The sequence below is a fragment of the Cynocephalus volans genome, chromosome 5 (genome assembly GCF_027409185.1).
Source record: "Cynocephalus volans isolate mCynVol1 chromosome 5, mCynVol1.pri, whole genome shotgun sequence".
Taxonomy (NCBI): Eukaryota; Metazoa; Chordata; class Mammalia; order Dermoptera; family Cynocephalidae; genus Cynocephalus; species Cynocephalus volans.
Genome location: NC_084464.1, coordinates 8,378,323 through 8,449,106, shown reverse-complemented (window position 1 = coordinate 8,449,106; position 70,784 = coordinate 8,378,323). Strand labels below are relative to the sequence as shown.

Below are 70,784 nucleotides of genomic sequence, written 5' to 3'. Positions count from 1 at the left end.
CCAAGTGAGCTGGGGAAGGGGCTGTGTATAGAATGTGGGTGCCAGGTTACCGAGTTCCGAGTTCAGTTGGGGTCTGTCGTCAAGGAAGTGAGGTCACTTCCTGGTACCTCATTTCCTGAACCCCACCTCTGTGTACAAGACTGCAAGTGCCCCTCTGGGTACCTGACTGCTGACCCTCCTTCCCCATGAACTCTCTCTATTGCCCACACTTCCACCAACACTGCCTGACCACACCCCTGTGCAAGGCCTGGGTGCAGCCAGCTTCACAGCTCGGACGAGATACATGGAGGTTCAGCCCCAGCTCCTCCTTCTTATCACTTATGTGACCCTGGACAAGGCACTGTGACTCTCAGGACCTTCCCAGTCTCCCCTTCTGCACAGTGGTGATCATTCTAGCATCTCCTTCCTAAGGATGTCATCAGTCATGTGTGAGCAAACATCTCTGAAACCCATCCCATGACCAGTGTCACATGGAGCTAATGGACCAAACTAGAGATAAAAACCCATGACGGTGTGGAAGGTAGCATGGACTACGACTAATGACAGGTCTGGTTTCTGCCCTATAACCTTGAAAATGTTGCTTTTGCTCTTGGCCTGTTTTCCCTGTCTGCACCATAATTATTACAATACACCAAATTTTACACATAAGCAAAGATGTACAGAGTCTGAGTGAAAACAGCCGGCTGCAGAGTGGCAGTCTTGTCAGTAAGCAGTGACATCTTCTTGCATGGTCTTTCTCTCTGGACTTTCTTCTTTCCAGATCCTGCTTGGGTGGATTAATCTGGTACAGGTGACTAATCGTACCCATTTGCATGAGGGTCTTTCAAAGTTGCACGATCAGGTTTTACAGTTGAGGACACTGACACAGAGATTTAACTTCCTGGGCTGCGGGGGGCAGGCCCATCTTTTGAAACTAGATGTGTTCGATTGAGACAGAGATGAGGGGGAGTGGGTTAGGGGGCACTCAGCTCCTGGCTGAGGCTTGCCAAATATTATCACCAAACCCAAGCCTGGTTGCTGTGTCCACATGGAAACCCAACAGGCTCTTTGACTTGTGGAGTGGAGCCGGGGTGGGAAGAGAAGGGGAGATCGTGTGCGGGCTGTTGTCCTCACAGTATGGCCCAGCCTGAAACTTCAGGGTGTCTAAACATTCTAAACTTGAAACTGACTTTCCAGGTAATTAGGAAGGTAAGTTGTTGGAGTGAGCAGGACTGAAGCCATGTTGGGAACTAAAACGGCATGGGTTCTCAAAGATTTGAAAAGGACACAGATCCTTTTTCCCTTGGACTTCATTTCTCTGAGTTCCCTCTTTCCCCATGGTTATTTGATATTTTGAACCTCGGTTATGGGGCAAGATGACGTTCTATACATGGACGTGAAGCTGTTCTCCGGTCAGCCTGGAGCTGCAGAATTTCACGTGCTATCCAAGGAAGACTCACTAAAGCTATGCTGATTCCATCCCTCCAGCAGGACCCTGAGATAACAGCAAGGACGGGAGCAGAAACCAGACGGAGGCTGGCTGAGACTGCACCTGGTTCCTTGCACGTGCCCCTCCCTCCTGCTTTTCATTTCCCGTGCTCCATTCCCTCCGCTCCCCCTTAAACTCCCCTGAAACCCTAAAGTGGTAGACAGTTCTAGTCTGTCTCCTTAGACATCTGATAGTGAACTTCCTGCCTCGCACCAACATTTGGGACTCACCAGTCTTTTGTTTCTGATTGGTGAGCAAGCGGTGGGACCTGGATGCCAGGAACATACTTGTAAAGGTAGGAGGAGAGGACATATTTGATTGAACTCTTTGCAACTCAAGCTGGGGCTTATAGGACTTCAGCTTGTGTTAGTTGATTGGGGGAGGGTTCAAGGAAGGGGTGGTTTTGTTCTAGACTGGGTGCTGTCAAAAAGCAAGAGCAATTCTATGATTATCTTAAGTTTTACTTAGAAGCAGGCAAACTAGTGCAGGAAAGGGAGAGAGACATCTGGCCCTTTTGTGGTTTGGACAAAGCTCTTGTTTGTGTCTGTTCTTAGACAATTACAGAACGGTCTTGGTTTCTGTCTTGCTCCAGAAAGGTAACAGAGAGAGTGTTCTGGGACATGGTTTATGTTCAGTAGGAGAACTCCATGGCCTGGCTCAGCTACGGTGGTCAGGGGCTGCTTTTTTCCTTTCTCAAAGTTCACATTATAATCGGTTGTTTTTTTCCTTTTTTTAAAAAAGATGACCGGTAAGGGGATCTTAACCCCTGACTTGGTGTTGTCAGCACCACGCTCACCCAGTGAGCTAACCAGCCATCCCTCTGTGGGATCTGAACCCGGGGCCTTGGTGTTATCAGCACCACACTCTCCCGACTGAGCCACAGGCCGGCCCTTGTTTTGTTTCTTTTCATCAAATACATTCTGTGTTAGTTCATTCCTGTTGCTTATAACAAAATACTTGAAAGTGGGTGATTTGTAAAGAAAACAAAATCTATTGCTTACAGTTTCTGAGGCTGGGAAGTCCAAAGTCCATCTGGTGGTGGTGACAGTGACCCCGGGGTCTCACATTTCAAGATGGTGGAAGCTGAGAGAGCAAGACAGAGAAAGACAGACTCTCCTCTTCTTTTAAAGTCCTCAGAACCACACCCCTGACCATCATTTTTAATCCATTTGCTCCTGCATGGTCCTACAATCCAATCAGCTCTTCAAGGCTCCACCTTTCAACTACCATAATAGGATTTCCCACCCTCTTAACAGTCACAGTGGGGGCTAAGTTTCTTTCTTTTTTCTTTTCCTTTTTCTTTCTTTCTTTTCTTTTCTTTCTTTTTTTTTTTTTACAGCAACCAGGGATTTAATATAAATACAATCAGCACAGAGAAACTCAAAACTATACATAAGCCAAACCCAGATGCCAAGAAGTGGGGATGAAGGCAGGATTTCTGACCCTTTGGTGCAGCCGGCCCCGCAAATAAAATCCAACCAAAAGAAATCAAGAAAATAAGCATGATTCATACTGAGCTGTGGGAGAAGGAGGTGTGACGGGACAAAGGTAGGCGTGGGTGTCACCATGGGGTCAGGTCTGACCCTGGGCTGGGAGGGGGAGGGCAAGGTCCTTCACCACCACATAAGCCAAACCCGAGCCACCCAGGTGCTATGAGGCCCTGCCCGAGCAGGGAGGCTGTGTCACACATGCGGCAGGACCCCGCCCCTCCCCCAATGGGATCAGACAGTGGCCACCCAGGCCTGCTGGGCTGGAGACTGACACAGGCTCTGCCTCCTTGTTTAGGCTGCCTGTGGAGGACGGGGTCACTGCTTCATGATGGCACCTGGCTCAGCCCCAGCAGACCAGAAGAAGCCGGCCCCAGACTCACTCAGTGCCTCCAGCAGCTGTGCGGACGCCGCATCCTTGGCTACCACATGCCCGTCCTGCCCATCTGCGGCCAGCGCAACCCAGATAAGGCCGCTGAAAGGCACTGGATGACCAGGGATCACCGCCTGCTACCAGAAGTGGTGCCAGCCAGCAGGTCCTGTGCCCAAACACTTCGCGAGGAACACCGGGCTGCCCAGCCTCATTTGTTAGCAGAGCAGCTGGAGGGCAGCCCGAGCCCCTTGGGACCCTAGACTGTCCGTAGCCAAGGCCAATCGGCTGCCCTGTGGCTGTAGGCACCGCAGTGAGGGACCCGCAAGCTGCTGGCGGAGTCGCTGCTTCGGGCCTGGCTTGAGCCACTCCACGGCCACCTGCCCTCCAGAGAGGCGTGACAGCCCTCCCCCTAGGGCCTTTGGGGGCAGGGCGGCGGCGGTGCGCTGCGAGCTGAACTTGAGCAGCGCGATCTGCGCGGGCGCCGCCGGGGCTGGGCAGCGGCAGCGCCTCCTGCAGGCCGGGCCCTGAGGCTGCAGCGCGAGCAGCAGCGGCGGCGGCTACCGTCAGCGGCGACCCGTCCACGCGCAGCTCGCTCTTCTCGTCGCAGCGGGCGGCTGTGCAGCGGGGCTATGGCGGCCTGCGCGCCGCGCCGCGAGATGCAGCGGGCGTCGGGAAGCCGCGGCTCAGGCCGCCGAAGGTCATGGGCAGGCGTATCTTGCAGGCGGCCCGCGCGCTGCCACAGTGGGATCCCCTGGTGCTCGGAGACGTCCTGGGGCAGCCGCCCGAGAGCACCTCCGAGCCGGCCGGCGGCGGGCTGCCCACCCGGCCTGGGGCTGGCCCGCCGTCCTTCCTCTGCCCCTCCACCTGCACCAGGCGGACGCCCGTCTCCCTGACCCGCGCCTGCAACGCCGCCTCGTTCTCTGGATTCACCTGCTCACCCCGGAGCTCACACGCCCGCTTGGACTCGTAAGTTTCTACTACAGAAAACCTGGGGAGTACAAGTCAAGCCTCAATGAGTTGGGGGGGGGACACAATTCAATCCACTACGCTTTCCCCCTACTTAAAAAAAAATGACTTTTTGAAAACCAGGTCAGTTGTCGTATAAAAAAAAAAAAATGTCATTCTGGAGCAATCTCATAATTTCTTTGTGATGGCATTTAACTTGTTCCAATAAGCTGAATATAGGTCTAACGGCTTAGAAAGGTTCAATAAAACTTTTTTCTGGGAAGAATACAGTCTGGACGATGTCAGGAGGTGAATACATCCTGGCAAGAGGTATGGAATAGAATGGTAGATTGCCTCACTGCTAGTGATGTTAAATTTGTTTAACTTATTTTTATTTGTTAGTGATGTTAAATTTGATAACCTGGTTCAAGTTGACAGCAAACTTCTTCAGTATGAAGGATGGTCAGTGAGCCAGCCATTTGTCTGTGGGTACTTTGGTGCTATGCAAGTATCTGCTTCCCAAGACCCTCTTTCCAGGTTCAATTATCAAAACCTAAGTCGATGATTTTATTGTTCATTCTACATTTATTAGATGGCACTTTTTCTTTGCTTTTCTTTGCTTTTCTTTCTTTCTTCTTTTTTTTTTTTGGCTGGCCAGTACCGGGATCTGAACCCATGACCTTGGTGCTACAAGGCTGTGCTCTAAACAACTGAGCTAACCAGCCAGCCCCCTAGGTGTCATTTTTCTGTAAGGAATTTTCTCTTCTCATCTGGGGATAAACTGCAGTTCCTCCTAAAACAGGGCATACTTCGTCATTTTCCCTTTCAATGTTGAATTTTTCATGATTTTTTAATCTTTCTCTTCTTTTCCATTTTTCAATGCTGGATTTTAAAGTAAGAATTAGCCATGTGAGTCATCTCAAATCATGACAAATAAGTGTTTCGCCCCCTTCGTTTCCAGTATCATTAAGGATTTGTGGATTTTTTTTTCAATGTTTTATAAAAAGTTATTACTATCTTTTCTTCGTGATGCTCAAATTGTCCCAAATTTGGGCAGTGGGAACTCCTTCAAGTTGGCTATGTAACTGCAGACAAGATTGACAGAATCCGTCTTTTCGGGCCCCGAGTCAGATCCAGCCTCCTGCCTGTTCTGGTAAATACAGTTTCCTTAGAACACAGCCATGCCCACTTCATTCACATATTTTCTCTGGCTGCTTTTTACACTCTAAAGGCAACAGAAACCACATGGACCAAAAATCCTAAAACATTTTCTATGGGGCCTTTTACAGTAAAAGCTTGCCAACCCCTATTCTAGAGGCAATTGATGACATGATATTCTGTGCAAAGGGCTTTTTGTCAGATGACTCTTGTTATTTAATGATTTAAACTATTTTAAATTTATTTTTCTAATTGTTGCTTAGATAGAGAAATATATTTGATTTTTGTATTGATTTTGTAGCCAGGGAATTTCTTCACTTATTTATTCATTCTAATAATTTATCTGTTGATCTTTTTGGATATTATATGATTATGTTATATACATAGAATTTTATTTTTTCCCTTCTAATACTTATACATTTTCCTTTTTATTTATTGCCCTAGCTAGAACCACCAGTACACGTGACATAGAAGTGCTGAAAACCAGTATCCCGTCTCTTTCATAATATCAGGTAGAAAATTTTAATTACTTTAAATACAAAACTTTCAGGGAAATACCTTCGTATATTAAAAGGATACTTAATTCTTGGAAATATTTTCTCTTTAAATACTTTTCTGGGGCTGGCCAGTTGGCTCCGTTAGTTAGAGCATTCTGCTGCTAACACCAAGGTTAAGAGTTCGGACCCCACTACGTGCCAGCTGCCAAAACAGAAACAAAAACCAACTTTTTGGAGTATAAAATTATGTGTTTTATTATAATATCATCTTTTTTACTTAATATGTTCTAAGCATTGTCATTAAGTATTATGTTGTTTTTCTTCTACAAGATTTTAATACCTACGTGGTATTCCGTCACAGGCTTAGTTAGACATTATACCATTTTTTCAATCTCCTATTGGAATTTTCTATTCTCTCCAAGTCTGTGACAAATTCACCGCTTCCCTATTCTCTCTCTCTCTCTGTCTCTCTCTCTCTCTCTCTCTCTCTCTCTGCTTTTCCTTTGTCTGGTTAGTACGGGGATCCCAACCCATGCCTTCGTTGGTGTTCTAAGACTGTGCTCTAACCAACTGAGCTAACTGGCCAGCCCTCCTGTTCTCTTTCACAATGACCACTTCTATTTATAGATACTTAGTATGTAGGAACGATTCGACGTGTCATCTGGACAACAAAGCTAAGTGAGCCCTCAAGAAGTGTACAGTTTGGTTATAAAACGTTGACACACAGGGAATAGCAAGGCCAAGGGCAGAGGAAGGGCGGGATTGGCACCTTTTGGAACAGAGAGGAGCTGGGAGGAGAGTAAGGGACAGGTCACCCGGGTTTGAAGACCAGGGTAAGGATTTGGGAGTTTATCCCGAGAGCAATGGAGAAGTGGGGGGATGGCAAGACACGACTGGCATTTTACAAAATGCCTCTTGTTGGCTTTTTAATCTTCAGGTTTCTGTGACCCCTCAATTGATCTATCGTAAAATGTCACCAGTTAGTCTTTGGCCACCCTACACTCTCACCTCAGAATTAATCTGCACATAATGACACAGCCCAAGAAGACATACTTCTCGCTTTACATCATGAAAGAACATGTGGAAACTTATTGGAAGTTTCTCAGGAAGGAAGAGGAGAGGCTCACAATATACGTGGCAGTCAAAACTGAATCTTTGAATGTTCTCCCCCAACCCCTGGCCCAAAGCTCCACTACATACATCAGTGGCCTCAAATCACTTTTTTCTCACCCCAAACTGAAAACGTCCACCTTTCTCCTTACCCCGCCCCTCTTATCCCCAGCCTCAGTTCTTGCCTTCTTTATCCCTGCAGCCCTTTATGTAGGAGGGATCTTGTCCTCTTGTCAATTTTCCGTGTTTTCAATGTTTGTCTGGGTGGGGGAGAAGGGGAGAGGAAGGTCCACAGAAGGGCGGACAAAGATGTGCTGGGAAGGATAGCCATGATTCTTGGTTTGCTCTGGGCAATGGTGTATTTTGATTTTCAGTTAATATCTGGTGTGGCTATTCATCTTTTGAATTATAAACACGTCGTACTCAGATGACCATCTGATAGTATTTTTACAATAAAGAAAGCTACTTTTTGGTTTGCTTTTGGCAGCTGGCCGATGTGGGGATCCAAACCTTGACCTTGGTGTTACAGGGGGGCTTTAACCACCAAGCTAACTGGCCAACGAGAAAGTTATGTTGGATGGTACTTTAAGGACACTCGAGTGAGGCCCCTCTTAAGGTTGAGCAGCATGAGTCTGAGCGCCTTGCTCCACCGCTCCTCTGTGTTCCAAAGGGTGGTGATGGAGCAGCATTCCCTGCTGCCCCCAGCGTCCTCCAGCAGGCCTTTGCCCACGTGGCTCTTGTAGGGCAGGCAGACGCCCTGCTCACCCTTCCCAGCCTCTTCCTTGAACTGCTGCATGCCGTCCAGGAAGGCCTGCATGGCATGGTCAAGTCTGTTACTCAAGGACTCACCCCACCCGCATAATAGAACAGGGGCAGCTCAGTGGAGCCATCTGTTAAGGACTTCAGATAGGAGTGGTTTCTACAGGCGACCAGCCTGTACCTCTGAAACGGCAGCCCAGTCACATTGGACAGGGCAAGCAGCAGCAGTGCCGTCTGTCCCCAGGCAGCATTAATCTCATCCCAGTGCACGGGGACAGTGGGGGAGAGGACCCAGTCTAAAGTTACTGATGACGCCCAAGGGGCCTTCCTCCCAGGTCTTAAACGTGGCATTGAAGATGTTGGTTTTCTTCAGCCAGTGCAGCTGCCCACGGGCGTGGCGCAGCTGGTTCTCCACGCTCCTCAACTCATCCTACAGTCCCAGCTCTTGCCACTCCAGTGCCCTGCAGTCCCTCTGGACCCACCGCTCCCACCGCTGCAGCTCTGCAGTCTCGGCCTGGGCTGCCTGCAGCTCCGCAGCCGCCCTTGCAAGGTTCACGTCCACGTCCTCCAGCTCCTGGGCCAGCCTTGCCTCCTCCCGTTCCAGGTCCCCCAGCTCTGTCTGCAGCTCCTCCCGCCCCAACTGCTCGCTGGTGTCCAGGCAGTGCCTGTAGTCCTGGCTCTCGAGCTGTTTCAGACTCTGGGTTATCCGACGGAATAATGCCCCTTTCTCTGATCATGAAGAATTTTCCAATCTGGGGTTTGTCTTTTAAGCTTTGGACATTATTCTTGGTTTGTTTTGACCAGCAAAAGTCAGTCTTTTCCTCTGTGGCATCTGGCTCTCCACTCATTCAAAAGTAGTTCCTATTTCAAGATTAGGGCAATAATAACTATCGGGGCTTTGTGTCTCTACATATAGTCTTTGATTTTTCTGTCATTTTCCTCTTACTGGAAACATAAAATAAAAATTAATCAGTTCCTTCTCATGTTATGTGGCCAGATACAAAAGACCACATAACTGTACTGATAGGAACAATCCACGACAGGTCAATTCACACACACAGAAAATGGAGTGGTTGTCAGGGACTAGGAGAGGCGGGATGGGCAGTGACAGCTTAATGGCTGCAGAGCTGATGAAGCTGTTCTCTCACTAGACAGAGGTGAGGGCTGCAGCACATGAGAAATGTACTTCATGCCACTGAATTGTAATTTTGAAAATATTAAAACACTTTATTTTATACAAGGGATATAAGTTAAGAGAAAAGATGATAAAATTTGGGAGATGCAGGACAAAGACAAAAACGAGGACAAGCACGGTGGCAGGGAAGGGGAAGGACAGCTCTGGAGTGGGGACTGGTGAGGGTGTTTGTGGGAGCTCTGGAGGCGGGGCTCCCCTGGGTGCTGCTGTTTCTTCCACTTCTTTTGATGTTTCAGGGGTGGTTAGGTGAGCTTGCTCTGGCTCTGTCTAGCTCTTGCCCTTGCTCGGGCTCGGGCTCGGGCTCGGGCTCTAGATCTTCCTCTGGCTCTGGCTCAGGATCTTGCTCGTGCTCGGGCTCGGGCTCAGGATCTTGCTTTCGCTCTGGCTCTGGCAGTGGAGGTGGAGCTGGAGCTGAAGATGGCCTTAGCTCTTGGGACAGTTGTTCAGCCTGGGCAGAAGCTGGAAGTGGAGTGACAACAATTGAAAATATCAACATGAGTTTCTATGTCTCTTCCAATGACAGTCTTTCTGAGAAGCCCAAGTCCAGAGACCCAGCCTCAGGAAGTCTCCCCACACTGCAGGACACTGCATGATTGTTCTGAGTACTCAGTGCCCCTGTCCCCAGCCTGCTTCTGGAAACTCTGCTCTGTGTGGCCCAGCCCAGCCCCCTCCCCAAACACTCACAGGCACCCACCCTCTTCCTCCTCACCCTCAGTCTCTGCCTCACTGGGCTCCAGGTGCTCCAGCTTCTCCAGCTGCGCCAGAAGAAGATCAGCCTTACGCTCCGCCTCTGAGCCCGGCATATTGACACGGACATGGGCCAGCAGAGACTTCAAACCATGAAATTCAGGAGGCTCGTGGAAGTCAATGGAATAGAATTCCAGCCAGATCTCTAGGATGGAGGACATGGCACTGGGGGAGAAAGGTGGGCAGCAGCATCAGAGGCCTGGCCTATCCCTCTATGCTGCCCTCTCAGGGCTCCCTTGAGTGAGCTGCAGTCTTGTACCCTGTGCCCCTGCCTGACCATAGACCAGCCCCTCCAATGTCCACCCCCATTACGGCAGCCCCGGCAGAGATGGTCCTGGAAACCAAGGAGGGGCTGGCAAAAGCCTCTGTGGGGGGTGCCTTCAATCACTGCTGTGACCACCTTTCCCTTCTTCAGGGAAACCTGACACCCTCCTCTGTCTGGGTCCCTGCCCCGTCCCTATTGGAATGACCTGTCCATCAGGGCAGGAGGGTGCTGTCTGCTCTGGGCATTACTCGCTGGCACACAGGAGGTGTCCAGGAATATCTGATGAATGAGGAAACAGAGGGAGGCTCTGCTCCCCTGGCCTTCCCAGGGCCCTTGGAAAACCCCAAACTTGAGGTGACACGTGGACGTGCTGCCCAACTGTCCCCATCCAAATCTGCATCTCCTCTTCCCACTGACACTGATCTCTTGACCCTGACCACACTCTGCACCACCAGCACCAGCTGGGCATCCGCATGGGTGAGCATCCCCGAGTGTGAGCGGGATGCTCTGCACACCTGCTCTGGCTCAGCACGGGCTCTGGGGGTGTGGGCAGGGCTGGATGGGAGGGGTGGGGCAGGTTGTCTCTGGGCTCACTCTGCTCTCCAGCCTCTCGCACACCCTACAGTGCCTGTGGCCCCATTCCCAGCTCATCTTGACTCCTTTTCCTGCAGGAAAGCCTGTGCCCTGGGCCCTGTAGCAGGAATCATAAGATGTGTGGCAGCCAGAGTTCTGCCAGCCCCCACCATCCACAGGCCCCCACCGACCACACACAGTTCTGTGGAGATGGGAGCCCCTCCATCTGCACCCAAACCCCACTCACCATTTTAGCTGCTCCAGGGCTCCGCCATCCCCATGAAAATTGGAAAGAATGCTTCTGTACCTAGAGGAGACCAGGACGGTGTCACATCTACCATATGGTGGCACTACCTGCTTCTCATGTATATTGTGGTTGTCTGACCTCTGACTAGAATGGAAGCCCAGGAGGGCAGGGAATGTAGTCTCCTCGGTTCATTGGAATATGGTCAGTGCCCAGAAAGTCACTGCACATAGTGTGACTTCAGATATGTTTGTTGAAGGAATGAACGCCAACCAACTCCTCCCAAGATATCTGGGTGCACCTGAAGCCCCTCTGCCAGCCTCCAGCCTCCCTGCTTTGAATACACCCAGAAGCCTACAGATAGAATCTCAAATGTGAAAAGAGTGAAGCCCAAGTCAACGAGGTCAGTGAGGGTGTGACAGAGACTTCCCCGTGGGGGGGGGTGCAGGAATCCTGAATGAGGATGACCGTGGCCCCTCCAGCAGAACTTTCCACAGGGCTGGACTCAGGAGCAGCACTTTCCATGGGGGACCCACTGGAGCTTGTTCCTGTTACCACCCACTGAACACAGGTGGAAACTGAGGCTCAGAGGGGTGTGGTGACAGTCCCAAGACTCACAGCTGGGAGGCAGCCGAGTGACACTGTGTGATCGAGGGGCAGAGTGCTCACCTGAGGAAAAGCAGGTGCAGCGCCTGCTGGGGAGTGGCAAAGTTCCTGAAGCTCAGGAGATAGGTGTGCACGTAGGAGTGGTTGCCACGCATGACAGCGGGCACCAGGTGCTCCACCCACTTCTGCAGGGTGCCTGCGGGGACAGGCCACAACCTGTGGGTGGCATCTGGGCTGAGGGAAGACTTGTCTTCACTCTAGGTCAGGACAGGGAAGAGATGCACAGTGAGAGCAACGTGAACCCCCAGGAGGGAAGGGGCTGGAGGCCAGTCTTAACCCCAGGGAGGACATGAGAGGACAGCCTGAGGGCCCAGGGTTCATGTACAGGGTGGTGGTTGCCACCCCCGCAGTCCCCTTTCACCCTCCAGCCCTGACCTGAGGTGTGAACGCACCAGGACCAGCAGGTTTATAAAGCCCCCACCCTCTGCCCCTGCCCTGGGAGGGTGTCCCATGTCCCCATGTCCCCCCTCACACAGGAGGAGGGTGTGCGGTCACCCAGGGAGGCTCACAGTGCTGGCCTGGCCTGGCCCGCCCTGCCCTGGGACACCTGACGTTACCTTTGGGGACCTCCTGCCAAATGGCCACAGGAGTCCAGGGCGAGGGCTGACCCAGCGCCGGAAGCATCGGACAAACCTCTCAGCCCAGGGCTGCCTGGGGCTACTGCCCCGGGACCTCGGGATACAGCACAACATCTCACTCTGCCTGTGGCCAAGTGAGCTGGGGAAGGGGCTGTGTATAGAATGTGGGTGCCAGGTTACCGAGTTCCGAGTTCAGTTGGGGTCTGTCGTCAAGGAAGTGAGGTCACTTCCTGGTACCTCATTTCCTGAACCCCACCTCTGTGTACAAGACTGCAAGTGCCCCTCTGGGTACCTGACTGCTGACCCTCCTTCCCCATGAACTCTCTCTATTGCCCACACTTCCACCAACACTGCCTGACCACACCCCTGTGCAAGGCCTGGGTGCAGCCAGCTTCACAGCTCGGACGAGATACATGGAGGTTCAGCCCCAGCTCCTCCTTCTTATCACTTATGTGACCCTGGACAAGGCACTGTGACTCTCAGGACCTTCCCAGTCTCCCCTTCTGCACAGTGGTGATCATTCTAGCATCTCCTTCCTAAGGATGTCATCAGTCATGTGTGAGCAAACATCTCTGAAACCCATCCCATGACCAGTGTCACATGGAGCTAATGGACCAAACTAGAGATAAAAACCCATGACGGTGTGGAAGGTAGCATGGACTACGACTAATGACAGGTCTGGTTTCTGCCCTATAACCTTGAAAATGTTGCTTTTGCTCTTGGCCTGTTTTCCCTGTCTGCACCATAATTATTACAATACACCAAATTTTACACATAAGCAAAGATGTACAGAGTCTGAGTGAAAACAGCCGGCTGCAGAGTGGCAGTCTTGTCAGTAAACAGTGACATCTTCTTGCATGGTCTTTCTCTCTGGACTTTCTTCTTTCCAGATCCTGCTTGGGTGGATTAATCTGGTACAGGTGACTAATCGTACCCATTTGCATGAGGGTCTTTCAAAGTTGCACGATCAGGTTTTACAGTTGAGGACACTGACACAGAGATTTAACTTCTGGGCTGCGGGGGGCAGGCCCATCTTTTGAAACTAGATGTGTTCGATTGAGACAGAGATGAGGGGGAGTGGGTTAGGGGGCACTCAGCTCCTGGCTGAGGCTTGCCAAATATTATCACCAAACCCAAGCCTGGTTGCTGTGTCCACATGGAAACCCAACAGGCTTTTTGACTTGTGGAGTGGAGCCGGGGTGGGAAGAGAAGGGGAGATCGTGTGCAGGCTGTGGTCCTCACAGTATGGCCCAGCCTGAAACTTCAGGGTGTCTAAACATTCTAAACTTGAAACTGACTTTCCAGGTAATTAGGAAGGTAAGTTGTTGGAGTGAGCAGGGCTGAAGCCATGTTGGGAACTAAAACGGCATGGGTTCTCAAAGATTTGAAAAGGACACAGATCCTTTTTCCCTTGGACTTCATTTCTCTGAGTTCCCTCTTTCCCCATGGTTATTTGATATTTTGAACCTCGGTTATGGGGCAAGATGACGTTCTATACATGGACGTGAAGCTGTTCTCCGGTCAGCCTGGAGCTGCAGAATTTCACGTGCTATCCAAGGAAGACTCACTAAAGCTATGCTGATTCCATCCCTCCAGCAGGACCCTGAGATAACAGCAAGGACGGGAGCAGAAACCAGACGGAGGCTGGCTGAGACTGCACCTGGTTCCTTGCACGTGCCCCTCCCTCCTGCTTTTCATTTCCCGTGCTCCATTCCCTCCGCTCCCCCTTAAACTCCCCTGAAACCCTAAAGTGGTAGACAGTTCTAGTCTGTCTCCTTAGACATCTGATAGTGAACTTCCTGCCTCGCACCAACATTTGGGACTCACCAGTCTTTTGTTTCTGATTGGTGAGCAAGCGGTGGGACCTGGATGCCAGGAACATACTTGTAAAGGTAGGAGGATAGGACATATTTGATTGAACTCTTTGCAACTCAAGATGGGGCTTATAGGACTTCAGCTTGTGTTAGTTGATTGGGGGAGGGTTCAAGGGAGGGGTGGTTTTGCTCTAGACTGGGTGCTGTCGAAAAGCAAGAGCAATTCTATGATTATCTTAACTTTTACTTAGAAGCAGGCAAACTAGTGCAGGAAAGGGAGAGAGACATCTGGCCCTTTTGTGGTTTGGACAAAGTTCTGGTTTTTGTCTGTTCTTAGACAATTATAGATCGGTCTTGGTTTTTGTCTTGCTCCAGAAAGGTAACAGAGAGAGTGTTCTGGGACATGGTTTATGTTCAGTAGGAGAACTCCATGGCCTGGCTCAGCGATGGTGGTCAGGGGCTGCTTTTTTTCTTAATCAAAGTTCACATTATAATCGCTTGTTTTTTTCCTTTTTTTAAAATAGATGACCGGTAAGGGGATCTTAACCCTTGACTTGGTGTTGTCAGCACCACGCTCAAACAGTGAGCTAACCAGCCATCCCTATATGGGATCTGAACCCGGGGCCTTGGTGTTATCAGCACCACACTCTCCCGACTGAGCCACAGGCCGGCCCTTGTTTTGTTTCTTTTCATCAAATACATTCTGTGTTAGTTCATTCCTGTTGCTTATAACAAAATACTTGAAAGTGGGTGATTTGTAAAGAAAACAAAATCTATTGCTTACAGTTTCTGAGGCTGGGAAGTCCAAAGTCCATCTGGTGGTGGTGACAGTGACCCCGGGGTCTCACATTTCAAGATGGTGGAAGCTGAGAGAGCAAGACAGAGAAAGACAGACTCTCCTCTTCTTTTAAAGTCCTCAGAACCACACCCCTGACCATCATTTTTAATCCATTTGCTCCTGCATGGTCCTACAATCCAATCAGCTCTTCAAGGCTCCACCTTTCAACTACCATAATAGGATTTCCCACCCTCTTAACAGTCACAGTGGGGGATAAGTTTCTTTCTTTTTTCTTTTTCTTTTTCTTTCTTTCTTTTCTTTTCTTTCTTTTTTTTTTTTTTTTACAGCAACCAGGGATTTAATATAAATACAATCAGCACAGAGAAACTCAAAACTATACATAAGCCAAACCCAGATGCCAAGAAGTGGGGATGAAGGCAGGATTTCTGACCCTTTGGTGCAGCCGGCCCCGCAAATAAAATCCAACCAAAAGAAATCAAGAAAATAAGCATGATTCATACTGAGCTGTGGGAGAAGGAGGGGTGACGGGACAAAGGTAGGTGTGGGTGTCACCATGGGGTCAGGTCTGACCCTGGGCTGGGAGGGGGAGGGCAAGGTCCTTCACCACCACATAAGCCAAACCCGAGCCACCCAGGTGCTATGAGGCCCTGCCCGAGCAGGGAGGCTGTGTCACACATGCGGCAGGACCCCGCCCCTCCCCCAATGGGATCAGACAGTGGCCACCCAGGCCTGCTGGGCTGGAGACTGACACAGGCTCTGCCTCCTTGTTTAGGCTGCCTGTGGAGGACGGGGTCACTGCTTCATGATGGCACCTGGCTCAGCCCCAGCAGACCAGAAGAAGCCGGCCCCAGACTCACTTGGTGCCTCCAGCAGCTGTGCGGACGCCGCATCCTTGGCTACCACATGCCCGTCCTGCCCATCTGCGGCCAGCGCAACCCAGATAAGGCCGCTGAAAGGCACTGGATGACCAGGGATCACCGCCTGCTACCAGAAGTGGTGCCAGCCAGCAGGTCCTGTGCCCAAACACTTCGTGAGGAACACCAGGCTGCCCAGCCTCATTTGTTAGCAGAGCAGCTGGAGGGCAGCCCGAGCCCCTTGGGACCCTAGACTGTCCGTAGCCAAGGCCAATCGGCTGCCCTGTGGCTGTAGGCACCGCAGTGAGGGACCCGCAAGCTGCTGGCGGAGTCGCTGCTTCGGGCCTGGCTTGAGCCACTCCACGGCCACCTGCCCTCCACAGAGGCGTGACAGCCCTCCCCCTAGGGCCTTTGGGGGCAGGGCGGCGGCGGTGCGCTGCGAGCTGAACTTGAGCAGCGCGATCTGCGCGGGCGCCGCCGGGGCTGGGCAACGGCAGCGCCTCCTTCAGGCCGGGCCCTGAGGCTGCAGCGCGAGCAGCAGCGGCGGCGGCTACCGTCAGCGGCGACCCGTCCACGCGCAGCTCGCTCTTCTCGCCGCAGCGGGCGGCTGTGCAGCGGGGCCATGGCGGCCTGTGCGCCGCGCCGCGAGCTGCAGCGGGCGTCGGGAAGCCGCGGTTCAGGCCGCCGAAGGTCATGGGCAGGCGGATCTTGCAGGCGGCACGCGCGCTGCCACAGTGGGATCCCCTGGTGCTCGGAGACGTCCTGGGGCAGCCGCCCGAGAGCACCTCTGAGCCGGCCGGCGGCGGGCTGCCCACCCGGCCTGGGGCTGGCCCGCCGTCCTTCATCTGCCCCTCCACCTGCACCAGGCGGACGCCCGTCTCCCTGACCCGCGCCTGCAACGCCGCCTCGTTCTCTGGATTCACCTGCTCACCCCGGAGCTCACACGCCCGCTTGGACTCCTAAGTTTCTACTACAGAAAACCTGGGGAGTACAAGTCAAGCCTCAATGAGTTGGGGGGGGACACAATTCAATCCACTACGCTTTCCCCCTACTTAAAAAAAAATGACTTTTTGAAAACCAGGTCAGTTGTCTTATAAAAAAAAAAAATGTCATTCTGGAGCAATCTCAATTTCTTTGTGATGGCATTTAACTTGTTCCAATAAGCTGAATATAGGTCTAACGGCTTAGAAAGGTTCAATAAAACTTTTTTCTGGGAAGAATACAGTCTGGACGATGTCAGGAGGTGAATACATCCTGGCAAGAGGTATGGAATAGAATGGTAGATTGCCTCACTGCTAGTGATGTTAAATTTGTTTAACTTATTTTTATTTGTTAGTGATGTTAAATTTGATAACCTGGTTCAAGTTGACAGCAAACTTCTTCAGTATGAAGGATGGTCAGTGAGCCAGCCATTTGTCTGTGGGTACGTTGGTGCTATGCAAGTATCTGCTTCCCAAGACCCTCTTTCCAGGTTCAATTATCAAAACCTAAGTCGATGATTTTATTGTTCATTCTACATTTATTAGATGGCACTTTTTCTTTGCTTTTCTTTGCTTTTCTTTCTTTCTTCTTTTTTTTTTTGGCTGGCCAGTACCGGGATCTGAACCCATGACCTTGGTGCTACAAGGCTGTGCTCTAAACAACTGAGCTAACCAGCCAGCCCCCTAGGTGTCATTTTTCTATAAGGAATTTTCTCTTCTCATCTGGGGATAAACTGCAGTTCCTCCTAAAACAGGGCATACTTCGTCATTTTCCCTTTCAATGTTGAATTTTTCATGATTTTTTAATCTTTCTCTTCTTTTCCATTTTTCAATGCTGGATTTTAAAGTAAGAATTAGCCATGTGAGTCATCTCAAATCATGACAAATAAGTGTTTCGCCCCCTTCGTTTCCAGTATCATTAAGGATTTGTGGATTTTTTTTTCAATGTTTTATAAAAAGTTATTACTATCTTTTCTTCGTGATGCTCAAATTGTCCCAAATTTGGGCAGTGGGAACTCCTTCAAGTTGGCTATGTAACTGCAGACAAGATTGACAGAATCCGTCTTTTCGGGCCCCGAGTCAGATCCAGCCTCCTGCCTGTTCTGGTAAATACAGTTTCCTTAGAACACAGCCATGCCCACTTCATTCACATATTTTCTCTGGCTGCTTTTTACACTCTAAAGGCAACAGAAACCACATGGACCAAAAATCCTAAAACATTTTCTATGGGGCCTTTTACAGTAAAAGCTTGCCAACCCCTATTCTAGAGGCAATTGATGACATGATATTCTGTGCAAAGGGCTTTTTGTCAGATGACTCTTGTTATTTAATGATTTAAACTATTTTAAATTTATTTTTCTAATTGTTGCTTAGATAGAGAAATATATTTGATTTTTGTATTGATTTTGTAGCCAGGGAATTTCTTCACTTATTTATTCATTCTAATAATTTATCTGTTGATCTTTTTGGATATTATATGATTATGTTATATACATAGAATTTTATTTTTTCCCTTCTAATACTTATACATTTTCCTTTTTATTTATTGCCCTAGCTAGAACCACCAGTACACGTGACATAGAAGTGCTGAAAACCAGTATCCCGTCTCTTTCATAATATCAGGTAGAAAATTTTAATTACTTTAAATACAAAACTTTCAGGGAAATACCTTCGTATATTAAAAGGATACTTAATTCTTGGAAATATTTTCTCTTTAAATACTTTTCTGGGGCTGGCCAGTTGGCTCCGTTAGTTAGAGCATTCTGTTGCTAACACCAAGGTTAAGAGTTCGGACCCCACTACGTGCCAGCTGCCAAAACAGAAACAAAAACCAACTTTTTGGAGTATAAAATTATGTGTTTTATTATAATATCATCTTTTTTACTTAATATATTCTAAGCATTGTCATTAAGTATTATGTTGTTTTTCTTCTACAAGATTTTAATACCTACGTGGTATTCCGTCACAGGCTTAGTTAGACATTAAACCATTTCATCAATCTCCTATTGGAATTTTCTATTCTCTCCAAGTCTGTGACAAATTCACCGCTTCCCTATTCTCTCTCTCTCTCTCTCTCTCTCTCTCTCTCTCTCTGCTTTTCCTTTGTCTGGTTAGTACGGGGATCCCAACCCATGCCTTCGTTGGTGTTCTAAGACTGTGCTCTAACCAACTGAGCTAACTGGCCAGCCCTCCTGTTCTCTTTCACAATGACCACTTCTATTTATAGATAGTTAGTATGTAGGACCGATTCGACGTGTCATCTGGACAACAAAGCTAAGTGAGCCCTCAAGAAGTGTACAGTTTGGTTATAAAACGTTGACACACAGGGAATAGCAAGGCCAAGGGCAGAGGAAGGGCGGGATTGGCACCTTTTGGAACAGAGAGGAGCTGGGAGGAGAGTAAGGGACAGGTCACCCGGGTTTGAAGACCAGGGTAAGGATTTGGGAGTTTATCCCGAGAGCAATGGAGAAGTGGGGGGATGGCAAGACACGACTGGCATTTTAAAAAATGCCTCTTGTTGGCTTTTTAATCTTCAGGTTTCTGTGACCCCTCAATTGATCTATCGTAAAATGTCACCAGTTAGTCTTTGGCCACCCTACACTCTCACCTCAGAATTAATCTGCACATAATGACACAGCCCAAGAAGACATACTTCTCGCTTTACATCATGAAAGAACATGTGGAAACTTATTGGAAGTTTCTCAGGAAGGAAGAGGAGAGGCTCACAATATACTTGGCAGTCAAAACTGAATCTTTGTTCTCCCCCAACCCCTGGCCCAAAGCTCCACTACATACATCAGTGGCCTCAAATCACTTTTTTCTCACCCCAAACTGAAAACGTCCACCTTTCTCCTTACCCCGCCCCTCTTATCCCCAGCCTCAGTTCTTGCCTTCTGTATCCCTGCAGCCCTTTATGTAGGAGGGATCTTGTCCTCTTGTCAATTTTCCGTGTTTTCAATGTTTGTCTGGGTGGGGGAGAAGGGGAGAGGAAGGTCCACAGAAGGGCGGACAAAGATGTGCTGGGAAGGATAGCCATGATTCTTGGTTTGCTCTGGGCAATGGTGTATTTTGATTTTCAGTTAATATCTGGTGTGGCTATTCATCTTTTGAATTATAAACACGTCGTACTCAGATGACCATCTGATAGTATTTTTACAATAAAGAAAGCTACTTTTTGGTTTGCTTTTGGCAGCTGGCCGATGTGGGGATCCAAACCTTGACCTTGGTGTTACAGGGGGGCTTTAACCACCAAGCTAACTGGCCAACGAGAAAGTTATGTTGGATGGTACTTTAAGGACACTCGAGTGAGGCCCCTCTTAAGGTTGAGCAGCATGAGTCTGAGCGCCTTGCTCCACCGCTCCTCTGTGTTCCAAAGGGTGGTGATGGAGCAGCATTCCCTGCTGCCCCCAGCGTCCTCCAGCAGGCCTTTGCCCACGTGGCTCTTGTAGGGCAGGCAGACGCCCTGCTCACCCTTCCCAGCCTCTTCCTTGAACTGCTGCATGCCGTCCAGGAAGGCCTGCATGGCATGGTCAAGTCTGTTACTCAAGGACTCACCCCACCCGCATAATAGAACAGGGGCAGCTCAGTGGAGCCATCTGTTAAGGACTTCAGATAGGAGTGGTTTCTACAGGGGACCAGCCTGTACCTCTGAAACGGAAGCCCAGTCACATTGGACAGGGCAAGCAGCAGCAGTGCCGTCTGTCCCCAGGCAGCATTAATCTCATCCCAGTGCACGGGGACAGTGCGGGAGAGGACCCAGTCTAAAGTTACTGATGACGCCCAAGGGGCCTTCCTCCCAGGTCTTAAACGTGGCATTGAAGATGTTGGTTTTCTTCAGCCAGTGCAGCTGCCCACGGGCGTGGCGCAGCTGGTTCTCCACGCTCCTCAACTCATCCTACAGTCCCAGCTGTTGCCACTCCAGTGCCCTGCAGTCCCTCTGGACCCACCGCTCCCACCGCTGCAGCTCTGCAGTCTCGGTCTGGGCTGCCTGCAGCTCCGCAGCCGCCCTTGCAAGGTTCACGTCCACGTCCTCCAGCTCCTGGGCCAGCCTTGCCTCCTCCCGTTCCAGGTCCCCCAGCTCTGTCTGCAGCTCCTCCTGCCCCACCTGCTCGCTGGAGTCCAGGCAGTGCCTGTAGTCCTGGCTCTCGAGCTGTTTCAGACTGGGGGTTATCCGACAGAATAATGCCCCTTTCTCTGGTCATGAAGAATTTTCCAATCTGGGGTTTGTCTTTTAAGCTTTGGACATTATTCTTGGTTTGTTTTGACCAGGAAAAGTCAGTCTTTTCCTCTGTGGCATCTGGCTCTCCACTCATTCAAAAGTAGTTCCTATTTCAAGATTAGGGCAATAAGATCTATCGGGGCTTTGTGTCTCTACATATAGTCTTTGATTTTTCTGTCATTTTCCTCTTACTGGAAACATAAAATAAAAATTAATCAGTTCCTTCTCATGTTATGTGGCCAGATACAAAAGACCACATAACTGTACTGATAGGAACAATCCACGATAGGTCAATTCTCACACACAGAAAATGGAGTGGTTGTCAGGGACTAGGAGAGGCGGGATGGGGAGCGACAGCTTAATGGCTGCAGAGCTGATGAAGCTGTTCTCTCACTAGACAGAGGTGAGGGCTGCAGCACATGAGAAATGTACTTCATGCCACTGAATTGTAATTTTGAAAACATTAAAACACTTTATTTTATACAAGGGATATAAGTGAAGAGAAAAGATGATAAAATTTGGGAGATGCAGGACAAAGACAAAAACGAGGACAAGCACGGTGGCAGGGAAGGGGAAGGACAGCTCTGGAGTGGGGACTGGTGAGGGTGTTTGTGGGAGCTCTGGAGGCGGGGCTCCCCTGGGTGCTGGTGTTTCTTCCACTTCTTTTGATGTTTCAGGGGTGGTTAGGTGAGCTTGCTCTGGCTCTGTCTAGCTCTTGCCCTTGCTCGGGCTCGGGCTCGGGCTCGGGCTCTAGATCTTCCTCTGGCTCTGGCTCAGGATCTTGCTCGTGCTCGGGCTCGGGCTCAGGATCTTGCTCTTGCTCTTGCTCGGGCTCGGGCTCGGGCTCGGGCTCGGGCTCAGGATCTTGCTTTCGCTCTGGCTCTGGCAGGGGAGGTGGAGCTGGAGCTGAAGATGGCCTTAGCTCTTGGGACCGTTGTTCAGCCTGGGCAGAAGCTGGAAGTGGAGTGACAACAATTGAAAATATCAACATGAGTTTCTATGTCTCTTCCAATGACAGTCTTTCTGAGAAGCCCAAGTCCAGAGACCCAGCCTCAGGAAGTCTCCCCACACTGCAGGACACTGCATGATTGTTCTGAGTACTCAGTGCCCCTGTCCCCAGCCTGCTTCTGGAAACTCTGCTCTGTGTGGCCCAGCCCAGCCCCCTCCCCAAACCCTCACAGGCACCCACCCTCTTCCTCCTCAGCCTCAGTCTCTGCCTCACTGGGCTCCAGGTGCTCCAGCTTCTCCAGCTGCGCCAGAAGAAGATCAGCCTTACGCTCCGCCTCTGAGCCCGGCATATTGACACGGACATGGGCCAGCAGAGACTTCAAAGCATGGAATTCAGGAGGCTCGTGGAAGTCAATGGAATAGAATTCCAGCCAGATCTCTAGGATGGAGGACATGGCACTGGGGGAGAAAGGTGGGCAGCAGCATCAGAGGCCTGGCCTATCCCTCTATGCTGCCCTCTCAGGGCTCCCCTGAGTGAGCTGCAGTCTTGTACCCTGTGCCCCTGCCTGACCATAGACCAGCCCCTCCAATGTCCACCCCCAGTACGGCAGCCCCGGCAGAGATGGTCCTGGAAACCAAGGAGGGGCTGGCAAAAGCCTCTGTGGGGGGAGCCTTCAATCACTGGTGTGACCACCTTTCCCTTCTTCAGGGAAACCTGACACCCTCCTCTGTCTGGGTCCCTGCCCCGTCCCTATTGGAATGACCTGTCCATCAGGGCAGGAGGGTGCTGTCTCCTCTGGGCATTACTCGCTGGCACACAGGAGGTGTCCAGGAATATCTGATGAATGAGGAAACAGAGGGAGGCTCTGCTCCCCTGGCCTTCCCAGGGCCCTTGGAAAACCCCAAACTTGAGGTGACACGTGGACGTGCTGCCCAACTGTCCCCATCCAAATCTGCATCTCCTCTTCCCACTGACACTGATCTCTTGACCCTGACCACACTCTGCACCACCAGCAGCAGCTGAGCATCCGCATGGGTGAGCATCCCCGAGTGTGAGCGGGATGCTCTGCACACCTGCTCTGGCTCAGCATGGGCTCTGGGGGTGTGGGCAGGGCTGGATGGGAGGGGTGGGGCAGGTTGTCTCTGGGCTCACTCTGCTCTCCAGCCTCTCGCACAACCTACAGTGCCTGTGGCCCCATTCCCGGCTCATCTTGACTCCTTTTCCTGCAGGAAAGGCTGTGCCCTGGGCCCTGTAGCAGGAATCATAAGATGTGTGGCAGCCAGAGTTCTGCCAGCCCCCACCATCCACAGGCCCCCACCGACCACACACAGTTCTGTGGAGATGGGAGCCCCTCCATCTGCACCCAAACCCCACTCACCATTTTAGCTGCTCCAGGGCTCCGCCATCCCCATGAAAATTGGAAAGAATGCTTCTGTACCTAGAGGAGACCAGGACGGTGTCACATCTACCATATGGTGGCACTACCTGCTTCTCATGTATATTGTGGTTGTCTGACCTCTGACTAGAATGGAAGCCCAGGAGGGCAGGGAATGTAGTCTCCTCGGTTCATTGGAATATGGTCAGTGCCCAGAAAGTCACTGCACATAGTGTGACTTCAGATATGTTTGTTGAAGGAATGAACGCCAACCAACTCCTCCCAAGATATCTGGGTGCACCGGAAGCCCCTCTGCCAGCCTCCAGTCTCCCTGCTTTGAATACACCCAGAAGCCTACAGATAGAATCTCAAATGTGAAAAGTGTGAAGCCCACGTCAACGAGGTCAGTGAGGGTGTGACAGAGACTTCCTCGTGGGGGGTGGGGGCTGGAATCCTGAATGAGGACGACCGTGGCCCCTCCAGCAGAACTTTCCACAGGGCTGGACTCAGGAGCAGCACTTTCCATGGGGGACCCACTGGAGCTTGTTCCTGTTACCACCCACTGAACACAGGTGGAAACTGAGGCTCAGAGGGGTGTGGTGACAGTCCCAAGACTCACAGCTGGGAGGCAGCCGAGTGACACTGTGTGATCGAGGGGCAGAGTGCTCACCTGAGGAAAAGCAGGTGCAGCGCCTGCTGGGGACTGGCAAAGTTCCTGAAGCTCAGGAGAAAGGTGTGCACGTAGGAGTGGTTGCCACGCATGACAGTGGGCACCAGGTGCTCCACCCACTTCTGCAGGGTGCCTGCGGGGACAGGCCACAACCTGTGGGTGGCATCTGGGCTGAGGGAAGACTTGTCTTCACTCTAGGTCAGGACAGGGAAGAGATGCACAGTGAGAGCAACGTGAACCCCCAGGAGGGAAGGGGCTGGAGGCCAGTCTTAACCCCAGGGAGGACATGAGAGGACAGCCTGAGGGCCCAGGGTTCAGGTACAGGGTGGTGGTTGCCAACCCCGCAGTCCCCTTTCACCCTCCAGCCCTGACCTGAGGTGTGAACGCACCAGGACCAGCAGGTTTATAAAGCCCCCACCCTCTGCCCCTGCCCTGGGAGGGTGTCCCTTGTCCCCATGTCCCCCCTCACACAGGAGGAGGGTGTGCGGTCACCCAGGGAGGCTCACAGTGCTGGCCTGGCCTGGCCCGCCCTGCCCTGGGACACCTGACGTTACCTTTGGGGACCTCCTGCCAAATGGCCACAGGAGTCCAGGGCGAGGGCTGACCCAGCGCCGGAAGCGTCGGACAAACCTCTCAGCCCAGGGCTGCCTGGGGCTACTGCCCCGGGACCTCGGGATACAGCACAACATCTCACTCTGCCTGTGGCCAAGTGAGCTGGGGAAGGGGCTGTGTATAGAATGTGGGTGCCAGGTTACCGAGTTCCGAGTTCCGTTGGGGTCTGTCGTCAAGGAAGTGAGGTCACTTCCTGGTACCTCATTTCCTGAACCCCACCTCTGTGTACAAGACTGCAAGTGCCCCTCTGGGTACCTGACTGCTGACCCTCCTTCCCCATGAACTCTCTCTATTGCCCACACTTCCACCAACACTGCCTGACCACACCCCTGTGCAAGGCCTGGGTGCAGCCAGCTTCACAGCTCGGAGGAGATACATGGAGGTTCAGCCCCAGCTCCTCCTTCTTATCACTTATGTGACCCTGGACAAGCCACTGTGACTCTCAGGACCTTCCCAGTCTCCCCTTCTGCACAGTGGTGATCATTCTAGCATCTCCTTCCTAAGGATGTCATCAGTCATGTGTGAGCAAACATCTCTGAAACCCATCCCATGACCAGTGTCACATGGAGCTAATGGATCAAACTAGAGATAAAAACCCATGACGGTGTGGAAGGTAGCATGGACTACGACTAATGACAGGTCTGGTTTCTGCCCTATAACCTTGAAAATGTTGCTTTTGCTCTTGGCCTGTTTTCCCTGTCTGCACCATAATTATTACAATACACCAAATTTTACACATAAGCAAAGATGTACAGAGTCTGAGTGAAAACAGCCGGCTGCAGAGTGGCAGTCTTGTCAGTAACCAGTGACATCTTCTTGCATGATCTTTCTCTCTGGACTTTCTTCTTTCCAGATCCTGCTTGGGTGGATTAATCTGGTACAGGTGACTAATCGTACCCATTTGCATGAGGGTCTTTCAAAGTTGCACGATCAGGTTTTACAGTTGAGGACACTGACACAGAGATTTAACTTCTGGGCTGTGGGGGGCAGGCCCATCTTTTGAAACTAGATGTGTTCGATTGAGACAGAGATGAGGGGGAGTGGGTTAGGGGGCACTCAGCTCCTGGCTGAGGCTTGCCAAATATTATCACCAAACCCAAGCCTGGTTGCTGTGTCCACATGGAAACCCAACAGGCTCTTTGACTTGTGGAGTGGAGCCGGGGTGGGAAGAGAAGGGGAGATCGTGTGCAGGCTGTGGTCCTCACAGTATGGCCCAGCCTGAAACTTCAGGGTGTCTAAACATTCTAAACTTGAAACTGACTTTCCAGGTAAATAGGAAGGTAAGTTGTTGGAGTGAGCAGGACTGAAGCCATGTTGGGAACTAAAACGGCATGGGTTCTCAAAGATTTGAAAAGGACACAGATCCTTTTTCCCTTGGACTTCATTTCTCTGAGTTCCCTCTTTCCCCATGGTTATTTGATATTTTGAACCTCGGTTATGGGGCAAGATGACGTTATATACATGGACGTGAAGCTGTTCTCCGGTCAGCCTGGAGCTGCAGAATTTCACGTGCTATCCAAGGAAGACTCACTAAAGCTATGCTGATTCCATCCCTCCAGCAGGACCCTGAGATAACAGCAAGGACGGGAGCAGAAACCAGACGGAGGCTGGCTGAGACTGCACCTGGTTCCTTGCACGTGCCCCTCCCTCCTGCTTTTCATTTCCTGTGCTCCATTCCCTCCGCTCCCCCTTAAACTCCCCTGAAACCCTAAAGTGGTAGACAGTTCTAGTCTGTCTCCTTAGACATCTGATAGTGAACTTCCTGCCTCGCACCAACATTTGGGACTCACCAGTCTTTTGTTTCTGATTGGTGAGCAAGCGGTGGGACCTGGATGCCAGGAACATACTTGTAAAGGTAGGAGGATAGGACATATTTGATTGAACTCTTTGCAACTCAAGATGGGGCTTATAGGACTTCAGCTTGTGTTAGTTGATTGGGGGAGGGTTCAAGGGAGGGGTGGTTTTGCTCTAGACTGGGTGCTGTTGAAAAGCAAGAGCAATTCTATGATTATCTTAACTTTTACTTAGAAGCAGGCAAACTAGTGCAGGAAAGGGAGAGAGACATCTGGCCCTTTTGTGGTTTGGACAAAGTTCTTGTTTTTGTCTGTTCTTAGACAATTACAGATCGGTCTTGGTTTTTGTCTTGCTCCAGAAAGGTAACAGAGAGAGTGTTCTGGGACATGGTTTATGTTCAGTAGGAGAACTCCATGGCCTGGCTCAGCGATGGTGGTCACGGGCTGCTTTTTTTCTTAATCAAAGTTCACATTATAATCGCTTGTTTTTTTCCTTTTTTTAAAATAGATGACCGGTAAGGGGATCTTAACCCTTGACTTGGTGTTGTCAGCACCACGCTCAAACAGTGAGCTAACCAGCCATCCCTATATGGGATCTGAACCCGGGGCCTTGGTGTTATCAGCACCACACTCTCCCGACTGAGCCACAGGCCGGCCCTTGTTTTGTTTCTTTTCATCAAATACATTCTGTGTTAGTTCATTCCTGTTGCTTATAACAAAATACTTGAAAGTGGGTGATTTGTAAAGAAAACAAAATCTATTGCTTACAGTTTCTGAGGCTGGGAAGTCCAAAGTCCATCTGGTGGTGGTGACAGTGACCCCGGGGTCTCACATTTCAAGATGGTGGAAGCTGAGAGAGCAAGACAGAGAAAGACAGACTCTCCTCTTCTTTTAAAGTCCTCAGAACCACACCCCTGACCATCATTTTTAATCCATTTGCTCCTGCATGGTCCTACAATCCAATCAGCTCTTCAAGGCTCCACCTTTCAACTACCATAATAGGATTTCCCACCCTCTTAACAGTCACAGTGGGGGCTAAGTTTCTTTCTTTTTTCTTTTTCTTTTTCTTTCTTTCTTTTCTTTTCTTTCTTTTTTTTTTTTTTTACAGCAACCAGGGATTTAATATAAATACAATCAGCACAGAGAAACTCAAAACTATACATAAGCCAAACCCAGATGCCAAGAAGTGGGGATGAAGGCAGGATTTCTGACCCTTTGGTTCAGCCGGCCCCGCAAATAAAATCCAACCAAAAGAAATCAAGAAAATAACCATGATTCCTACTGAGCTGTGGGAGAAAGAGGGGTGACGGGACAAAGGTAGGTGTGGGTGTCACCATGGGGTCAGGTCTGACCCTGGGCTGGGAGGGGGAGGGCAAGGTCCTTCACCACCACATAAGCCAAACCCGAGCCACCCAGGTGCTATGAGGCCCTGCCCGAGCAGGGAGGCTGTGTCACAAATGCGGCAGGACCCCGCCCCTCCCCCAATGGGATCAGACAGTGGCCACCCAGGCCTGCTGGGCTGGAGACTGACACAGGCTCTGCCTCCTTGTTTAGGCTGCCTGTGGAGGACGGGGTCACTGCTTCATGATGGCACCTGGCTCAGCCCCAGCAGACCACAAGAAGCCGGCCCCAGACTCACTCAGTGCCTGCAGCAGCTGTGTGGACGCCGCATCCTTGGACACGTCATGCCCGTCCTGCCCATCTGCGGCCAGCGCAACCCAGATAAGGCCGCTGAAAGGCACTGGATGACCAGGGATCACCGCCTGGTACCAGAAGTGGTGCCAGCCAGCAGGTCCTGTGCCCAAACACTTGGTGAGGAACACCGGGCTGCCCAGCCTCATTTGTTAGCACAGCAGCTGGAGGGCAGCCCGAGCCCCTTGGGACCCTAGCCTGTCCTTAGCCAAGGCCAATCGGCTGCCTTGCGGCTGTAGGCACCGCAGTGAGGGCCCCGCAAGCTGCTGGCGGAGTCGCTGCTTCGGGCCTGGCTTGAGCCACTCCACGGCCACCTGCCCTGCACAGAGGCGTAACAGCCCTCCCGCTAGGGCCTTTGGGGGCAGGGCGGCCGCGGTGCGCTGTGAGCTGAACTTGAGCAGCGCGATCTGCGCGGGCGGCGCCGGGGCTGGGCAGCGGCAGCGCCTCCTGAAGGCCGGGCCCGGAGGCTGCAGCGCGAGCAGAAGCAGCGGCGGCTCCCGTCATCGGCGACCCATCCACGCGCAGCTCGCTCTTCTCCCCGCAGCGGGCGGCTGTGCAGCGGGGCCATGGCGGCCTGCGTGCCGCGCCGCGAGCTGCAGCGGGCGTCGGGAAGCCGCGGTTCAGGCCGCCGAAGGTCATGGGCAGGCGGATCTTGCAGGCGGCCCGCGCGCTGCCACAGTGGGATCCCCTGGTGCTCGGAGACGTCCTGGTGCAGCCGCCCGAGAGCTCCTCCGAGTCGGCCGGCGGGCTGCCCACCCGGCCTGGGGCTGGCCCGCCGTCCTTCCTCTGCCCCTCCACCTACACCAGGCGGATGCCCGTCTCCCTGACCCGCGCCTCCAACGCCGCCTCGTTCTCTGGATTCACCTGCTCACCCTGGAGCTCACACGCCCGCTTGCACTCGTAAGTTTCTACTACAGAAAACCTGGGGAGTACAAGTCAAGCCTCAGTGAGTTTGGGGGGACACAATTCAATCCACTACGCTTTCCCCCTACTTTAAAAAGAAAATGACTTTTTGAAAATCAGGTCAGTTGTCTTATAAAATAAAAATGTCGTTCTGGAGCAATCTCATAATTTCTTTGTGATGGCATTTAACTTGTTCCAATAAGCTGAATATAGGTCTAACGGCTTAGAAAGGTTAAATAAAACGTTTTTCTGGGAAGAATACAGTCTGGACGATGTCAGGAGGTGAATACATCCTGGCAAGAGGTATGGAATAGAATGGTAGATTGCCTCACTGCTAGTGATGTTAAATTTGATAACCTGGTTCAAGTTGACAGCAAACTTCTTCAGTATGAAGGATGGTCAGTGAGCCAGCCATTTGTCTGTGGGTACTTTGGTGCTATGCAAGTATCTGCTTCCCAAGACCCTCTTTCCAGCTTCAATTATCAAAACCTAAGTCGATGATTTTATTGTTCATTCTACATTTTTTTAGATGGCTCTTTTTTCTTTTCTTTTCTTTTCTTTTCTTTTTTTTTTTTTTGGCTGGCCAGTACCGGGATCTGAACCCATGACCTTGGTGCTACAAGGCTGTGCTCTACACAACTGAGCTAACCAGCCAGCCCCCTAGGTGTCATTTTTCTATAAGGAATTTTCTCTTCTCATCTGGGGATAAACTGCAGTTCCTCCTAAAACAGGGCATACTTCATCATTTTCCCTTTCAATGTTGAATTTTTTATGATTTTTAAATCTTTCTCTTCTTTTCCATTTTTCAATGCTGGATTTTAAAGTTAGAATTAGCCATGTGAGTCATCTCAAATCATGACAAATAAGTGTTTCGCCCCCTTCGTTTCCAGTATCATTAAGGATTTGTGGATTTTTTTTTCAATGTTTTAAAAAAAGTTATTACTATCTTTTCTTCGTGATGCTCAAATTGTCCCAAATTTGGGCAGTGGGAACTCCTTCAAGTTGGCTATGTAACTGCAGACAAGATTGACAGAATCCGTCTTTTAGGGCCCCGAGTCAGATCCAGCCTCCTGCCTGTTCTGGTAAATACAGTTTCCTTAGAACACAGCCATGCCCACTTCATTCACATATTTTCTCTGGCTGCTTTTTACACTCTAAAGGCAACAGAAACCACATGGACCCAAAATCCTAAAACATTTTCTATGGGGCCTTTTACAGTAAAAGCTTGCCAACCCCTATTCTAGAGGCAATTGATAACATGATATTCTACGCAAAGGGCTTTTTGTCAGATTACTCTTGTTATTTAATGAATTAAACTATTTTAAATTTATTTTTCTAATTGTTGCTTAGATAGAGAACTATATTTGATTTTTGTATTGATTTTGTAGCCAGGGAATTTCTTAACTTATTTATTCATTCTAATAATTTATCTGTTGATCTTTTTGGATATTATATGATTATGTTATATACATAGAATTTTATTTTTTCCCTTCTAATACTTATTCCTTTTCCTTTTTATTTATTGCCCTAGCTAGAACCACCAGTACACGTGACATAGAAGTGCTGAAAACCAGTATCCCATCTCTTTCATAATATCAGGTAGAAAATTTTAATTACTTTAAATACAAAACTTTCAGGGAAATACCTTCGTATATTAAAAGGATACTTAATTCTTGGAAATATTTTCTCTTTAAATACTTTTCTGGGGCTGGCCAGTTGGCTCCGTTAGTTAGAGCATTCTGTTGCTAACACCAAGGTTAAGAGTTCGGACCCCACTACGTGCCAGCTGCCAAAACAGAAACAAAAACCAACTTTTTGGAGTATAAAATTATGTGTTTTATTATAATATCATCTTTTTTACTTAATATATTCTAAGTATTGTCATTAAGTATTATGTTGTTTTTCTTCTACAAGATTTTAATACCTACGTGGTATTCCGTCACAGGCTTAGTTAGACATTAATCCATTTCGTCAATCTCCTATTGGAATTTTCTATTCTCTCCAAGTCTCTGACAAATTCACCGCTTCCCTATTCTCTCTCTCTCTCTCTCGCTCTCTCTCTCTCACTCTCTCTCTGCTTTTCCTGTGTCTGGTTACTACGGGGATCCCAACCCATGCCTTCGTTGGTGTTCTAAGATTGTGCTCTAACCAACTGAGCTAACTGGCCAGCCCTCCTGTTCTCTTTCACAATGACCACTTCTATTTATAGATAGTTAGTATGTAGGAACGATTCGACGTGTCATCTGGACAACAAAGCTAAGTGAGCCCTCAAGAAGTGTACAGTTTGGTTAGAAAACGTTGACACACAGGGAATAGCAAGGCCAAGGGCAGAGGAAGGGCGGGATTGGCACCTTTTGGAACAGAGAGGAGCTGGGAGGAGTGTAAGGGACAGGTCACCCGGGTTTGAAGACCAGGGTAAGGATTTGGGAGTTTATCTCGAGAGCAATGGAGAAGTGGGGGGATGGCAAGACACAACTGGCATTTTAAAAAATGCCTCTTGTTGGCTCCTTTTTAATCTTCAGGTTTCTGTGACCCCTCAATTGATCTATCGTACAATGTCACCAGTTAGTCTTTGGCCACCCTACCCTCTCACCTCAAAATTAATCTGCACATAATTACACAGCCCAAGAAGACATACTTCTCGCTTTACATCATGAAAGAACATGTGGAAACTTATTGGAAGTTTCTCAGGAAGGAAGAGGAGAGGCTCACAATATACGTGGCAGCCAAAACTGAATCTTTGAATGTTCTCCCCCAACCCCTGGCCCAAAGCTCCACTACATACATCAGTGGCCTCAAATCACTTTTTTCTCACCCCAAACTGAAAGCGTCCACCTTTCTGCTTACTCCGCCCCTCTTATCCCCAGCCTCAGTTCTTGCCTTCTGTATCCCTGCAGCCCTTTATGTAGGAGGGATCTTGTCCTCTTGTCAATTTTCCGTGTTTTCAATGTTTGTCTGGGTGGGGGAGAAGGGGAGAGGAAGGTCCACAGAAGGGCGGACAAAGATGTGCTGGGAAGGATAGCCATGATTCTTGGTTTGCTCTGGGCAATGGTTTATTTTGATTTTCAGTTAATATCTGCTGTGGCTATTCATCTTTTGAATTATAAACACGTCGTACTCAGATGACCATCTGATAGTATTTTTACAATAAAGAAAGCTACTTTTTGGTTTGCTTTTGGCAGCTGGCCGATGTGGGGATCCAAACCTTGACCTTGGTGTTACAGGGGGGCTTTAACCACCAAGCTAACTTGCCAACGAGAAAGTTATGTTGGATGGTACTTTAAGGACACTCAAGTGAGGCCCCTCTTAAGGTTGAGCAGCATGAGTCTGAGCGCCTTGCTCCACCGCTCCTCTGTGTTCCAAAGGGTGGTGATGGAGCAGCATTCCCTGCTGCCCCCAGCGTCCTCCAGCAGGCCTTTGCCCACGTGGCTCTTGCAGGGCAGGCAGAGGCCCTGCTCACCCTTCCCAGCCTCTTCCTTGAACTGCTGCATGCCGTCCAGGAAGGCCTGCATGGCATGGTCAAGTCTGTTACTCAAGGACTCACCCCACCCGCATAATAGAACAGGGGCAGCTCAGTGGAGCCATCTGTTAAGGACTTCAGATAGGAGTGGTTTCTACAGGGGACCAGCCTGTACCTCTGAAACGGCAGCCCAGTCACATTGGACAGGGCAAGCAGCAGCAGTGCCGTCTGTCCCCAGGCAGCATTAATCTCATCCCAGTGCATGGGGACAGTGCGGGAGAGGACCCAGTCTAAAGTTACTGATGACGCCCAAGGGGCCTTCCTCCCAGGTCTTAAACGTGGCATTGAAGATGTTGGTTTTCTTCAGCCAGTGCAGCTGCCCACGGGCGTGGCGCAGCTGGTTCTCCACGCTCCTCAACTCATCCTACAGTCCCAGCTGTTGCCACTCCAGTGCCCTGCAGTCCCTCTGGACCCACCGCTCCCACCGCTGCAGCTCTGCAGTCTCGTCCTGGGCTGCCTGCAGCTCCGCAGCTGCCCTTGCAAGGTTCACGTCCACGTCCTCCAGCTCCTGGGCCAGCCTTGCCTCCTCCCGTTCCAGGTCCCCCAGCTCTGTCTGCAGCTCCTCCTGCCCCACCTGCTCGCTGGTGTCCAGGCAGTGCCTGTAGTCCTGGCTCTCGAGCTGTTTCAGGCTCCGGGTTATCCGACGGAATAATGCCCCTTTCTCTGGTCATGAAGAATTTTCCAATCTGGGGTTTGTCTTTTAAGCTTTGGACATTATTCTTGGTTTGTTTTGACCAAGAAATTCAGTCTTTTCCTCTGTGGCATCTGGCTCTCCACTCATTCAAACGTAGTTCCTATTTCAACATTAGGGCAATAAGAACTATCGGGGCTTTGTGTCTCTACATATAGTCTTTGATTTTTCTGTCATTTTCCTCTTACTGGAAACATAAAATAAAAATTAATCAGTTCCTTCTCATGTTATGTGGCCAGATACAAAAGACCACATAACTGTACTGATAGGAACAATCCACGACAGGTCAATTCTCACACACAGAAAATGGAGTGGTTGTCAGGGACTAGGAGAGGCGGGATGGGGAGCGACAGCTTAATGGCTGCAGAGCTGATGAAGCTGTTCTCTCACTAGACAGAGGTGAGGGCTGCAGCACATGAGAAATGTACTTCATGCCACTGAATTGTAATTTTGAAAACATTAAAACACTTTATTTTATACAAGGGATATAAGTGAAGAGAAAAGATGATAAAATTTGGGAGATGCAGGACAAAGACAAAAACGAGGACAAGCACGGTGGCAGGGAAGGGGAAGGACAGCTCTGGAGTGGGGACTGGTGAGGGTGTTTGTGGGAGCTCTGGAGGCGGGGCTCCCCTGGGTGCTGGTGTTTCTTCCACTTCTTTTGATGTTTCAGGGGTGGTTAGGTGAGCTTGCTCTGGCTCTGTCTAGCTCTTGCCCTTGCTCGGGCTCGGGCTTGGGCTCGGGCTCTAGATCTTCCTCTGGCTCTGGCTCAGGATCTTGCTTGTGCTCTGGCTCGGGCTCAGGATCTTGCTTTCGCTCTGGCTCTGGCAGGGGAGGTGGAGCTGGAGCTGAAGATGGCCTTAGCTCTTGGGACAGTTGTTCAGCCTGGGCAGAAGCTGGAAGTGGAGTGACAACAATTGAAAATATCAACATGAGTTTCTATGTCTCTTCCAATGACAGTCTTTCTGAGAAGCCCAAGTCCAGAGACCCAGCCTCAGGAAGTCTCCCCACACTGCAGGACACTGCATGATTGTTCTGAGTACTCAGTGCCCCTGTCCCCAGCCTGCTTCTGGAAACTCTGCTCTGTGTGGCCCAGCCCAGCCCCCTCCCCAAACCCTCACAGGCACCCACCCTCTTCCTCCTCACCCTCAGTCTCTGCCTCACTGGGCTCCAGGGGCTCCAGCTTCTCCAGCTGCGCCAGAAGAAGATCAGCCTTACGCTCCGCCTCTGAGCCCGGCATATTGACACGGACATGGGCCAGCAGAGACTTCAAAGCATGGAATTCAGGAGGCTCGTGGAAGTCAATGGAATAGAATTCCAGCCAGATCTCTAGGATGGAGGACATGGCACTGGGGGAGAAAGGTGGGCAGCAGCATCAGAGGCCTGGCCTATCCCTCTATGCTGCCCTCTCAGGGCTCCCCTGAGTGAGCTGCAGTCTTGTACCCTGTGCCCCTGCCTGACCATAGACCAGCCCCTCCAATGTCCACCCCCAGTACGGCAGCCCCGGCAGAGATGGTCCTGGAAACCAAGGAGGGGCTGGCAAAAGCCTCTGTGGGGGGAGCCTTCAATCACTGGTGTGACCACCTTTCCCTTCTTCAGGGAAACCTGACACCCTCCTCTGTCTGGGTCCCTGCCCCGTCCCTATTGGAATGACCTGTCCATCAGGGCAGGAGGGTGCTGTCTCCTCTGGGCATTACTCGCTGGCACACAGGAGGTGTCCAGGAATATCTGATGAATGAGGAAACAGAGGGAGGCTCTGCTCCCCTGGCCTTCCCAGGGCCCTTGGAAAACCCCAAACTTGAGGTGACACGTGGACGTGCTGCCCAACTGTCCCGATCCAAATCTGCATCTCCTCTTCCCACTGACACTGATCTCTTGACCCTGACCACACTCTGCACCACCAGCAGCAGCTGAGCATCCGCATGGGTGAGCATCCCCGAGTGTGAGCGGGATGCTCTGCACACCTGCTCTGGCTCAGCACGGGCTCTGGGGGTGTGGGCAGGGCTGGATGGGAGGGGTGGGGCAGGTTGTCTCTGGGCTCACTCTGCTCTCCAGCCTCTCGCACACCCTACAGTGCCTGTGGCCAACTCCCCAGCTCATCTTGACTCCTTTTCCTGCAGGAAAGCCTGTGCCCTGGGCCCTGTAGCAGGAATCATAAGATGTGTGGCAGCCAGAGTTCTGCCAGCCCCCCCCATCCACAGGGCCCCACCGACCACACACAGTTCTGTGGAGATGGGAGCCCCTCCATCTGCACCCAAACCCCACTCACCATTTTAGCTGCTCCAGGGCTCCGCCATCCCCATGATAATTGGTAAGAATGCTTCTGTACCTAGAGGAGACCAGGACGGTGTCACATCTACCATATGGTGGCACTACCTGCTTCTCATGTATATTGTGGTTGTCTGACCTCTGACTAGAATGGAAGACCAGGAGGGCAGGGAATGTAGTCTCCTCGGTTCATTGGAATATGGTCAGTGCCCAGAAAGTCACTGCACATAGTGTGACTTCAGATATGTTTGTTGAAGGAATGAACGCCAACCAACTCCTCCCAAGATATCTGGGTGCACCTGAAGCCCCTCTGCCAGCCTCCAGTCTCCCTGCTTTGAATACACCCAGAAGCCTACAGATAGAATCTCAAATGTGAAAAGTGTGAAGCCCACGTCAACGAGGTCAGTGAGGGTGTGACAGAGACTTCCTCGTGGGGGGTGGGGGCTGGAATCCTGAATGAGGACGACCGTGGCCCCTCCAGCAGAACTTTCCACAGGGCTGGACTCAGGAGCAGCACTTTCCATGGGGGACCCACTGGAGCTTGTTCCTGTTACCACCCACTGAACACAGGTGGGTGGAAACTGAGGCTCAGAGGGATGTGGTGACAGTCCCAAGACTCAAAGCTGGGAGGCAGCCGAGTGACACTGTGTGATCGAGGGGCAGAGTGCTCACCTGAGGAAAAGCAGGTGCAGCGCCTGCTGGGGACTGGCAAAGTTCCTGAAGCTCAGGAGATAGGTGTGCACGTAGGAGTGGTTGCCACGCATGACAGCGGGCACCAGGTGCTCCACCCACTTCTGCAGGGTGCCTGCGGGGACAGGCCACAACCTGTGGGTGGCATCTGGGCTGAGGGAAGACTTGTCTTCACTCTAGGTCAGGACAGGGAAGAGATGCACAGTGAGAGCAACGTGAACCCCCAGGAGGGAAGGGGCTGGAGGCCAGTCTTAACACCAGGGAGGACATGAGAGGACAGCCTGAGGGCCCAGGGTTCATGTACAGGGTGGTGGTTGCTACCCCCGCAGTCCCCTTTCACCCTCCAGCCCTGACCTGAGGTGTGAACGCACCAGGACCAGCAGGTTTATAAAGCCCCCACCCTCTGCCCCTGCCCTGGGAGGGTGTCCCATGTACCCATGTCCCCCCTCACACAGGAGGAGGGTGTGCGGTCACCCAGGGAGGCTCACAGTGCTGGCCTGGCCTGGCCCGCCCTGCCCTGGGACACCTGACGTTACCGTTGGGGACCTCCTGCCAAATGGCCACAGGAGTCCAGGGCGAGGGCTGACCCAGCGCCAGAAGCGTCGGACAAACCTCTCAGCCCAGGGCTGCCTGGGGCTACTGCCCCGGGACCTCGTGATACAGCACAACATCTCACTCTGCCTGTGGCCAAGTGAGCTGGGGAAGGGGCTGTGTATAGAATGTGGGTGCCAGGTTACCGAGTTCCGAGTTCCGTTGGGGGTCTGTCGTCAAGGAAGTGAGGTCACTTCCTGGTACCTCATTTCCTGAACCCCTCCTCTGTGTACAAGACTGCAAGTGCCCCTCTGGGTACCTGACTGCTGACCCTCCTTCCCCATGAACTCTCTCTATTGCCCACACTTCCACCAACACTGCCTGACCACACCCCTGTGCAAGGCCTGGGTGCAGCCAGCTTCACAGCTCGGACGAGATACATGCAGGTTCAGCCCCAGCTCCTCCTTCTTATCACTTATGTGACCCTGGACAAGCCACTGTGACTCTCAGGACCTTCCCAGTCTCCCCTTCTGCACAGTGGTGATCATTCTAGCATCTCCTTCCTAAGGATGTCATCAGTCATGTGTGAGCAAACATCTCTGAAACCCAGCCCATGACCAGTGTCACATGGAGCTAATGGACCAAACTAGAGATAAAAACCCATGACGGTGTGGAAGGTAGCATGGACTACGACTAATGACAGGTCTGGTTTCTGCCCTATAACCTTGAAAATGTTGCTTTTGCTCTTGGCCTGTTTTCCCTGTCTGCACCATAATTATTACAATACACCAAATTTTACACATAAGCAAAGATGTACAGAGTCTGAGTGAAAACAGCCGGCTGCAGAGTGGCAGTCTTGTCAGTAAGCAGTGACATCTTCTTGCATGGTCTTTCTCTCTGGACTTTCTTCTTTCCAGATCCTGCTTGGGTGGATTAATCTGGTACAGGTGACTAATCGTACCCATTTGCATGAGGATCTTTCAAAGTTGCACGATCAGGTTTTACAGTTGAGGACACTGACACAGAGATTTAACTTCCTGGGCTGCGGGGGGCAGGCCCATCTTTTGAAACTAGATGTGTTCGATTGAGACAGAGATGAGGGGGAGTGGGTTAGGGGGCACTCAGCTCCTGGCTGAGGCTTGCCAAATATTATCACCAAACCCAAGCCTGGTTGCTGTGTCCACATGGAAACCCAACAGGCTCTTTGACTTGTGGAGTGGAGCCGGGGTGGGAAGAGAAGGGGAGATCGTGTGAGGGCTGTGGTCCTCACAGTATGGCCCAGCCTGAAACTTCAGGGTGTCTAAACATTCTAAACTTGAAACTGACTTTCCAGGTAATTAGGAAGGTAAGTTGTTGGAGTGAGCAGGACTGAAGCCATGTTGGGAACTAAAACGGCATGGGTTCTCAAAGATTTGAAAAGGACACAGATCCTTTTTCCCTTGGACTTCATTTCTCTGAGTTCCCTCTTTCCCCATGGTTATTTGATATTTTGAACCTCGGTTATGGGGCAAGATGACGTTCTATACATGGACGTGAAGCTGTTCTCCGGTCAGCCTGGATCTGCAGAATTGCACGTGCTATCCAAGGAAGACTCACTAAAGCTATGCTGATTCCATCCCTCCAGCAGGACCCTGAGATAACAGCAAGGACGGGAGCAGAAACCAGACGGAGGCTGGCTGAGACTGCACCTGGTTCCTTGCACGTGCCCCTCCCTCCTGCTTTTCATTTCCCGTGCTCCATTCCCTCCGCTCCCCCTTAAACTCCCCTGAAACCCTAAAGTGGTAGACAGTTCTAGTCTGTCTCCTTAGACATCTGATAGTGAACTTCCTGCCTCGCACCAACATTTGGGACTCACCAGTCTTTTGTTTCTGATTGGTGAGCAAGCGGTGGGACCTGGATGCCAGGAACATACTTGTAAAGGTAGGAGGAGAGGACATATTTGATTGAACTCTTTGCAACTCAAGCTGGGGCTTATAGGACTTCAGCTTGTGTTAGTTGATTGGGGGAGGGTTCAAGGAAGGGGTGGTTTTGTTCTAGACTGGGTGCTGTCAAAAAGCAAGAGCAATTCTATGATTATCTTAACTTTTACTTAGAAGCAGGCAAACTAGTGCAGGAAAGGGAGAGAGACATCTGGCCCTTTTGTGGTTTGGACAAAGCTCTTGTTTGTGTCTGTTCTTAGACAATTACAGAACGGTCTTGGTTTCTGTCTTGCTCCAGAAAGGTAACAGAGAGAGTGTTCTGGGACATGGTTTATGTTCAGTAGGAGAACTCCATGGCCTGGCTCAGCTACGGTAGTCAGGGGCTGCTTTTTTCCTTTCTCAAAGTTCACATTATAATCGGTTGTTTTTTTCCTTTTTTTAAAAAAGATGACCGGTAAGGGGATCTTAACCCCTGACTTGGTGTTGTCAGCACCACGCTCACCCAGTGAGCTAACCAGCCATCCCTCTGTGGGATCTGAACCCGGGGCCTTGGTGTTATCAGCACCACACTCTCCCGACTGAGCCACAGGCCGGCCCTTGTTTTGTTTCTTTTCATCAAATACATTCTGTGTTAGTTCATTCCTGTTGCTTATAACAAAATACTTGAAAGTGGGTGATTTGTGAAGAAAACAAAATCTATTGCTTACAGTTTCTGAGGCTGGGAAGTCCAAAGTCCATGTGGTGGTGACAGTGACCCCGGGGTCTCACATTTCAAGATGGTGGAAGCTGAGAGAACAAGACAGAGAAAGACAGACTCTCCTCTTCTTTTAAAGTCCTCAGAACCACACCCCTGACCATCATTTTTAATCCATTTGCTCCTGCATGGTCCTACAATCCAATCAGCTCTTCAAGGCTCCACCTTTCAACTACCATAATAGGATTTCCCACCCTCTTAACAGTCACAGTGGGAGCTAAGTTTCTTTCTTTTTTCTTTTTCTTTTTCTTTCTTTCTTTTCTTTTCTTTTCTTTTTTTTTACAGCAACCAGGGATTTAATATAAATACAAGCAGCATAGAGAAACTCAAAACTATACATAAGCCAAACCCAGATGCCAAGAAGTGGGGATGAAGGCAGGATTTCTGACCCTTTGGTTCAGCCGGCCCCGCAAATAAAATCCAACCAAAAGAAATCAAGAAAATAACCATGATTCCTACTGAGCTGTGGGAGAAAGAGGGGTGACGGGACAAAGGTAGGTGTGGGTGTCACCATGGGGTCAGGTCTGACCCTGGGCTGGGAGGGGGAGGGCAAGGTCCTTCACCACCACATAAGCCAAACCCGATCCACCCAGGTGCTATGAGGCCCTGCCCGAGCAGGGAGGCTGTGTCACACATGCGGCAGGACACTGCCCCTGCCCCAATGGGATCAGACAGTGGCCACCCAGGCCTGCTGGGCTGGAGACTGACACAGGCTCTGCCTCCTTGTTTAGGCTGCCTGTGGAGGACGGGGTCACTGCTTCATGATGGCACCTGGCTCAGCCCCAGCAGACCACAAGAAGCCGGCCCCAGACTCACTGAGTGCCTGCAGCAGCGGTGCGGACGCCGCATCCTTGGCTACGTCATGCCCGTCCTGCCCATCTGCGGCCAGCGCAACCCAGATAAGGCCGCTGAAAGGCACTGGATGACCAGGGATCACCGCCTGGTACCAGAAGTGGTGCCAGCCAGCAGGTCCTGTGCCCAAACACTTGGTGAGGAACACCGGGCTGCCCAGCCTCATTTGTTAGCACAGCAGCTGGAGGGCAGCCCAAGCCCCTTGGGACCCTAGCCTGTCCCTAGCCAAGGCCAATAGGCTGCCCTGCGGCTGTAGGCACTGCAGTGAGGGCCCCGCAAGCTGCTGGCGGAGTCGCTGCTTCGGGCCTGGCTTGAGCCACTCCACGGCCACCTGCCCTGCACAGAGGCGTGACAGCCCTCCCGCTAGGGCCTTTGGGGGCACGGCGGTCGCAGTGCGCTGCGAGCTGAACTTGAGCAGCGCGATCTGCGCGGGCGCCGCCGGGGCTGGGCAGCGGCAGCGCCTCCTGCAGGCCGGGCCCGGAGGCTGCAGCGCGAGCAGCAGCTCCGGCGGCTCCCGTCGGCGGCGACCCGTCCACGCGCAGCTCGCTCTTCTCGCCGCAGCGGGCGGCTGTGCAGCGGGGCCATGGCGGCCTGCGCGCCGCGCCGCGAGCTGCAGCGGGCGTCGTGAAGCCGCGGTTCAGGCCGCCGAAGGTCATGGGCAGGCGGATCACGCAGGGGGCCCGCGCGCTGCCACAGTGGGATCCCCTTGTGCTCGGAGACGTCCTGGGGCAGGCGCCCGAGAGCTCCTCCGAGTCGGCCGGCGGGCTGCCCACCCGGCCTGGGGCTGGCCCGCCGTCCTTCCTCTGCCCCTCCACCTGCACCAGGTGGACGTCCGTCGCCCTGACCCGCGCCTCCAACGCCGCCTCGTTCTCTGGATTCACCTGCTCACCCTGGAGCTCACACGCCCGCTTGGACTCGTAAGTTTCTACTACAGAAAACCTGGGGAGTACAAGTCAAGCCTCAGTGAGTTTGGGGGGACACAATTCAATCCACTACGCTTTCCCCCTACTTCAAAAAGAAAATGACTTTTTGAAAATCAGGTCAGTTGTCTTATAAAAAAAAAATGTCGTTCTGGAGCAATCTCATAATTTCTTTGTGATGGCATTTAACTTGTTCCAATAAGCTGAATATAGGTCTAACGGCTTAGAAAGGTTAAATAAAACTTTTTTCTGGCAAGAATACAGTCTGGACGATGTCAGGAGGTGAATACATCCTGGCAAGAGGTATGGAATAGAATGGTAGATTGCCTCACTGCTAGTGATGTTAAATTTGATAACCTGGTTCAAGTTGACAGCAAACTTCTTCCGTATGAAGGATGGTCAGTGAGCCAGTCATTTGTCTGTGGGTACTTTGGTGCTATGCAAGTATCTGCTTCCCAAGACCCTCTTTCCAGCTTCAATTATCAAAACCTAAGTCGATGATTTTATTGTTCATTCTACATTTATTAGATGGCACTTTTTTCTTTTCTTTTCTTTTTTTTTTTTTTGGCTGGCCAGTACCGGGATCTGAACCCATGACCTTGGTGCTACAAGGCTGTGCTCTAAACAACTGAGCAAACCAGCCAGCCCCCTAGGTGTCATTTTTCTATAAGGAATTTTCTCTTCTCATCTGGGGATAAACTGCAGTTCCTCCTAAAACAGGGCATACTTCATCATTTTCCCTTTCAATGTTGAATTTTTTATGATTTTTAAATCTTTCTCTTCTTTTCCATTTTTCAATGCTGGATTTTAAAGTTAGAATTTTCCATGTGAGTCATCTCAAATCATGACAAATAAGTGTCTCGCCCCCTTCGTTTCCAGTATTATTAAGGATTTGTGGATTTTTTTTTTCGATGTTTTATAAAAAGTTATTACTATCTTTTCTTCATGATGCTCAAATTGTCCCAAATTTGGGCAGTGGGCACTCCTTCAAGTTGGCTATGTAACTGCAGACAAGATTGACAGAATCCGTCTTTTAGGGCCCCGAGTCAGAGCCAGCCTCCTGCCTGTTCTGGTAAATACAGTTTCCTTAGAACACAGCCATGCCCACTTCATTCACATATTTTCTCTGGCTGCTTTTTACACTCTAAAGGCAACAGAAACCACATGGACCAAAAATCCTAAAACATTTTCTATGGGGCCTTTTACAGTAAAAGCTTGCCAACCCCTATTCTAGAGGCAATTGATAACATGATATTCTACGCAAAGGGCTTTTTGTCAGATTACTCTTGTTATTTAATGAATTAAACTATTTTAAATTTATTTTTCTAATTGTTGCTTAGATTGAGAACTATATTTGATTTTTGTATTGATTTTGTAGCCAGGGAATTTCTTAACTTATTTATTCATTCTAATAATTTATCTGTTGATCTTTTTGGATATTATATGATTATGTTATATACATAGAATTTTATTTTTTCCCTTCTAATACTTATTCCTTTTCCTTTTTATTTATTGCCCTAGCTAGAACCACCAGTACACGTGACATAGAAGTGCTGAAAACCAGTATCCCATCTCTTTCATAATATCAGGTAGAAAATTTTAATTACTTTAAATACAAAACTTTCAGGGAAATACCTTCGTATATTAAAAGGATACTTAATTCTTGGAAATATTTTCTCTTTAAATACTTTTCTGGGGCTGGCCAGTTGGCTCCGTTAGTTAGAGCATTCTGTTGCTAACACCAAGGTTAAGAGTTCGGACCCCACTACGTGCCAGCTGCCAAAACAGAAACAAAAACCAACTTTTTGGAGTATAAAATTATGTGTTTTATTATAATATCATCTTTTTTACTTAATATATTCTAAGTATTGTCATTAAGTATTATGTTGTTTTTCTTCTACAAGATTTTAATACCTACGTGGTATTCCGTCACAGGCTTAGTTAGACATTAATCCATTTCGTCAATCTCCTATTGGAATTTTCTATTCTCTCCAAGTCTCTGACAAATTCACCGCTTCCCTATTCTCTCTCTCTCTCTCTCGCTCTCTCTCTCTCACTCTCTCTCTGCTTTTCCTGTGTCTGGTTACTACGGGGATCCCAACCCATGCCTTCGTTGGTGTTCTAAGATTGTGCTCTAACCAACTGAGCTAACTGGCCAGCCCTCCTGTTCTCTTTCACAATGACCACTTCTATTTATAGATAGTTAGTATGTAGGAACGATTCGACGTGTCATCTGGACAACAAAGCTAAGTGAGCCCTCAAGAAGTGTACAGTTTGGTTAGAAAACGTTGACACACAGGGAATAGCAAGGCCAAGGGCAGAGGAAGGGCGGGATTGGCACCTTTTGGAACAGAGAGGAGCTGGGAGGAGTGTAAGGGACAGGTCACCCGGGTTTGAAGACCAGGGTAAGGATTTGGGAGTTTATCTCGAGAGCAATGGAGAAGTGGGGGGATGGCAAGACACAACTGGCATTTTAAAAAATGCCTCTTGTTGGCTCCTTTTTAATCTTCAGGTTTCTGTGACCCCTCAATTGATCTATCGTACAATGTCACCAGTTAGTCTTTGGCCACCCTACCCTCTCACCTCAAAATTAATCTGCACATAATTACACAGCCCAAGAAGACATACTTCTCGCTTTACATCATGAAAGAACATGTGGAAACTTATTGGAAGTTTCTCAGGAAGGAAGAGGAGAGGCTCACAATATACGTGGCAGCCAAAACTGAATCTTTGAATGTTCTCCCCCAACCCCTGGCCCAAAGCTCCACTACATACATCAGTGGCCTCAAATCACTTTTTTCTCACCCCAAACTGAAAGCGTCCACCTTTCTCCTTACCCCGCCCCTCTTATCCCCAGCCTCAGTTCTTGCCTTCTGTATCCCTGCAGCCCTTTATGTAGGAGGGATCTTGTCCTCTTGTCAATTTTCCCTGTTTTCAATGTTTGTCTGGGTGGGGGAGAAGGGGAGAGGAAGGTCCACAGAAGGGCGGACAAAGATGTGCTGGGAAGGATAGCCATGATTCTTGGTTTGCTCTGGGCAATGGTTTATTTTGATTTTCAGTTAATATCTGCTGTGGCTATTCATCTTTTGAATTATAAACACGTCGTACTCAGATTACCATCTGATAGTATTTTTACAATAAAGAAAGCTACTTTTTGGTTTGCTTTTGGCAGCTGGCCGATGTGGGGATCCAAACCTTGACCTTGGTGTTACAGGGGGGCTTTAACCACCAAGCTAACTTGCCAACGAGAAAGTTATGTTGGATGGTACTTTAAGGACACTCAAGTGAGGCCCCTCTTAAGGTTGAGCAGCATGAGTCTGAGCGCCTTGCTCCACCGCTCCTCTGTGTTCCAAAGGGTGGTGATGGAGCAGCATTCCCTGCTGCCCCCAGCGTCCTCCAGCAGGCCTTTGCCCACGTGGCTCTTGCAGGGCAGGCAGAGGCCCTGCTCACCCTTCCCAGCCTCTTCCTTGAACTGCTGCATGCCGTCCAGGAAGGCCTGCATGGCATGGTCAAGTCTGTTACTCAAGGACTCACCCCACCCGCATAATAGAACAGGGGCAGCTCAGTGGAGCCATCTGTTAAGGACTTCAGATAGGAGTGGTTTCTACAGGGGACCAGCCTGTACCTCTGAAACGGCAGCCCAGTCACATTGGACAGGGCAAGCAGCAGCAGTGCCGTCTGTCCCCAGGCAGCATTAATCTCATCCCAGTGCACGGGGACAGTGGGGGAGAGGACCCAGTCTAAAGTTACTGATGACGCCCAAGGGGCCCTCCTCCCAGGTCTTAAACGTGGCATTGAAGATGTTGGTTTTCTTCAGCCAGTGCAGCTGCCCACGGGCGTGGCGCAGCTGGTTCTCCACGCTCCTCAGCTCATCCTACAGTCCCAGCTGTTGCCACTCCAGTGCCCTGCAGTCCCTCTGGACCCACCGCTCCCACCGCTGCAGCTCTGCAGTCTCGTCCTGGGCTGCCTGCAGCTCCGCAGCCGCCCTTGCAAGGTTCACGTCCACGTCCTCCAGCTCCTGGGCCAGCCTTGCCTCCTCCCGTTCCAGGTCCCCCAGCTCTGTCTGCAGCTCCTCCTGCCCCACCTGCTCGCTGGTGTCCAGGCAGTGCCTGTAGTCCTGGCTCTCGAGCTGTTTCAGGCTCCGGGTTATCCGACGGAATAATGCCCCTTTCTCTGGTCATGAAGAATTTTCCAATCTGGGGTTTGTCTTTTAAGCTTTGGACATTATTCTTGGTTTGTTTTGACCAAGAAAAGTCAGTCTTTTCCTCTGTGGCATCTGGCTCTCCACTCATTCAAAAGTAGTTCCTATTTCAAGATTAGGGCAATAAGAACTATCGGGGCTTTGTGTCTCTACATATAGTCTTTGATTTTTCTGTCATTTTCCTCTTACTGGAAACATAAAATAAAAATTAATCAGTTCCTTCTCATGTTATGTGGCCAGATACAAAAGACCACATAACTGTACTGATAGGAACAATCCACGACAGGTCAATTCTCACACACAGAAAATGGAGTGGTTGTCAGGGACTAGGAGAGGCGGGATGGGGAGCGACAGCTTAATGGCTGCAGAGCTGATGAAGCTGTTCTCTCACTAGACAGAGGTGAGGGCTGCAGCACATGAGAAATGTACTTCATGCCACTGAATTGTAATTTTGAAAACATTAAAACACTTTATTTTATACAAGGGATATAAGTGAAGAGAAAAGATGATAAAATTTGGGAGATGCAGGACAAAGACAAAAACGAGGACAAGCACGGTGGCAGGGAAGGGGAAGGACAGCTCTGGAGTGGGGACTGGTGAGGGTGTTTGTGGGAGCTCTGGAGGCGGGGCTCCCCTGGGTGCTGGTGTTTCTTCCACTTCTTTTGATGTTTCAGGGGTGGTTAGGTGAGCTTGCTCTGGCTCTGTCTAGCTCTTGCCCTTGCTCGGGCTCGGGCTTGGGCTCGGGCTCTAGATCTTCCTCTGGCTCTGGCTCAGGATCTTGCTCGTGCTCGTGCTCGGGCTCGGGCTCGGGCTCGGGCTCAGGATCTTGCTTTCGCTCTGGCTCTGGCAGGGGAGGTGGAGCTGGAGCTGAAGATGGCCTTAGCTCTTGGGACAGTTGTTCAGCCTGGGCAGAAGCTGGAAGTGGAGTGACAACAATTGAAAATATCAACATGAGTTTCTATGTCTCTTCCAATGACAGTCTTTCTGAGAAGCCCAAGTCCAGAGACCCAGCCTCAGGAAGTCTCCCCACACTGCAGGACACTGCATGATTGTTCTGAGTACTCAGTGCCCCTGTCCCCAGCCTGCTTCTGGAAACTCTGCTCTGTGTGGCCCAGCCCAGCCCCCTCCCCAAACCCTCACAGGCACCCACCCTCTTCCTCCTCACCCTCAGTCTCTGCCTCACTGGGCTCCAGGTGCTCCAGCTTCTCCAGCTGTGCCAGAAGAAGATCAGCCTTACGCTCCGCCTCTGAACCCGGCATATTGACACGGACATGGGCCAGCAGAGACTTCAAAGCATGGAATTCAGGAGGCTCGTGGAAGTCAATGGAATAGAATTCCAGCCAGATCTCTAGGATGGAGGACATGGCACTGGGGGAGAAAGGTGGGCAGCAGCATCAGAGGCCTGGCCTATCCCTCTATGCTGCCCTCTCAGGGCTCCCCCGAGTGAGCTGCAGTCTTGTACCCTGTGCCCCTGCCTGACCATAGACCAGCCCCTCCAATGTCCACCCCCAGTACGGCAGCCCCGGCAGAGATGGTCCTGGAAACCAAGGAGGGGCTGGCAAAAGCCTCTGTGGGGGGAGCCTTCAATCACTGGTGTGACCACCTTTCCCTTCTTCAGGGAAACCTGACACCCTCCTCTGTCTGGGTCCCTGCCCCGTCCCTATTGGAATGACCTGTCCATCAGGGCAGGAGGGTGCTGTCTGCTCTGGGCATTACTCGCTGGCACACAGGAGGTGTCCAGGAATATCTGATGAATGAGGAAACAGAGGGAGGCTCTGCTCCCCTGGCCTTCCCAGGGCCCTTGGAAAACCCCAAACTTGAGGTGACACGTGGATGTGCTGCCCAACTGTCCCCATCCAAATCTGCATCTCCTCTTCCCACTGACACTGAGCTCTTGACCCTGACCACACTCTGCACCACCAGCACCAGCTGAGCATCCGCATGGGTGAGCATCCCCGAGTGTGAGCGGGATGCTCTGCACACCAGCTCTGGCTCAGCACGGGCTCTGGGGGTGTGGGCAGGGCTGGATGGGAGGGGTGGGGGCAGGTTCTCTCTGGGCTCGCTCTGCTCTCCAGCCTCTCGCACACCCTACAGTGCCTGTGGCCCCCTCCCCAGCTCATCTTGACTCCTTTTCCTGCAGGAAAACCTGTGCCCTGGGCCCTGTAGCAGGAATCATAAGATGTGTGGCAGCCAGAGTTCTGCCAGCCCCCCCCATCCACAGGCCCCCACCGACCACACACAGTTCTGTGGAGATGGGAGCCCCTCCATGTGCACCCAAACCCCACTCACCATTTTAGCTGCTCCAGGGCTCCGCCATCCCCATGAAAATTGGAAAGAATGCTTCTGTACCTAGAGGAGACCAGGACGGTGTCACATCTACCATATGGTGGCACTACCTGCTTCTCATGTATATTGTGGTTGTCTGACCTCTGACTAGAATGGAAGCCCAGGAGGGCAGGGAATGTAGTCTCCTCGGTTCATTGGAATATGGTCAGTGCCCAGAAAGTCACTGCACATAGTGTGACTTCAGATATGTTTGTTGAAGGAATGAACGCCAACCAACTCCTCCCAAGATATCTGGGTGCACCTGAAGCCCCTCTGCCAGCCTCCAGTCTCCCTGCTTTGAATACACCCAGAAGCCTACAGATAGAATCTCAAATGTGAAAAGAGTGAAGGCCAAGTCAACGAGGTCAGTGAGGGTGTGACAGAGACTTCCTCGTGGGGTGGGGGCAGGAATCCTGAATGAGGATGACCGTGGCCCCTCCAGCAGAACTTTCCACAGGGCTGGACTCAGGAGCAGCACTTTCCATGGGGGACCCACTGGAGCTTGTTCCTGTTACCACCCACTGAACACAGGTGGAAACTGAGGCTCAGAGGGGTGTGGTGACAGTCCCAAGACTCACAGCTGGGAGGCAGCCGAGTGACACTGTGTGATCGAGGGGCAGAGTGCTCACCTGAGGAAAAGCAGGTGCAGCGCCTGCTGGGGAGTGGCAAAGTTCCTGAAGCTCAGGAGAAAGGTGTGCACGTAGGAGTGGTTGCCACGCATGACAGCGGGCACCAGGTGCTCCACCCACTTCTGCAGGGTGCCTGCGGGGACAGGCCACAACCTGTGGGTGGCATCTGGGCTGAGGGAAGACTTGTCTTCACTCTAGGTCAGGACAGGGAAGAGATGCACAGTGAGAGCAACGTGAACCCCCAGGAGGGAAGGGGCTGGAGGCCAGTCTTAACCCCAGGGAGGACATGAGAGGACAGCCTGAGGGCCCAGGGTTCATGTACAGGGTGGTGGTTGCCACCCCCGCAGTCCCCTTTCACCCTCCAGCCCTGACCTGAGGTGTGAACGCACCAGGACCAGCAGGTTTATAAAGCCCCCACCCTCTGCCCCTGCCCCTGCCCCTGCCCTGGGAGGGTGTCCCATGTCCCCATGTCCCCCCTCACACAGGAGGAGGGTGTGCGGTCACCCAGGGAGGCTCACAGTGCTGGCCTGGCCTGGCCCGCCCTGCCCTGGGACACCTGACGTTACCTTTGGGGACCTGCTGCCAAATGGCCACAGGAGTCCAGGGCGAGGGCTGACCCAGCGCCGGAAGCATCGGACAAACCTCTCAGCCCAGGGCTGCCTGGGGCTACTGCCCCGGGACCTCGGGATACAGCACGACATCTCACTCTGCCTGTGGCCAAGTGAGCTGGGGAAGGGGCTGTGTATAGAATGTGGGTGCCAGGTTACCGAGTTCCGAGTTCCGTTGGGGTCTGTCGTCAAGGAAGTGAGGTCACTTCCTGGTACCTCATTTCCTGAACCCCTCCTCTGTGTACAAGACTGCAAGTGCCCCTCTGGGTACCTGACTGCTGACCCTCCTTCCCCATGAACTCTCTCTATTGCCCACACTTCCACCAACACTGCCTGACCACACCCCTGTGCAAGGACTGGGTGCAGCCAGCTTCACAGCTCGGACGAGATACATGGAGGTTCAGCCCCAGCTCCTCCTTCTTATCACTTATGTGACCCTGGACAAGCCACTGTGACTCTCAGGACCTTCCCAGTCTCCCCTTCTGCACAGTGGTGATCATTCTAGCATCTCCTTCCTAAGGATGTCATCAGTCATGTGTGAGCAAACATCTCTGAAACCCATCCCATGACCAGTGTCACATGGAGCTAATGGACCAAACTAGAGATAAAAACCCATGACGGTGTGGAAGGTAGCATGGACTACGACTAATGACAGGTCTGGTTTCTGCCCTATAACCTTGAAAATGTTGCTTTTGCTCTTGGCCTGTTTTCCCTGTCTGCACCATAATTATTACAATACACCAAATTTTACACATAAGCAAAGATGTACAGAGTCTGAGTGAAAACAGCCGGCTGCAGAGTGGCAGTCTTGTCAGTAAGCAGTGACATCTTCTTGCATGGTCTTTCTCTCTGGACTTTCTTCTTTCCAGATCCTGCTTGGGTGGATTAATCTGGTACAGGTGACTAATCGTACCCATTTGCATGAGGATCATTCAAAGATGCACGATCAGGTTTTACAGTTGAGGACACTGACACAGAGATTTAACTTCCCGGGCTGCGGGGGGCAGGCCCATCTTTTGAAACTAGATGTGTTCGATTGAGACAGAGATGAGGGGGAGTGGGTTAGGGGGCACTCAGCTCCTGGCTGAGGCTTGCCAAATATTATCACCAAACCCAAGCCTGGTTGCTGTGTCCACATGGAAACCCAACAGGCTCTTTGACTTGTGGAGTGGAGCCGGGGTGGGAAGAGAAGGGGAGATCGTGTGCGGGCTGTGGTCCTCACAGTATGGCCCAGCCTGAAACTTCAGGGTGTCTAAAAATTCTAAACTGGAAACTGACTTTCCAGGTAATTAGGAAGGTAAGTTGTTGGAGTGAGCAGGACTGAAGCCATGTTGGGAACTAAAACTGCATGGGTTCTCAAAGATTTGAAAAGGACACAGATCCTTTTTCCATTGGACTTCATTTCTCTGAGTTCCCTCTTTCCCCATGGTTATTTGATATTTTGAACCTCGGTTATGGGGCAAGATGACGTTCTATACATGGACGTGAAGCTGTTCTCCGGTCAGCCTGGAGCTGCAGAATTGCATGTGCTATCCAAGGAAGACTCACTAAAGCTATGCTGATTCCATCCCTCCAGCAGGACCCTGAGATAACAGCAAGGACGGGAGCAGAAACCAGACGGAGGCTGGCTGAGACTGCACCTGGTTCCTTGCACGTGCCCCTCCCTCCTGCTTTTCATTTCCCGTGCTCCATTCCCTCCGCTCCCCCTTAAACTCCCCTGAAACCCTAAAGTGGTAGACAGTTCTAGTCTGTCTCCTTAGACATCTGATAGTGAACTTCCTGCCTCGCACCAACATTTGGGACTCACCAGTCTTTTGTTTCTGATTGGTGAGCAAGCGGTGGGACCTGGATGCCAGGAACATACTTGTAAAGGTAGGAGGAGAGGACATATTTGATTGAACTCTTTGCAACTCAAGCTGGGGCTTATAGGACTTCAGCTTGTGTTAGTTGATTGGGGGAGGGTTCAAGGAAGGGGTGGTTTTGTTCTAGACTGGGTGCTGTCAAAAAGCAAGAGCAATTCTATGATTATCTTAACTTTTACTTAGAAGCAGGCAAACTAGTGCAGGAAAGGGAGAGAGACATCTGGCCCTTTTGTGGTTTGGACAAAGCTCTTGTTTTTGTCTGTTCTTAGACAATTACAGAACGGTCTTGGTTTTTGTCTTGCTCCAGAAAGGTAACAGAGAGAGTGTTCTGGGACATGGTTTATGTTCAGTAGGAGAACTCCATGGCCTGGCTCAGCTATGGTGGTCAGGGGCTGCTTTTTTCCTTTCTCAAAGTTCACATTATGATCGGTTGTTTTTTTCCTTTTTTTAAAAAAGATGACCGGTAAGGGGATCTTAACCCCTGACTTGGTGTTGTCAGCACCACGCTCACCCAGTGAGCTAACCAGCCATCCCTCTGTGGGATCTGAACCCGGGGCCTTGGTGTTATCAGCACCACACTCTCCCGACTGAGCCACAGGCCGGCCCTTGTTTTGTTTCTTTTCATCAAATACATTCTGTGTTAGTTCATTCCTGTTGCTTATAACAAAATACTTGAAAGTGGGTGATTTGTAAAGAAAACAAAATCTATTGCTTACAGTTTCTGAGGCTGGGAAGTCCAAAGTCCATCTGGTGGTGGTGACAGTGACCCGGGGGTCTCACATTTCAAGATGGTGGAAGCTGACAGAGCAAGACAGAGAAAGACAGACTCTCCTCTTCTTTTAAAGTCCTCAGAACCACACCCCTGACCATCATTTTTAATCCATTTGCTCCTGCATGGTCCTACAATCCAATCAGCTCTTCAAGGCTCCAACTTTCAACTACCATAATAGGATTTCCCACCCTCTTAACAGTCACAGTGGGAGCTAAGTTTCTTTCTTTTTTCTTTTTCTTTTTCTTTCTTTCTTTTCTTTTCTTTCTTTCTTTTTTTTTTTTACAGCAACCAGGGATTTAATATAAATACAAGCAGCATAGAGAAACTCAAAACTATACATAAGCCAAACCCAGATGCCAAGAAGTGGGGATGAAGGCAGGATTTCTGACCCTTTGGTTCAGCCGGCCCCGCAAATAAAATCCAACCAAAAGAAATCAAGAAAATAACCATGATTCCTACTGAGCTGTGGGAGAAAGAGGGGTGACGGGACAAAGGTAGGTGTGGGTGTCACCATGGGGTCAGGTCTGACCCTGGGCTGGGAGGGGGAGGGCAAGGTCCTTCACCACCACATAAGCCAAACCCGAGCCACCCAGGTGCTATGAGGCCCTGCCCGAGCAGGGAGGCTGTGTCACACATGCGGCAGGACCCCGCCCCTGCCCCAGTGGGATCAGACAGTGGCCACCCAGTCCTGCTGGGCTGGAGACTGACACAGGTTCTTCCTCCTTGTTTAGGCTGCCTGTGGAGGACGGGGTCACTGCTTCATGATGGCACCTGGCTCAGCCCCAGCAGACCACAAGAAGCCGGCCCCAGACTCACTGAGTGCCTCCAGCAGCTGTGCGGACGCCGCATCCTTGGCTACGTCATGCCCGTCCTGCCCATCTGCGGCCAGCGCAACCCAGATAAGGCCGCTGAAAGGCACCGGATGACCAGGGATCACCACCTCGTACCGGAAGTGGTGCCAGCCAGCAGGTCCTGTGCCCAAACACTTGGTGAGGAACACCGGGCTGCCCAGCCTCATTTGTTAGCACAGCAGCTGGAGGGCAGCCCGAGCCCCTTGGGACCCTAGCCTGTCCCTAGCCAAGGCCAATCGGCTGCCCTGCGGCTGTAGGCACCGCAGTGAGGGCCCCGCAAGCTGCTGGCGGAGTCGCTGCTTCGGGCCTGGCTTGAGCCACTCCACGGCCACCTGCCCTGCACAGAGGCGTGACAGCCCTCCCGCTAGGGCCTTTGGGGACACGGCGGCCGCGGTGCGCCGCGAGCTGAACTTGAGCAGCGCGATCTTCGCGGGCGCCGCCGGGGCTGGGCAGCGGCAGCGCCTCCTGCAGGCCGGGCCCGGAGGCTGAAGCGCGAGCAGCAGCGGCGGCGGCTCCCGTCGGCGGCGACCCGTCCACGCGCAGCTCGCTCTTCTCGCCGCAGCGGGCGGCTGTGCAGCGGGGCCATGGCGGCCTGCGCGCTGCGCCGCGAGCTTCAGCGGGCGTCGGGAAGCCGCGGTTCAGGCCGCCGAAGGTCATGGGCAGGCGCATCACGCAGGCGGCCCGCGCGCTGCCACAGTGGGATCCCCTGGTGCTTGGAGACGTCCTGGGGCAGCCGCCCGAGAGCTCCTCCGAGTCGGCCGGCGGGCTGCCCACCCGGCCTGGGGCTGGCCCGCCGTCCTTCCTCTGCCCCTCCACCTGCACCAGGCGGATGCCCGTCTCCCTGACCCGCGCCTCCAACGCCGCCTCGTTCTCTGGATTCACCTGCTCACCCTGGAGCTCACACGCCCGCTTGCACTCGTAAGTTTCTACTACAGAAAACCTGGGGAGTTCAAGTCAAGCCTCAGTGAGTTTGGGGGGACACAATTCAATCCACTACGCTTTCCCCCTACTTTAAAAAAAAAATGACTTTTTGAAAATCAGGTCAGTTGTCTTATAAAAAAAAAAAAATGTCATTCTGGAGCAATCTCATAATTTCTTTGTGATGGCATTTAACTTGTTCCAATAAGCTGAATATAGGTCTAACGGCTTAGAAAGGTTAAATAAAACTTTTTTCTGGCAAGAATACAGTCTGGACGATGTCAGGAGGTGAATACATCCTGGCAAGAGGTATGGAATAGAATGGTAGATTGCCTCACTGCTAGTGATGTTAAATTTGATAACCTGGTTCAAGTTGACAGCAAACTTCTTCAGTATGAGGGATGGTCAGTGAGCCAGCCATATGTCTGTGGGTACTTTGGTGCTATGCAAGTATCTGCTTCCCAAGACCCTCTTTCCAGCTTCAATTATCAAAACCTAAGTCGATGATTTTATTGTTCATTCTACATTTTTTTAGATGGCACTTTTTTCTTTTCTTTTCTTTTCTTTTCGTTTTTTTTTTTTTTTGGCAGGCCAGTACCGGGATCTGAACCCATGACCTTGGTGCTACAAGGCTGTGCTCTAAACAACTGAGCTAACCAGCCAGCCCCCTAGGTGTCATTTTTCTATAAGGAATTTTCTCTTCTCATCTGGGGATAAACTGCAGTTCCTCCTAAAACAGGGCATACTTCATCATTTTCCCTTTCAATGTTAAATTTTTTATGATTTTTAAATCTTTCTCTTCTTTTCCATTTTTCAATGCTGGATTTTAAAGTAAGAATTAGCCATGTGAGTCATCTCAAATCATGACAAATAAGTGTTTCGCCCCCTTCGTTTCCAGTATCATTAAGGATTTGTGGATTTTTTTTTCAATGTTTAATAAAAAGTTATTACTATCTTTTCTTCGTGATGCTCAAATTGTCCCAAATTTGGGCAGTGGGAACTCCTTCAAGTTGGCTATGTAACTGCAGACAAGATTGACAGAATCCGTCTTTTAGGGCCCCGAGTCAGATCCAGCCTCCTGCCTGTTCTGGTAAATACAGTTTCCTTAGAACACAGCCATGCCCACTTCATTCACATATTTTCTCTGGCTGCTTTTTACACTCTAAAGGCAACAGAAACCACATGGACCAAAAATCCTAAAACATTTTCTATGGGGCCTTTTACAGTAAAAGCTTGCCAACCCCTATTCTAGAGGCAATTGATAACATGATATTCTGTGCAAAGGGCTTTTTGTCAGATGACTCTTGTTATTTAATGAATTAAACTATTTTAAATTTATTTTTCTAATTGTTGCTTAGATAGAGAACTATATTTGATTTTTGTATTGATTTTGTAGCCAGGGAATTTCTTAACTTATTTATTCATTCTAATAATTTATCTGTTGATCTTTTTGGATATTATATGATTATGTTATATACATAGAATTTTATTTTTTCCCTTCTAACACTTATTCCTTTTCCTTTTTATTTATTGCCCTAGCTAGAACCACCAGTACACGTGACGTAGAAGTGCTGAAAACCAGTATCCCGTCTCTTTCATAATATCAGGTAGAAAATTTTAATTACTTTAAATACAAAACTTTCAGGGAAATACCTTCGTATATTAAAAGGATACTTAATTCTTGGAAATATTTTCTCTTTAAATACTTTTCTGGGGCTGGCCAGTTGGCTCCGTTAGTTAGAGCATTCTGTTGCTAACACCAAGGTTAAGAGTTCGGACCCCACTACGTGCCAGCTGCCAAAACAGAAACAAAAACCAACTTTTGGGAGTATAAAATTATGTGTTTTATTATAATATCATCTTTTTTACTTAATATATTCTAAGTATTGTCATTAAGTATTATGTTGTTTTTCTTCTACAAGATTTTAATACCTACGTGGTATTCCGTCACAGGCTTAGTTAGACATTAATCCATTTCGTCAATCTCCTATTGGAATTTTCTATTCTCTCCAAGTCTCTGACAAATTCACCGCTTCCCTATTCTCTCTCTCTCTCTCTCTCTCGCTCTCTCTCTCTCACTCTCTCTCTGCTTTTCCTGTGTCTGGTTACTACGGGGATCCCAACCCATGCCTTCGTTGGTGTTCTAAGATTGTGCTCTAACCAACTGAGCTAACTGGCCAGCCCTCCTGTTCTCTTTCACAATGACCACTTCTATTTATAGATACTTAGTATGTAGGAACGATTCGACGTGTCATCTGGACAACAAAGCTAAGTGAGCCCTCAAGAAGTGTACAGTTTGGTTAGAAAACGTTGACACACAGGGAATAGCAAGGCCAAGGGCAGAGGAAGGGCGGGATTGGCACCTTTTGGAACAGAGAGGAGCTGGGAGGAGTGTAAGGGACAGGTCACCCGGGTTTGAAGACCAGGGTAAGGATTTGGGAGTTTATCCCGAGAGCAATGGAGAAGTGGGGGGATGGCAAGACACAACTGGCATTTTAAAAAATGCCTCTTGTTGGCTCCTTTTTAATCTTCAGGTTTCTGTGACCCCTCAATTGATCTATCGTACAATGTCACCACTTAGTCTTTGGCCACCCTACCCTCTCACCTCAAAATTAATCTGCACATAATGACACCGCCCAAGAAGACATACTTCTCGCTTTACATCATGAAAGAACATGTGGAAACTTCTTGGAAGTTTCTCAGGAAGGAAGAGGAGAGGCTCACAATATACGTGGCAGCCAAAACTGAATCTTTGAATGTTCTCCCCCAACCCCTGCCCCAAAGCTCCACTACATACATCAGTGGCCTCAAATCACTTTTTTCTCACCCCAAACTGAAAACGTCCACCTTTCTCCTTACCCCGCCCCTCTTATCCCCAGCCTCAGTTCTTGCCTTCTGTATCCCTGCAGCCCTTTATGTAGGAGGGATCTTGTCCTCTTGTCAATTTTCCCTGTTTTCAATGTTTGTCTGGGTGGGGGAGAAGGGGAGAGGAAGGTCCACAGAAGGGCGGACAAAGATGTGCTGGGAAGGATAGCCATGATTCTTGGTTTGCTCTGGGCAATGGTTTATTTTGATTTTCAGTTAATATCTGGTGTGGCTATTCATCTTTTGAATTATAAACACGTCGTACTCAGATTACCATCTGATAGTATTTTTACAATAAAGAAAGCTACTTTTTGGTTTGCTTTTGGCAGCTGGCCGATGTGGGGATCCAAACCTTGACCTTGGTGTTACAGGGGGGCTTTAACCACCAAGCTAACTGGCCAACGAGAAAGTTATGTTGGATGGTACTTTAAGGACACTCAAGTGAGGCCCCTCTTAAGGTTGAGCAGCATGAGTCTGAGCGCCTTGGTCCACCGCTCCTCTGTGTTCCAAAGGGTGGTGATGGAGCAGCATTCCCTGCTGCCCCCAGCGTCCTCCAGCAGGCCTTTGCCCACGTGGCTCTTGCAGGGCAGGCAGAGGCCCTGCTCACCCTTCCCAGCCTCTTCCTTGAACTGCTGCATGCCGTCCAGGAAGGCCTGCATGGCATGGTCAAGTCTGTTACTCAAGGACTCACCCCACCCGCATAATAGAACAGGGGCAGCTCAGTGGAGCCATCTGTTAAGGACTTCAGATAGGAGTGGTTTCTACAGGGGACCAGCCTGTACCTCTGAAACGGCAGCCCAGTCACATTGGACAGGGCAAGCAGCAGCAGTGCCGTCTGTCCCCAGGCAGCATTAATCTCATCCCAGTGCACGGGGACAGTGGGGGAGAGGACCCAGTCTAAAGTTACTGATGACGCCCAAGGGGCCCTCCTCCCAGGTCTTAAACGTGGCATTGAAGATGTTGGTTTTCTTCAGCCAGTGCAGCTGCCCAGGGGCGTGGCGCAGCTGGTTCTCCACGCTCCTCAGCTCATCCTACAGTCCCAGCTGTTGCCACTCCAGTGCCCTGCAGTCCCTCTGGACCCACCGCTCCCACTGCTGCAGCTCTGCAGTCTCGGCCTGGGCTGCCTGCAGCTCCGCAGCCGCCCTTGCAAGGTTCACGTCCACGTCCTCCAGCTCGTGGGCCAGCTTTGCCTCCTCCCGTTCCAGGTCCCCCAGCTCTGTCTGCAGCTCCTCCTGCCCCACCTGCTCGCTGGTGTCCAGGCAGTGCCTGTAGTCCTGGCTCTCGAGCTGTTTCAGACTCCGGGTTATCCGACGGAATAATGCCCCTTTCTCTGATCATGAAGAATTTTCCAATCTGGGGTTTGTCTTTTAAGCTTTGGACATTATTCTTGGTTTGTTTTGACCAGGAAAAGTCAGTCTTTTCCTCTGTGGCATCTGGCTCTCCACTCATTCAAAAGTAGTTCCTATTTCAAGATTAGGGCAATAAGAACTATCGGGGCTTTGTGTCTCTACATATAGTCTTTGATTTTTCTGTCATTTTCCTCTTACTGGAAACATAAAATGAAAATTAATCAGTTCCTTCTCATGTTATGTGGCCAGATACAAAAGACCACATAACTGTACTGATAGGAACAATCCACGATAGGTCAATTCTCACACACAGAAAATGGAGTGGTTGTCAGGGACTAGGAGAGGCGGGATGGGGAGCGACAGCTTAATGGCTGCCGAGCTGATGAAGCTGTTCTCTCACTAGGCAGAGGTGAGGGCTGCAGCACATGAGAAATGTACTTCATGCCACTGAATTGTAATTTTGAAAACATTAAAACACTTTATTTTATACAAGGGATATAAGTGAAGAGAAAAGATGATAAAATTTGGGAGATGCAGGACAAAGACAAAAACGAGGACAAGCACGGTGGCAGGGAAGGGGAAGGACAGCTCTGGAGTGGGGACTGGTGAGGGTGTTTGTGGGAGCTCTGGAGCCGGGGCTCCCCTGGGTGCTGGTGTTTCTTCCACTACTTTTGTTTCAGGGGTGGTTAGGTGAGCTTGCTCTGGCTCTGTCTAGCTCTTGCTCTTGCTCGGGCTCGGGCTCTAGATCTTCCTCTGGTTCTGGCTCAGGATCTTGCTCGTGCTCGGCCTCGGCCTCGGGCTCGGGCTCGGGCTCAGGATCTTGCTTTCGCTCTGGCTCTGGCAGTGGTCGTGGAGCTGGAGCTGAAGATGGCCTTAGCTCTTGGGACAGTTGTTCAGCCTGGGCAGAAGCTGGAAGTGGAGTGACAACAATTGAAAATATCAACATGAGTTTCTATGTCTCTTCCAATGACAGTCTTTCTGAGAAGCCCAAGTCCAGAGACCCAGCCTCAGGCAGTCTCCCCACACTGCAGGACACTGCATGATTGTTCTGAGTACTCAGTGCCCCTGTCCCCAGCCTGCTTCTGGAAACTCTGCTCTGTGTGGCCCAGCCCAGCCCCCTCCCCAAACCCTCACAGGCACCCACCCTCTTCCTCCTCACCCTCAGTCTCTGCCTCACTGGGCTCCAGGTGCTCCAGCTTCTCCAGCTGCGCCAGAAGAAGATCAGCCTTACGCTCCGCCTCTGAACCCGGCATATTGACACGGACATGGGCCAGCAGAGACTTCAAAGCATGGAATTCAGGAGGCTCGTGGAAGTCAATGGAATAGAATTCCAGCCAGATCTCTAGGATGGAGGACATGGCACTGGGGGAGAAAGGTGGGCAGCAGCATCAGAGGCCTGGCCTATCCCTCTATGCTGCCCTCTCAGGGCTCCCCCGAGTGAGCTGCAGTCTTGTACCCTGTGCCCCTGCCTGACCATAGACCAGCCCCTCCAATGTCCACCCCCAGTATGGCAGCCCCGGCAGAGATGGTCCTGGAAACCAAGGAGGGGCTGGCAAAAGCCTCTGTGGGGGGAGCCTTCAATCACTGGTGTGACCACCTTTCCCTTCTTCAGGGAAACCTGACACCCTCCTCTGTCTGGGTCCCTGCCCCGTCCCTATTGGAATGACCTGTCCATCAGGGCAGGAGGGTGCTGTCTGCTCTGGGCATTACTCGCTGGCACACAGGAGGTGTCCAGGAATATCTGATGAATGAGGAAACAGAGGGAGGCTCTGCTCCCCTGGCCTTCCCAGGGCCCTTGGAAAACCCCAAACTTGAGGTGACACGTGGATGTGCTGCCCAACTGTCCCCATCCAAATCTGCATCTCCTCTTCCCACTGACACTGAGCTCTTGACCCTGACCACACTCTGCACCACCAGCACCAGCTGAGCATCCGCATGGGTGAGCATCCCCGAGTGTGAGCGGGATGCTCTGCACACCAGCTCTGGCTCAGCACGGGCTCTGGGGGTGTGGGCAGGGCTGGATGGGAGGGGTGGGGGCAGGTTCTCTCTGGGCTCGCTCTGCTCTCCAGCCTCTCGCACACCCTACAGTGCCTGTGGCCCCCTCCCCAGCTCATCTTGACTCCTTTTCCTGCAGGAAAACCTGTGCCCTGGGCCCTGTAGCAGGAATCATAAGATGTGTGGCAGCCAGAGTTCTGCCAGCCCCCCCCATCCACAGGCCCCCACCGACCACACACAGTTCTGTGGAGATGGGAGCCCCTCCATATGCACCCAAACCCCACTCACCATTTTAGCTGCTCCAGGGCTCCGCCATCCCCATGAAAATTGGAAAGAATGCTTCTGTACCTAGAGGAGACCAGGACGGTGTCACATCTACCATATGGTGGCACTACCTGCTTCTCATGTATATTGTGGTTGTCTGACCTCTGACTAGAATGGAAGCCCAGGAGGGCAGGGAATGTAGTCTCCTCGGTTCATTGGAATATGGTCAGTGCCCAGAAAGTCACTGCACATAGTGTGACTTCAGATATGTTTGTTGAAGGAATGAACGCCAACCAACTCCTCCCAAGATATCTGGGTGCACCTGAAGCCCCTCTGCCAGCCTCCAGTCTCCCTGCTTTGAATACACCCAGAAGCCTACAGATAGAATCTCAAATGTGAAAAGAGTGAAGGCCAAGTCAACGAGGTCAGTGAGGGTGTGACAGAGACTTCCTCGTGGGGTGGGGGCAGGAATCCTGAATGAGGATGACCGTGGCCCCTCCAGCAGAACTTTCCACAGGGCTGGACTCAGGAGCAGCACTTTCCATGGGGGACCCACTGGAGCTTGTTCCTGTTACCACCCACTGAACACAGGTTGAAACTGAGGCTCAGAGGGGTGTGGTGACAGTCCCAAGACTCACAGCTGGGAGGCAGCCGAGTGACACTGTGTGATCGAGGGGCAGAGTGCTCACCTGAGGAAAAGCAGGTGCAGCGCCTGCTGGGGAGTGGCAAAGTTCCTGAAGCTCAGGAGAAAGGTGTGCACGTAGGAGTGGTTGCCACGCATGACAGCGGGCACCAGGTGCTCCACCCACTTCTGCAGGGTGCCTGCGGGGACAGGCCACAACCTGTGGGTGGCATCTGGGCTGAGGGAAGACTTGTCTTCACTCTAGGTCAGGACAGGGAAGAGATGCACAGTGAGAGCAACGTGAACCCCCAGGAGGGAAGGGGCTGGAGGCCAGTCTTAACCCCAGGGAGGACATGAGAGGACAGCCTGAGGGCCCAGGGTTCATGTACAGGGTGGTGGTTGCCACCCCCGCAGTCCCCTTTCACCCTCCAGCCCTGACCTGAGGTGTGAAGGCACCAGGACCAGCAGGTTAATAAAGTCCCCACCCTCTGCCCCTGCCCCTGCCCTGGGAGGGTGTCCCATGTCCCCATGTCCCCCCTCACACAGGAGGAGGGTGTGCGGTCACCCATGGAGGCTCACAGTGCTGGCCTGGCCTGGCCCGCCCTGCCCTGGGACACCTGACGTTACCTTTGGGGACCTGCTGCCAAATGGCCACAGGAGTCCAGGGCGAGGGCTGACCCAGCGCCGGAAGCATCGGACAAACCTCTCAGCCCAGGGCTGCCTGGGGCTACTGCCCCGGGACCTCGGGATACAGCACGACATCTCACTCTGCCTGTGGCCAAGTGAGCTGGGGAAGGGGCTGTGTATAGAATGTGGGTGCCAGGTTACCGAGTTCCGAGTTCCGTTGGGGTCTGTCGTCAAGGAAGTGAGGTCACTTCCTGGTACCTCATTTCCTGAACCCCTCCTCTGTGTACAAGACTGCAAGTGCCCCTCTTGGTACCTGACTGCTGACCCTCCTTCCCCATGAACTCTCTCTATTGCCCACACTTCCACCAACACTGCCTGACCACACCCCTGTGCAAGGACTGGGTGCAGCCAGCTTCACAGCTCGGACGAGATACATGGAGGTTCAGCCCCAGCTCCTCCTTCTTATCACTTATGTGACCCTGGACAAGCCACTGTGACTCTCAGGACCTTCCCAGTCTCCCCTTCTGCACAGTGGTGATCATTCTAGCATCTCCTTCCTAAGGATGTCATCAGTCATGTGTGAGCAAACATCTCTGAAACCCATCCCATGACCAGTGTCACATGGAGCTAATGGACCAAACTAGAGATAAAAACCCATGACGGTGTGGAAGGTAGCATGGACTACGACTAATGACAGGTCTGGTTTCTGCCCTATAACCTTGAAAATGTTGCTTTTGCTCTTGGCCTGTTTTCCCTGTCTGCACCATAATTATTACAATACACCAAATTTTACACATAAGCAAAGATGTACAGAGTCTGAGTGAAAACAGCCGGCTGCAGAGTGGCAGTCTTGTCAGTAAGCAGTGACATCTTCTTGCATGGTCTTTCTCTCTGGACTTTCTTCTTTCCAGATCCTGCTTGGGTGGATTAATCTGGTACAGGTGACTAATCGTACCCATTTGCATGAGGATCTTTCAAAGTTGCACGATCAGGTTTTACAGTTGAGGACACTGACACAGAGATTTAACTTCCCGGGCTGCGGGGGGCAGGCCCATCTTTTGAAACTAGATGTGTTCGATTGAGACAGAGATGAGGGGGAGTGGGTTAGGGGGCACTCAGCTCCTGGCTGAGGCTTGCCAAATATTATCACCAAACCCAAGCCTGGTTGCTGTGTCCACATGGAAACCCAACAGGCTCTTTGACTTGTGGAGTGGAGCCGGGGTGGGAAGAGAAGGGGAGATCGTGTGCGGGCTGTGGTCCTCACAGTATGGCCCAGCCTGAAACTTCAGGGTGTCTAAAAATTCTAAACTGGAAACTGACTTTCCAGGTAATTAGGAAGGTAAGTTGTTGGAGTGAGCAGGACTGAAGCCATGTTGGGAACTAAAACTGCATGGGTTCTCAAAGATTTGAAAAGGACACAGATCCTTTTTCCCTTGGACTTCATTTCTCTGAGTTCCCTCTTTCCCCATGGTTATTTGATATTTTGAACCTCGGTTATGGGGCAAGATGACGTTCTATACATGGACGTGAAGCTGTTCTCCGGTCAGCCTGGAGCTGCAGAATTGCATGTGCTATCCAAGGAAGACTCACTAAAGCTATGCTGATTCCATCCCTCCAGCAGGACCCTGAGATAACAGCAAGGACGGGAGCAGAAACCAGACGGAGGCTGGCTGAGACTGCACCTGGTTCCTTGCACGTGCCCCTCCCTCCTGCTTTTCATTTCCCGTGCTCCATTCCCTCCGCTCCCCCTTAAACTCCCCTGAAACCCTAAAGTGGTAGACAGTTCTAGTCTGTCTCCTTAGACATCTGATAGTGAACTTCCTGCCTCGCACCAACATTTGGGACTCACCAGTCTTTTGTTTCTGATTGGTGAGCAAGCGGTGGGACCTGGATGCCAGGAACATACTTGTAAAGGTAGGAGGAGAGGACATATTTGATTGAACTCTTTGCAACTCAAGCTGGGGCTTATAGGACTTCAGCTTGTGTTAGTTGATTGGGGGAGGGTTCAAGGAAGGGGTGGTTTTGTTCTAGACTGGGTGCTGTCAAAAAGCAAGAGCAATTCTATGATTATCTTAACTTTTACTTAGAAGCAGGCAAACTAGTGCAGGAAAGGGAGAGAGACATCTGGCCCTTTTGTGGTTTGGACAAAGCTCTTGTTTTTGTCTGTTCTTAGACAATTACAGAACGGTCTTGGTTTTTGTCTTGCTCCAGAAAGGTAACAGAGAGAGTGTTCTGGGACATGGTTTATGTTCAGTAGGAGAACTCCATGGCCTGGCTCAGCTATGGTGGTCAGGGGCTGCTTTTTTCCTTTCTCAAAGTTCACATTATAATCGGTTGTTTTTTTCCTTTTTTTAAAAAAGATGACCGGTAAGGGGATCTTAACCCCTGACTTGGTGTTGTCAGCACCACGCTCACCCAGTGAGCTAACCAGCCATCCCTCTGTGGGATCTGAACCCGGGGCCTTGGTGTTATCAGCACCACACTCTCCCGACTGAGCCACAGGCCGGCCCTTGTTTTGTTTCTTTTCATCAAATACATTCTGTGTTAGTTCATTCCTGTTGCTTATAACAAAATACTTGAAAGTGGGTGATTTGTAAAGAAAACAAAATCTATTGCTTACAGTTTCTGAGGCTGGGAAGTCCAAAGTCCATCTGGTGGTGGTGACAGTGACCCGGGTGTCTCACATTTCAAGATGGTGGAAGCTGACAGAGCGAGACAGAGAAAGACAGACTCTCCTCTTCTTTTAAAGTCCTCAGAACCACACCCCTGACCATCATTTTTAATCCATTTGCTCCTGCATGGTCCTACAATCCAATCAGCTCTTCAAGGCTCCAACTTTCAACTACCATAATAGGATTTCCCACCCTCTTAACAGTCACAGTGGGAGCTAAGTTTCTTTCTTTTTTCTTTTTCTTTTTCTTTCTTTCTTTTCTTTTCTTTCTTTCTTTTTTTTTTTTACAGCAACCAGGGATTTAATATAAATACAAGCAGCATAGAGAAACTCAAAACTATACATAAGCCAAACCCAGATGCCAAGAAGTGGGGATGAAGGCAGGATTTCTGACCCTTTGGTTCAGCCGGCCCCGCAAATAAAATCCAACCAAAAGAAATCAAGAAAATAACCATGATTCCTACTGAGCTGTGGGAGAAAGAGGGGTGACGGGACAAAGGTAGGTGTGGGTGTCACCATGGGGTCAGGTCTGACCCTGGGCTGGGAGGGGGAGGGCAAGGTCCTTCACCACCACATAAGCCAAACCCGAGCCACCCAGGTGCTATGAGGCCCTGCCCGAGCAGGGAGGCTGTGTCACACATGCGGCAGGACCCCGCCCCTGCCCCAGTGGGATCAGACAGTGGCCACCCAGTCCTGCTGGGCTGGAGACTGACACAGGTTCTTCCTCCTTGTTTAGGCTGCCTGTGGAGGACGGGGTCACTGCTTCATGATGGCACCTGGCTCAGCCCCAGCAGACCACAAGAAGCCGGCCCCAGACTCACTGAGTGCCTCCAGCAGCTGTGCGGACGCCGCATCCTTGGCTACGTCATGCCCGTCCTGCCCATCTGCGGCCAGCGCAACCCAGATAAGGCCGCTGAAAGGCACCGGATGACCAGGGATCACCACCTCGTACCGGAAGTGGTGCCAGCCAGCAGGTCCTGTGCCCAAACACTTGGTGAGGAACACCGGGCTGCCCAGCCTCATTTGTTAGCACAGCAGCTGGAGGGCAGCCCGAGCCCCTTGGGACCCTAGCCTGTCCCTAGCCAAGGCCAATCGGCTGCCCTGCGGCTGTAGGCACCGCAGTGAGGGCCCCGCAAGCTGCTGGCGGAGTCGCTGCTTCGGGCCTGGCTTGAGCCACTCCACGGCCACCTGCCCTGCACAGAGGCGTGACAGCCCTCCCGCTAGGGCCTTTGGGGACACGGCGGCCGCGGTGCGCCGCGAGCTGAACTTGAGCAGCGCGATCTTCGCGGGCGCCGCCGGGGCTGGGCAGCGGCAGCGCCTCCTGCAGGCCGGGCCCGGAGGCTGAAGCGCGAGCAGCAGCGGCGGCGGCTCCCGTCGGCGGCGACCCGTCCACGCGCAGCTCGCTCTTCTCGCCGCAGCGGGCGGCTGTGCAGCGGGGCCATGGCGGCCTGCGCGCTGCGCCGCGAGCTTCAGCGGGCGTCGGGAAGCCGCGGTTCAGGCCGCCGAAGGTCATGGGCAGGCGCATCACGCAGGCGGCCCGCGCGCTGCCACAGTGGGATCCCCTGGTGCTTGGAGACGTCCTGGGGCAGCCGCCCGAGAGCTCCTCCGAGTCGGCCGGCGGGCTGCCCACCCGGCCTGGGGCTGGCCCGCCGTCCTTCCTCTGCCCCTCCACCTGCACCAGGCGGATGCCCGTCTCCCTGACCCGCGCCTCCAACGCCGCCTCGTTCTCTGGATTCACCTGCTCACCCTGGAGCTCACACGCCCGCTTGCACTCGTAAGTTTCTACTACAGAAAACCTGGGGAGTTCAAGTCAAGCCTCAGTGAGTTTGGGGGGACACAATTCAATCCACTACGCTTTCCCCCTACTTTAAAAAAAAAATGACTTTTTGAAAATCAGGTCAGTTGTCTTATAAAAAAAAAAAAATGTCATTCTGGAGCAATCTCATAATTTCTTTGTGATGGCATTTAACTTGTTCCAATAAGCTGAATATAGGTCTAACGGCTTAGAAAGGTTAAATAAAACTTTTTTCTGGCAAGAATACAGTCTGGACGATGTCAGGAGGTGAATACATCCTGGCAAGAGGTATGGAATAGAATGGTAGATTGCCTCACTGCTAGTGATGTTAAATTTGATAACCTGGTTCAAGTTGACAGCAAACTTCTTCAGTATGAGGGATGGTCAGTGAGCCAGCCATATGTCTGTGGGTACTTTGGTGCTATGAAAGTATCTGCTTCCCAAGACCCTCTTTCCAGCTTCAATTATCAAAACCTAAGTCGATGATTTTATTGTTCATTCTACATTTTTTTAGATGGCACTTTTTTCTTTTCTTTTCTTTTCTTTTCTTTTTTTTTTGGCAGGCCAGTACCGGGATCTGAACCCATGACCTTGGTGCTACAAGGCTGTGCTCTAAACAACTGAGCTAACCAGCCAGCCCCCTAGGTGTCATTTTTCTATAAGGAATTTTCTCTTCTCATCTGGGGATAAACTGCAGTTCCTCCTAAAACAGGGCATACTTCATCATTTTCCCTTTCAATGTTAAATTTTTTATGATTTTTAAATCTTTCTCTTCTTTTCCATTTTTCAATGCTGGATTTTAAAGTAAGAATTAGCCATGTGAGTCATCTCAAATCATGACAAATAAGTGTTTCGCCCCCTTCGTTTCCAGTATCATTAAGGATTTGTGGATTTTTTTTTCAATGTTTAATAAAAAGTTATTACTATCTTTTCTTCGTGATGCTCAAATTGTCCCAAATTTGGGCAGTGGGAACTCCTTCAAGTTGGCTATGTAACTGCAGACAAGATTGACAGAATCCGTCTTTTAGGGCCCCGAGTCAGATCCAGCCTCCTGCCTGTTCTGGTAAATACAGTTTCCTTAGAACACAGCCATGCCCACTTCATTCACATATTTTCTCTGGCTGCTTTTTACACTCTAAAGGCAACAGAAACCACATGGACCAAAAATCCTAAAACATATTCTATGGGGCCTTTTACAGTAAAAGCTTGCCAACCCCTATTCTAGAGGCAATTGATAACATGATATTCTGTGCAAAGGGCTTTTTGTCAGATGACTCTTGTTATTTAATGAATTAAACTATTTTAAATTTATTTTTCTAATTGTTGCTTAGATAGAGAACTATATTTGATTTTTGTATTGATTTTGTAGCCAGGGAATTTCTTAACTTATTTATTCATTCTAATAATTTATCTGTTGATCTTTTTGGATATTATATGATTATGTTATATACATAGAATTTTATTTTTTCCCTTCTAACACTTATTCCTTTTCCTTTTTATTTATTGCCCTAGCTAGAACCACCAGTACACGTGACGTAGAAGTGCTGAAAACCAGTATCCCGTCTCTTTCATAATATCAGGTAGAAAATTTTAATTACTTTAAATACAAAACTTTCAGGGAAATACCTTCGTATATTAAAAGGATACTTAATTCTTGGAAATATTTTCTCTTTAAATACTTTTCTGGGGCTGGCCAGTTGGCTCCGTTAGTTAGAGCATTCTGTTGCTAACACCAAGGTTAAGAGTTCGGACCCCACTACGTGCCAGCTGCCAAAACAGAAACAAAAACCAACTTTTGGGAGTATAAAATTATGTGTTTTATTATAATATCATCTTTTTTACTTAATATATTCTAAGTATTGTCATTAAGTATTATGTTGTTTTTCTTCTACAAGATTTTAATACCTACGTGGTATTCCGTCACAGGCTTAGTTAGACATTAATCCATTTCGTCAATCTCCTATTGGAATTTTCTATTCTCTCCAAGTCTCTGACAAATTCACCGCTTCCCTATTCTCTCTCTCTCTCTCTCTCTCGCTCTCTCTCTCTCACTCTCTCTCTGCTTTTCCTGTGTCTGGTTACTACGGGGATCCCAACCCATGCCTTCGTTGGTGTTCTAAGATTGTGCTCTAACCAACTGAGCTAACTGGCCAGCCCTCCTGTTCTCTTTCACAATGACCACTTCTATTTATAGATACTTAGTATGTAGGAACGATTCGACGTGTCATCTGGACAACAAAGCTAAGTGAGCCCTCAAGAAGTGTACAGTTTGGTTAGAAAACGTTGACACACAGGGAATAGCAAGGCCAAGGGCAGAGGAAGGGCGGGATTGGCACCTTTTGGAACAGAGAGGAGCTGGGAGGAGTGTAAGGGACAGGTCACCCGGGTTTGAAGACCAGGGTAAGGATTTGGGAGTTTATCCCGAGAGCAATGGAGAAGTGGGGGGATGGCAAGACACAACTGGCATTTTAAAAAATGCCTCTTGTTGGCTCCTTTTTAATCTTCAGGTTTCTGTGACCCCTCAATTGATCTATCGTACAATGTCACCAGTTAGTCTTTGGCCACCCTACCCTCTCACCTCAAAATTAATCTGCACATAATGACACCGCCCAAGAAGACATACTTCTCGCTTTACATCATGAAAGAACATGTGGAAACTTCTTGGAAGTTTCTCAGGAAGGAAGAGGAGAGGCTCACAATATACGTGGCAGCCAAAACTGAATCTTTGAATGTTCTCCCCCAACCCCTGCCCCAAAGCTCCACTACATACATCAGTGGCCTCAAATCACTTTTTTCTCACCCCAAACTGAAAACGTCCACCTTTCTCCTTACCCCGCCCCTCTTATCCCCAGCCTCAGTTCTTGCCTTCTGTATCCCTGCAGCCCTTTATGTAGGAGGGATCTTGTCCTCTTGTCAATTTTCCCTGTTTTCAATGTTTGTCTGGGTGGGGGAGAAGGGGAGAGGAAGGTCCACAGAAGGGCGGACAAAGATGTGCTGGGAAGGATAGCCATGATTCTTGGTTTGCTCTGGGCAATGGTTTATTTTGATTTTCAGTTAATATCTGGTGTGGCTATTCATCTTTTGAATTATAAACACGTCGTACTCAGATTACCATCTGATAGTATTTTTACAATAAAGAAAGCTACTTTTTGGTTTGCTTTTGGCAGCTGGCCGATGTGGGGATCCAAACCTTGACCTTGGTGTTACAGGGGGGCTTTAACCACCAAGCTAACTGGCCAACGAGAAAGTTATGTTGGATGGTACTTTAAGGACACTCAAGTGAGGCCCCTCTTAAGGTTGAGCAGCATGAGTCTGAGCGCCTTGGTCCACCGCTCCTCTGTGTTCCAAAGGGTGGTGATGGAGCAGCATTCCCTGCTGCCCCCAGCGTCCTCCAGCAGGCCTTTGCCCACGTGGCTCTTGCAGGGCAGGCAGAGGCCCTGCTCACCCTTCCCAGCCTCTTCCTTGAACTGCTGCATGCCGTCCAGGAAGGCCTGCATGGCATGGTCAAGTCTGTTACTCAAGGACTCACCCCACCCGCATAATAGAACAGGGGCAGCTCAGTGGAGCCATCTGTTAAGGACTTCAGATAGGAGTGGTTTCTACAGGGGACCAGCCTGTACCTCTGAAACGGCAGCCCAGTCACATTGGACAGGGCAAGCAGCAGCAGTGCCGTCTGTCCCCAGGCAGCATTAATCTCATCCCAGTGCACGGGGACAGTGGGGGAGAGGACCCAGTCTAAAGTTACTGATGACGCCCAAGGGGCCCTCCTCCCAGGTCTTAAACGTGGCATTGAAGATATTGGTTTTCTTCAGCCAGTGCAGCTGCCCACGGGCGTGGCGCAGCTGGTTCTCCACGCTCCTCAGCTCATCCTACAGTCCCAGCTGTTGCCACTCCAGTGCCCTGCAGTCCCTCTGGACCCACCGCTCCCACTGCTGCAGCTCTGCAGTCTCGGCCTGGGCTGCCTGCAGCTCCGCAGCCGCCCTTGCAAGGTTCACGTCCACGTCCGCCAGCTCGTGGGCCAGCTTTGCCTCCTCCCGTTCCAGGTCCCCCAGCTCTGTCTGCAGCTCCTCCTGCCCCACCTGCTCGCTGGTGTCCAGGCAGTGCCTGTAGTCCTGGCTCTCGAGCTGTTTCAGACTCCGGGTTATCCGACGGAATAATGCCCCTTTCTCTGATCATGAAGAATTTTCCAATCTGGGGTTTGTCTTTTAAGCTTTGGACATTATTCTTGGTTTGTTTTGACCAGGAAAAGTCAGTCTTTTCCTCTGTGGCATCTGGCTCTCCACTCATTCAAAAGTAGTTCCTATTTCAAGATTAGGGCAATAATAACTATCGGGGCTTTGTGTCTCTACATATAGTCTTTGATTTTTCTGTCATTTTCCTCTTACTGGAAACATAAAATGAAAATTAATTAGTTCCTTCTCATGTTATGTGGCCAGATACAAAAGACCACATAACTGTACTGATAGGAACAATCCACGATAGGTCAATTCTCACACACAGAAAATGGAGTGGTTGTCAGGGACTAGGAGAGGCGGAATGGGGAGCGACAGCTTAATGGCTGCAGAGCTGATGAAGCTGTTCTCTCACTAGACAGAGGTGAGGGCTGCAGCACATGAGAAATGTACTTCATGCCACTGAATTGTAATTTTGAAAACATTAAAACACTTTATTTTATACAAGGGATATAAGTGAAGAGAAAAGATGATAAAATTTGGGAGATGCAGGACAAAGACAAAAACGAGGACAAGCACGGTGGCAGGGAAGGGGAAGGACAGCTCTGGAGTGGGGACTGGTGAGGGTGTTTGTGGGAGCTCTGGAGCCGGGGCTCCCCTTGGTGCTGGTGTTTCTTCCACTTCTTTTGATGTTTCAGGGGTGGTTAGGTGAGCTTGCTCTGGCTCTGTCTAGCTCTTGCTCTTGCTCGGGCTCGGGCTCTAGATCTTCCTCTGGCTCTGGCTCAGGATCTTGCTCGTGCTCGGCCTCGGCCTCGGGCTCGGGCTCGGGCTCAGGATCTTGCTTTCGCTCTGGCTCTGGCAGTGGTCGTGGAGCTGGAGCTGAAGATGGCCTTAGCTCTTGGGACAGTTGTTCAGCCTGGGCAGAAGCTGGAAGTGGAGTGACAACAATTGAAAATATCAACATGAGTTTCTATGTCTCTTCCAATGACAGTCTTTCTGAGAAGCCCAAGTCCAGAGACCCAGCCTCAGGAAGTCTCCCCACACTGCAGGACACTGCATGATTGTTCTGAGTACTCAGTGCCCCTGTCCCCAGCCTGCTTCTGGAAACTCTGCTCTGTGTGGCCCAGCCCAGCCCCCTCCCCAAACCCTCACAGGCACCCACCCTCTTCCTCCTCACCCTCAGTCTCTGCCTCACTGGGCTCCAGGTGCTCCAGCTTCTCCAGCTGCGCCAGAAGAAGATCAGCCTTACGCTCCACCTCTGAACCCGGCATATTGACACGGACATGGGCCAGCAGAGACTTCAAAGCATGGAATTCAGGAGGCTCGTGGAAGTCAATGGAATAGAATTCCAGCCAGATCTCTAGGATGGAGGACATGGCACTGGGGGA

General features: G+C 50.7%; 8 pseudogenes; all 8 read right to left on the bottom strand.

The window, feature by feature from the left end:
* Positions 1 to 3,339: 3,339 nt before the first annotated feature.
* Positions 3,340 to 16,485, bottom strand: LOC134377734 (dead end protein homolog 1-like; annotated as a pseudogene).
* On the bottom strand, positions 7,661 to 8,473 carry LOC134377779 (beclin-2-like; annotated as a pseudogene).
* Positions 16,486 to 19,840: 3,355 nt separating the features above from the next.
* On the bottom strand, positions 19,841 to 22,878 carry LOC134378256 (beclin-2-like; annotated as a pseudogene).
* Positions 22,879 to 27,704: 4,826 nt separating this feature from the next.
* LOC134377709 (dead end protein homolog 1-like) lies at positions 27,705 to 28,710 on the bottom strand (annotated as a pseudogene).
* Positions 28,711 to 32,042: 3,332 nt separating this feature from the next.
* On the bottom strand, positions 32,043 to 32,855 carry LOC134377780 (beclin-2-like; annotated as a pseudogene).
* Positions 32,856 to 44,177: 11,322 nt separating this feature from the next.
* LOC134377778 (beclin-2-like) lies at positions 44,178 to 44,990 on the bottom strand (annotated as a pseudogene).
* Positions 44,991 to 56,365: 11,375 nt separating this feature from the next.
* LOC134377686 (beclin-2-like) lies at positions 56,366 to 57,178 on the bottom strand (annotated as a pseudogene).
* Positions 57,179 to 68,526: 11,348 nt separating this feature from the next.
* Positions 68,527 to 69,339, bottom strand: LOC134377747 (beclin-2-like; annotated as a pseudogene).
* Positions 69,340 to 70,784: the final 1,445 nt, after the last annotated feature.